The following is a 72,089-nucleotide window of genomic DNA, read 5'->3' on the forward strand; positions in this document are numbered from 1 at the left end:
TTCTTTGTTAAAGGGATAGAAATATGCCTTCATAGGAAATATTTTAAAATATTTAGACATTCAAATGCCTCTTGTACTTCTTAAACTATCCACCAATGGTTGTTATCCGGGAAGTTCATACATCATGAAGCGATTCCAGCTAAAGTAGAAGTAATCCTAACTCTAAATAGTCCATAGTTCTAATTATACTGACTCCCTTGGAGCCTGATTTCAGCCTCTAAGATTCTGGCACTGATAGAACTACAACTACTAAATAGTCATCTGTGTACAAAGATACAGACATTATATATGTCAATTTGTGTTTGGCATTTTATTTCTTAAAGTCGCTGATATTAGATTTCTTCTCTAAAACTATTGCCTGTTGTTTAATGCCTCATACATCTTTCCTACCATTAAAGATAGTGTGCAGGCTACACAAAAGGAGACAGAATTCAGTTTATACAATCAATCAGGTTACCCAATTCGATCTACACAAAAAGGGACATCATTGATTTTTTAATGTATAGATATATTTGAAAATAAAATTATGAGAAATGAAGTTTGATTTTTTTTTCAGTTATCTGAGACTTTGAGACTTAGCTATTTTCATTCTTGACCCTCAATCTTTTCTGGAAAGTGCTATGTATTTTCTTTTTAGCACTCTCCCTCCCTGATTAGACTTTTTAAACACTCACCAAAGAAACTTGTGATTAATGATTGTTAGAACTTATTGGACTTGAAGGACAAATGCTTGCTTCACCAGTTAAGGGAACGAGCTAATCAAAATGAAGAAGTGCAGGGCAAGGGAGAACAGGGAGAGAAATGCAGTGAATCTGTATGGATTCGCTTGAAGTGATGAGCTGAACTGTTAACTTTTCATTTACTGCATCACAAACTTGACTCAACCTTTGTCTGTATTAAGAATAATGGAGCAGTTCCTATAAAAAAGTGTGAAACTTTTCAAATTAAGCCTCCCTCCTCTTATTTTTATAGCTTCTGGTTGGTATTATTCCAGCTTCTTCGCAGTAAATGTTTCACAATATCTTTCATAGATTGGAAAAAGTTTTCCACCTCCACAGTTACAAATCCTCCTCTAACAAACCAAACGGGCTGTCTCTACAGGGACTATACTTCATACTTCAGCACGAAATTGAGACTGAACTTTTTATTTGCTGAAAAGGTGACACAATTTTCTTTTATATGGTGTTGTCTCATTCTTTGCCTTTACAGTGACCTTGGAGGAGTGGGTGCCTCAAATATTTCAACACTAGATTGTTTGTGAACTAGAGATGAATCAGTCTTGAAAAAGAGGCGGAAATCCTTTTTGGTGGGAGAGCACCAGGTAACAATTCAGAGTTTGCCATTTTGATATTTGCTGTGTGTTTCATCAAAAAATTGCACTATTGATAGAAAATCAGGCATCGAACAATGTAACATAGCTGGCTGTATGTTCTTTCTTTCCAACTAATCTCTGCAAAACAAAAGAGGAAATGGTTAGAAAAACAAAGATGAAAGGTACTATTGCCTGAAAATTTTTATATATGTATAATGGTACTTACTAATTGAAAAAACAAACTACATACTTCCTACATGATATAGAAAAAATTACTAATCAAAAATTATGCCTACACTGATTTTCAGAAAATTTTCTGTTAAGATATGACATATTATAATATGATATAAAAGGGGCTTTACTGTACTTGAACACTTAATGTATCCTGGGAGCTTATTTTCCTTTACTTTTGGTTATCAGGAGACTCATTTGCATATTTCTTTAAAATATCTCTGTTCTATATGTGCCAGTTTACCTAGTAAACCTTCACACAGACCAAGCAGAATGACAGCTAGAAGGCGAAACAACACAGAAAGTATGAAGTATTCTGGACATTCTTATTTCTATGATTTTTATAGTTAAACATATCCTTCTCTTCCTTAATAATCTTCCAGAAGGAGAAAGCACTTGTTCCATTTAGAGGTCTCCAGGGGGCGATGAAGAGAAACATCGTGTTCCCTTTGCAAGTTACTGAAGGGCTCCAAGGTAGTTATGGGAACAATGTTTTTAAAGCTGTTCTCAGACATCAGATGCCTGTTTGATTTGGCATATTCAATGGCTAGTAATTTTCCGTCAGCTGATTTACTGGAAGCCCCTCCCTTTCTTATTCCTTCCCCTATTTTCATACACATAAGCTCCCTATGGGCTCACAGTACTTTCAAACATTTTTAGAATGTTCATTTCATTCTGTTATTAAAAGGGCTTTTTATTCTAACATACAAGTGTTTCATAATTTTCCTTTTTAAAAAACAGCTATTTTATGTTCCAGGAAACTATTCTGTAGTATATCTAATGCTATAAATCCTAATACTTAAATGCAGTCTTTAAAAATTGATTTGACATATTTTTATTAGGTTTATTAATATGACTTAGCTTCCATCTCATTAATAAAGATTCAAGTTTCCTATCTCATTGTTGAAATTATGTGATGTGTTTTCAGTGCAGCCCATTTGTTTCTGTAGTCAATTCACCTACTGTACAATCTAGAAATTTAAAAGGAAAAAAGTTAGATTAGAAGCTCAAAAGAAAATGCATCTCTAAGACTGATTCTAAACTTTCTCTGAAAAGGCACAAGAAATAGAACAACAAAACCAATGTTGGAAAAGAGAAATAAAGTAGAAGGAATGACACTATCTGATTTTAAGACTTAACGTAATGCTACAGTAATCAAGACATTGGGGTATTGGCAAAAGGATAGACACATTGATCAATGGGACAAAAAGAAAATCAAGAAATACACCCACACAAATATGGCCAATTGATTTCTGACAAAGGTGCAAAGGCCATTAATAAAGAATGGTGAGTTTTGTGAATAAATAATGGTAGAACAATAGGACAACCATATGCAAAAAAAAAAAAAAGTGAAAGTCAACCTGAAGCTCTCTTCATATACAAAAAGCAACTCAAAATGGATCAGATCAAAATATAAAATGCAATACTATAAAATTTTTAGAGGAAAAATAGGAGAAAATCATTATGACCTGTCATTAGGCAAATATCTCTTAAAGATGACACAAAAACATGTTCCATAAAAGTAAAAAGATTAATACATTGAATTCATCAAAATTAAAAATTTTTGCTCTATTAAGGGAACTACTAAGAAAATTAAAGACAAGATACAGGCTAGAAGAATATATTTTGAAATCACATATCTGACCAAGAACTTGTATACAGAATATATATATATACACACACACACACACACACACACACATGCTTACTATTATTGGAAGAAAACATAATTCAATTAAAAATGGGTAACAGACTTGAACAGATACAACACCAAAGAGCATATATGGATGGAAAATAAACACATGGAAAGATGTTTAACATCAAAGCATCAATTTAACATCATTGGGGAAATACAAATTACAACTGAAATGAGATTCCACTATGAGATTTCTAAGTATGGCTAAAATAAAAAATACTAATAGTATTAAATGCTGATGAGAATGAGAAGAGATTGGAACTCTCATAATTTGCTGCTGGGAATGCAAAATATTGCAAGTACTCTAAAAAGTAGTTCATCAGTTTCTCATAAAGTTAAACATACACCATATGACCCAGCAATCCCACACTTAAACACTTACCCTAGAAAAATGAAAATTTATGTTTACAGAAAAACACACACACAAATGTTTTTAGCAACACTATTTATAATTATCAAAAGTTGGAGACAGCCAGAATAGTCTGCAAATAATGAATACTTAAAAAAAATAATGGTGGTACATCCAACACCAGAATACTACTTAGCAATATAAAAGAACAAACTATTGACATTACTAACAACTTGGATAAATTTGTGCTTAAAGAGCTAATCTCAAAATGTTACATACTGTATAATTTCATTAGTATGATATTCTTGAAAACATAAAATTCTGATATAGTTCAGTGGTTGCCAGAGATCAGGGATGAGGAAATGTATAACTACAAAGGAATCATTAAATTCAAAGGAATTTGGGGGAGTGACAGAAATCTTATTTATCTTGATAGTGATGGTGGTTACATTACTGTACACATGTGAAAATTCTATAATTCTACCAGAAAAAGTGTATTTTGCCGTATGTTAACTTTAAAAATAAAATTTAAAATATGAATCTGTGCAAAAATGAAAATAAATTTGTGTTAATTTTTTTATAAATTCAAAGTGTGGGGAAAGACCCAGAATGGTTAATTCAATAAAGTTCTTTAAATACGTAATTTAAGAATAACAACAAATTTCAAAGTTTTCTTAGATTTAAGACGAAGAGTAAATGATATCAAATTTCAGCAGAAAATATTTTGAACATTATTAGAAAGAAAAAGAACTTAAATTAATGGCAGATATAGTAGAAAGTCCTTCTCTACATACCTAAATTATATGATTAATTTTCATTAGCCTGGGGATATTCAATTGCTCAAGAACTATGAGAATATTCCTTATCTCACATTGTCAGAAACAAAAAACATGGAGAAATAAAAGACAGATAAGGCAATGGGAGCATTTATAAACAAAATTTTATCATTTTCTTTCTGTGAATTTTGGTCATACTTTTTTGCAAATGTACAGTTTAGGAAAACTTGACTTTCTTTACAAAGATAGTTACTTCACTTTGTTCAATGATGAACGAAAGAAACAGTAGAGCATAATCGTGCTTTGACAAGGATATCATTAATAGATACAAAGTTAATAAATCTGTGTTTGATGGTCATGTTATTATTAAAATCTACTTAAAACATACCTGGATGACTTTTCACACCCTACTGCTATAAAGCTGCCAGTGGAACATGAGCAGCATTCAAGCTGGGCAACCTAGGTCCCAAATTTCCTCATTCCTTTTTCTAAAATCAAAGCAAAATACTGATAATGGCAGCCAAAACAGTGCAAAATCATTCCTATTTACAGATATATTATATTTCAGTTTATATGAAATAGAAAAGATGTCCTTAGTAATAAAAAATTATGGTTAACTGAGAAATAACTGTGTAAAACATTGACAGCATAGAGATATTAATGAATAACATAAAATCATCCTTTTTATATATAATTATTCAGTTTCAAAGACTTAAAGTATTGAAAATGGAGTATTAATATATATATACTGAATTTAATTGCATCTACTTCTGACAATTTCTCAGTATTTTTCATGAGTAATTGATAGTCTTGTGCATTTTCTTTCCTAGCTTAAACTGACATTTGTATCTTTTCCTTTTTTTAGTGGGAGCAGAAACTGTTGCCTTGACCTTCTTTATATGACCTTCAGTGCTTAGGAGAGTTTAATTCTTTAACTCATTAAATGTTTTTTATATTATTTTTATTTCATGTGATTGGTAACAACTAATAATTTTAATGTATCAGAGCCAACATCATGAACATATTTGCTTATTATATAATAAGTTATAGTTATTGTATTCTTGTTGCATAATAAATTATAGTTATTAGATTCTGAAAAAAGGAGTTTTGCTTTTTGTTGATTTTTTGTTTGTTTTATTGTAATAAGTGTATTATGAGACTAAATTAATTGGCTTGTAATGCTGAAGAATAAGCTTTAAATTATTGTTTGATATAAATTACTTTTAATTCTGTGGGTAGCTCTATACGCCCATGCCTTCCCAAAGAGACCAGCAAGAGAAAACAAGGTTACATGGCTCACACTGCTTTAAATTAACTATGAAAAGATTGGTATATCCTTTCACCTTTCTGTGATAATATGTTTTGTCCACATTATAGAGGACAGAATGGCATCAGCCTTATTAGGGTTAATATTAAAGTTATTGCCTAGAGATATTTTCACTTAAATGTCACCCAGAGCAGAATTACCTCTTTAATTCATTAGATTCCAGACTCAGGGTCATAAAATAAGCACCAAAAAGCGCCTTTGGGGCCCTCCAATTGTCAACAGACTTCCCAGAACAATTCATCCCCACAGGTGATAGATTTCTTGTCTTTTTCTTGTTTTTCTTGGCTCTTGAGTCTATAAATAATTTCCTGTTAACAGCTTTGTCTCACACTTTGGAAATGATGTTTCCTATGTCTTCTGTGGCCTTGACTTCTGGCTTCCCTTTTTGACCACAAGAATGATATATACCCTTGTAGTTACTCTTTCTATAGCTCCTCTGAGTAAAATTTCAACTACTGTATCCTGGACCAGGGAGTCTGTACTTTCTTAGCAAAATTTTGCAATTAGTTTTATTTTTTTTCTCTGAATGTATTACAGTGATTTATAATGTACAAAGTGTTTCTATTTTTATTAATCATTTATATTATGATTGTTATTCATAATAACCAGCTAAGATTCTCCGAACAGATATGATAATTCTTATATAAAAGATAAGAAAGTTGAACTTAGAGAAGTAAAGCCCTTTGACTAATGTCTTCTGGTAATTTCCTAAAGAGTTTAGAGCTTTTACTTAGGCCTGCTGATTCCTCACCCAGTGCTTTTTTCACAGGTCCACACTATATCTAATTTATCTCCTAGGAGAATGAAACCATAAACAAAAATAGCTGTTTTTTTAAAGTTTCTCTTTTTTTAACTTATAAATTCTAAATTTTAAAATTTCTAGCAGTTGTCTTATGGACTTACTTTCTCTTTTTAAGTATAAATTTAATAGCTACACATGTGCCCCTATGCCCTGCTTGAACCCCAAGAGATATAGGACTAGGCCTACAAAAACCTGGTAGTAGCCTAATAGGAAGATTTCATATAGCCACTCTCTTATTTCTCTTCTATCCTTATTAATTTTGCATGAAATGTGCCAATAAATTAACTCTCAGTATCCACTGGTGGTAGGATATGCTGATGCATATGTTTTCTTAGTTTTATGGAGAAGTAAGGAATAGCAGAAGTATAGAAAGAGTCAAGAAAAGAGGAAAATAAAATGATAAGTAAAGCTAAGGCCAATGCCTGGTTTTCAGGGAAATTTATATATAAATTGCTTTAAAGATAAATATACTTGACTCATATTTTGATATTATTTCTTTTATTCTGTTTCATTTAGTAAGACATGTTTATTAATCATCTATAAGGATATAAGGCACAGTATATCATCCATGAATGCTTGAAAGCTTCTGACTCTTAGTAATGAAACACAAATTTAACCACATAATTGCCAAAGTAGCTTTGATATTTGAATATTTGACATGCTGTCTATACTGCATAAAGAACATACACATCATAAGTAGGGATATAGAATTAATGCTTGCTAATATAACAATTGCTAATATTATGGAATGAGGTCAATAATATCAGGGAGAGAAATACTTTAGCTCACGTTACATACGCACAGTGGCATAACAATGTGTATATCCTGCTCATTAAATAGCTGAAAGTTTTCTAATTTCTCTTTGCAATTCCAACAATTAAAATCCTTTTAAAAGCTTTCTTTGGTTTTATTTCTTTCTAAATATCTTTTTTGTTTTTAATTTTTGTGCTCCAATTAGTATTATTCTAATTCTCTATTTTTTAAAAATGAAGGAAATATTTACCTCATAAAATATATTATTCTTTGGCTGGTAAATGTATTAAATATTATTCCTTTTCTATTTTCTGTGTTTTTTGTCTGTTTTCTTAAATTTTAATCAAGTTTCTTGTTAATGGGCTCAAAATATTTTTTTATTGTGTTTTTTCCCTTCAAATTTGTGTTCAGTGCCATAAGAGTTTTGCCTGTATTCTGGAGTGAACTCTCCCTGGTCTTTTGTAGTTGAGATATATATAGAGAGACATATAAAATTATAATTGATGCATAGTTTATTGCCTTTTTCTTGTCTTTTCTTTTGTATAGATCTCATGGGATCATTGGATATGATAATTAGAATACTGTCAAAATAACAGACAACCCCTTATTCTTCAACAGGCCTAGTTTTGATTCTTTCTATTAAGCTTGAAGTTTTGATATACCAACATATAGAAACCAATCTCTATTTTTAAAAGAACCTCTATTCTTTATTCTCTACTCCAAAATAATGACAACCTATATCCACATAGTATCTATACACTTTCCAGCTCTCTGATAATTTCAAATTTCTCTTTACTTATTTCAAACATCTTAACAGGTCAGCATCTCTACTTTCTTGAAGAGAACCTGTCTGTCTCACTCCCAAGTTAACATTTTATTTTTTATAGAGAAAAACATTGATGTAAGTATTTTACAAAGCCTTTCATGTTGTTTTACCTTGCTACAAAATTATTATCTTTTAAGATGGATATTTAAATTTTCACCAAAAGTGTCACATCAGGATTATAACCATTTAGAGGCAGAAGTAGTGGCGAGTGGTGGCCCATGTTTCCAAAGACACCAGTCAGCAGTAAATGTCTTGAGACAGGGAACAAGTACCTAGAACAGGGCCGATCACATCACAGATATTCCATGAGTGCCTCTGGATAAACAAAAAGATGAAAAAATTAATAGCTATTTAAACTGGACTTAAAGCAGGCCATAGTCTATATCAGTGCAAGTTGGTCTTGATTACCTTTTGGCTCACTTGGATTTCAGAAGATATAAAAATCCCCAAAATGCATCATTTTCCATATTCAGCTAAGTAATAATAATTGTGTAAACACCTCCCTACTCCAACTTCTATACCGGAACAACCTCATCTTTGGCAAAAGGAATAGTGGGAATGGTAGAAATGGTACGGTTCAACGGTATTCTTTCAAGATCACTACACTCTCTGTCACCAGCACTTCCAGAGAATAAACTGTCATGTTTCCCATCTAAGAATCAGTCTCTGCAGTGATATTGATAGGGAGATACATTGACCTTCTCTCTACAATCTACTCATAATTAGATGGATAGAGACAGGTCGTTGACAAAAAAAGACAATGTATGGAATACCAGATGTTCTCAAAAAAACAAGCTTAGATTTGTATACTTACACAAAACCTAAACCCAACATTTCTTAGTCCCATCCCATTTTTAAAAAATTGTATGAGTAAATAAATTAATGAGTAACTCCTGATTGGATGGTCCTAAGCTGTCATCTTTTATTATGCCCATTATCAGGGATATGCAGCCACTTTTTCATGATATGTCATTTTAAAGAAGAGAGTTGATTGCGTCCTAAGCTATATTGTCTGGCATCTGTGCAGTTCTTTTTTGGTAACAATCCTGAGGCTAGGTGCTTTTCTTCCAAGTATGTGAAACCCATATGATGAGTTTCTTACCCAAATTATGGAAAAAGTCACAGCCTTTTCTTTCTCTAATCTTATAGATGGTTTTAAATTGAACTGTTTTTCTTTATTTTTAGTTCAAAATCTTTTTACACTGTATATGTTTTCAATCTATTTTTCCCAATATACTATATAAGTATTTTAGTCAGTTTTATCCCTTATCATTTTACTGCCCAACTAATATTAACTAATATTAATAATAAATTTATATTTATTGAGTATTGATTGCTTTTTGGAGAGTTTCATTTATTTCAATTTTGATAAATATTTTTATTGTATGGCATGTTCATCTTATTAAAAAATTGGCACTCCAGCAGTACAGTTCAAAGACTAATGACTTTATCCTCAGTTATTTGCAAATGTATATTGAGTGATCCTTCATGCCAGATGTTATTCTAAGTCCTAGGTCCACAGTTATGACCATGACAGAGGAGGTGCTTACACTTTAACACAGAAATACAAATATATTTTTTTTATTTCTGCATATTATGGGGATAAAAATGTTTAGGTTATGTATGTTGCCCTTGGCTCCCTTCCCCCGCAAGTCAGAGCTTCAAGAGTGTCCATGCCCCAGACGGTGCACATAGCACTCATTATGTAGGTATACACCCATCCCATCCTCTCCCATCCCATCTGCCCGACGCCCAATAAATGTTATTCCTATATGTGCACTTAGGTGTTGATCAGTGAAATCAATTTGATGGTGAGTACATGCGGTGCTTATTTTTCCATTCTTGGGATACTTCACTTAGTAGAATGGGTTCCAGCTCTATCCAGGAAAATACAAGAGGTGCTATATGACCATTGTTTCTTATAGCTGAGTAGAACTCCATGGTATACATATACCACATTTTATTAATGGACTCATGTATTGATGGGCACTTGGGTTGTTTCCACATCTTTGCAATTGTGAATTGTGCCGCTATAAACATTCCAATGCAAATGTCTTTTTTATAGAATGTCTTTTGTTCTTTTGAGTAGATGCCCAGTAATGGGATTGCTGGATCAAGTGGTAGATCTACTTGTATCTCTTTGAGGTATCTCCATATTGCTTTTCACAGAGGTTGCACTAGTTTGCAGTCCCACTAGTAGTGTATGAGTGTTCCTATCTCTCCACATCCATGCCAACATTTACTGTTTTGGGACTTTTTGATAAAGGCCATTCTCACTGGAGTTAAGTGATATCTCATCATGGTTTTGATTTGCATTTCCCTGATGATTAGAAATGTTGAGCATTTTTTCATATGTTTGCTGGCCATTATTCTTTCTTCTTTTGAAAAGTTTCTGTTCATGTCCTTTACCCACTTTTTGATAGGGTTGTTGGTTTAAAATAATAAAAAAATAAGTAAATAAAAAAACATGGGATTAGAAACAAGTACAAAGCAGATAATTAAATAAAGGTGCTGTGATAAAGAATGACAGACACTTCATACTGAATGCTCAGGGAAGATTTCTGAGGAGACAACATTGAAGCTGAGATCTGAATTTTTTAAAAATCATTTGTGCTAATGTCATAAGTTTTTCCTTTATATATGTTATCTTTTTTTGCATTGTTTGTCTTCTAGGATTTTATGATTAATATTGTCATTGTTGTTATTATTTACTTTTCAAATTTACATAGGATAAATTTTACTCTTTTTAATGTACCATCGTGTCAAATTGGATAAATGCCTACAGTCATGCAACCATGACCACAATCAAGATGCAAAACAGTTTATCACCCCACAAATAACCTCTGTAGCTGCCCTTTATAGTCAGCACCTCCCACCACCTCAGCCCATAACAAACACTAATGTGTTTTCTGTTCCTATAGTTTACTTTTCAGAAATGCCAAATAGATAGGATCACACTATATGTAATTTTTTCTGTCTCCCTTCTGTCACTTATGATATGTATTTGAGATACATCCATATTGGGCATGTATCATTAGTTTGTTCTTTATTATTATTAAGTAGTATTTCATTGTATGGATGAAATTTATTTAACCATTCACCAATAAAGAACACATGTTTTCCCAGTTTTTGACAATAATAAATAAGACCAGTATAAACATTTGCATACAGGCTTTTGTGTGATCCTAAGTCTTCATTTCTTTTGGTTGAATATCTGTGTGTAGGATTATTGAGAAATATGGTAAATTCGTGTTTAACTTTATCTTTATAAGAAAATTCCAAACTAAAATGGTTATATCATTTTTATACTCACCAGCAATGTATGAGAGTTCCAGTTGCTCTGAATCCTTGCTACCCTTTGGTATTGTAGAGTGTTTGTTTTAGCCATCTTAAATCATAACACATCCTAATAAGTATGTAATGGTATCTCATGGTTTCAATTTGCATTTTCCCAATGACTACTGATTTTGAGCACCTTATTATACTTATTTATCATCCATACATCTTCTTTGGTAAAATGCCTGTCAAATCTTTTGCCCATTTTCTATGTGGTTGTTTGATTTATTAAAATTATTCCTATTAAGTATTTCTTATTAAATATTTCAAGTTCTTTATATATTATAGATACAAGTTTTTTTGATCAGGAATAAATTTTGCTCATACTCTCTTCTAGCCTGTGTTTTTTCTTTTTGTTTCCTTAACAGTGTGTTCACAGAGTTTCTTTGATGAAATAAAATTTATCATATTTTTATTTTGTTATCATATTCATGTCATCCTTTAAAAAATCTTTAACAAGAACATCCATTGAGAAAAGAGGCTTCACACACTCTCAAATAATCTACTTACTTCTACAAAGTGTTATGAAAAAGTCCAAGTGCCTACCTGAGAGGGAAATTTTCATCTTTTTAGATGATAGCCAGAAAAATATTCTACCTATATTTTTACATCTCATGTCAAGCAAAGACAGCCAAACACTTGTCAGAAATGAGGTTTTGTGTAAAGAATGAAGAATTGTAAAATTGGCATATTCGTTGAAAAGCAAAGTACATCAACATTCTCATTCAAACCTAATAAGTTTGTCTAAGTAAACATTATTTAAAACCTTTCAACAGATGCAGGAGGAAAAAGCCTTGTTGGACCTTCTTTTATCTGACAAAAAATAGCAACTTCTGGAAAATAAGACTGCTATAAATTCCACCTCAGGGCATATCTAATCCCAGAAGGGAGAATGTGAATAAAACCTACCCCAAATCTCTTCTTCAAAGGAGTTGTATGGCCCTGAAGGAGACAGAAAAAACACTTATAACTATATAGACAAACATTACTGCAAACCTTATCTACTGTTTGTTCTCCTGAAAACTAATGTATCTTTCCAAAAATTTATTTGTTTTCCAAAAGTGCCTTTCTCTCTCTTCCTTTCACCTATTAAGATGGTATATAAGCCTTCAAGTCTAGTTACTCCTTTTGAGTTACTCATAGCTGAGTTCTCCCATGTGAATGTGCTATACATATAAACAAACTGTGCTGTTTTCTGCTGGGTATAATACAGGCTAAATTTCTTGAATGGGGACAGGGGTAATGGAAGGTAATGCCCATGATACACCAGCAAATTATGTTCACATGGTAGAACAGGGCAAAAAATTGTATGTGCATACGTATATCCAGAAAGAACAACAACAAAAGCTATCTGCTGATCAAAATATTAAAAAACAATAAAAATAATACATATAAAAAATAATATAGTATAACTACTTACATAATATGTACATTGTATTAGGTATTTTAAGTAATATAGAGATGGATTAAAGTAAATAAGAGGATGTCCGTAGGTTATATGCAAATACTATGTTATCTTAAATCAGGAACTTGAGCATCTGCAGATTTTGGTATGGGGGGTCCTGGAACCAATCCCCACCATACACACTACACTACTATACAGTCACTAAAGGATGACTGCATAGTTTTTCTTTTCCACCATACACATAGATGTAAATGACCTCAAGAGCATAAATAGTGGTAAAATGTAGGAGAATAATTAGAATGTAATGAATTTTGAGTATTTATTGCCTGTTTATATTATAATTTATTTAAGTGTATGTTTATGTTATAGACTTTATTTTTTAAATGCTGGCTGCATTTGAAAACCATCTTGCAAAATTCCTAAAAATTTAACAGTTGGCTTTCAAAAGACCACAGAAAGCAGCTCCAGCACACCACTAGTCTTGTGCCTTGGGAAGGTTCCCAGAGGGAGAAATGGAGCCTCAGAGTGCAGCAAAGCTGAGCTCACACTAACTCCATGTCTTGGTTAGCCATAAAGAGGAAAACAAATAACTATAAAAGAATGGTAGATCTCCTTACTCTACCAATAGTAAAATTCTGTATGATATATTAAACTATTTATGTGCCAGGCACAATTCTAGGTTCTGTAGTTACAGCAGCAAACAAGACCAATGAAACCCTTACTCTCATGGACTTAAATTCCAGTAAGCTATTTTTGTTGCCTTATAACCCACTCCTTTTCTTTTAATTTGTTGACTAAGAACCTATAGCTTCTTCTTGGTTCGCTTGGATAAAACCATGTTTATTCTTGGGATATATTCTATCTACTCTGATTTCTCTTTAAAAATGTGCTCATTCTCCTTTTTGGGGGGAATTTTAAATTTTTTTTTATCTTCTCACTAATTCCTTTCTTGTTTCTTATCACTAATTTGTTTTTCTAATTCTGTTTTCATTGCTTAAAAGAAACTTTGGGAGAAAGGTTAGCAAACGTATTTCTAGTCCATCATCTTAAACCAGAAAATATTATCTCATAATTTCAAACGAAATTGTTAATCTAAATGGGATGAATTAGAAAAGTCCCGTCCCTTTATGAAAGTATTATGGCAGCCTACAAAGATTTCTTTAGTCTTGCAGAACAGCATATGTATTTGCTTAAATAAAGATAAAAATAAAAGAAATTTAACATTGGAGTAAAAGGCTAATTGGGACCTAATAGAGTATATTATTTCATAGCTTCTCTTAAATTGTCTAAAATATTCATGCATTTTTGTCACATACTTGGTTCCAAGGTGTTATAAATTTTTACTCATGTACTAAAAATGCCAATAAACATAAAAAGTATAGGAAATTTTGTCTTTGATATCTAGCCAGTTAAAAATTTTACCTGTCTTTTTAAAACGGGTGAATGTGTATTTCATGGGTGATAGGAACCCTACATGCTAAAACTTAAGTTTAATTTAGAAGCCATTTAGTTAATACTATTCAGAGTTTTAAGCATATATTGATTTCATCAGTTTTTCATCTCAGATTGTTGTGATGCATTAAATATGTAACTACAGTGAAAAGGTATGAGCTTAATTCCTTTTATATGTAAAGTTGAAATGCTTTATTCTACCTAGATTAGGGTAGAAATTCAATGGGATCCATCAAAGTATAAATTTTGTTTGGTTAAAAAGCTTACATATTGACAATTAAACATTAAAAATGTTCATTCTTTTGCATCTCATTCTCAAAGATGCAAAGTGACTTTTGTGATCCATTAATCAAGGAAAACTGGATGAATTACATCTTTGAATAATATTATTTTACATCTTCTTTCTTATTTTTAATCTCTCTACTGCCCACGAGCACCTTTAAATTACTGCTTATGATAATAGCAAAGATCAGCCTTACTTCTTTTACGTTTCATCCAAAATGATGAAGAAGTTGTCAAATCAAAATGGCAAAAAGTAAATTAATACCCTGTTAGAGAAGGAACTATTATTTGTATTTAGGTTACACATAGTACAAACTGCTTTCAAGGCTTTTTCTAGTTCTTTCACAAAGTTGCTTAAACAAATAAAATCAAGAAATAAACAAAAATATGCTATATAATTACCTATAGATGGCATATGTTAATTTTAAGTAATCTGACTTTATATTGTCAACACAGATATACTCTAGTTTATTTCTCTACTTGCTATATTTTCTTTTTTATACAATTAGTTCTTATGTTCTTGTTCTTTCTGAGTAACGCTGCTATATAGAGACACCTGCTGGGAAATAAATGAACAGAAGAAAATACAAACCTGTGCTTTGGAAACAAGAAAAGCTTCTCTTACATAATTTAAGCATGCTTTCCTCAAACAACATATTTCATTTCAGAGTACACTTGTCTCTGAAAAATATCAAAATTCACCTATACCTGGAGCTTTGCTATTGATCTAAGAATCTCTACCCCAGCATGAAGTTTCCAGAATCTACATACAGAGATACTTGCTATATAAAATAGGTATATGACACAAGAAAGTTGCAATAAACCTATTTCATTCAAGTAGTTTATTAGGCGCTCACATGTATTTTTAAAGTAATTTTTCAGACCATTTTTTTCAGAGTGACTAGAACTTCTCTTATTAACATTTTTACATCTTAATTTTTATTCAAAACATTTGCTAAAGTAAGGCAAACTTTTATTCTTGAATGGTTTAATATAATTATTTTGCATTAATGAAAATGGTCTTTTGAAAGTCCCTTTACAAAAAGCTTTGTTGTCAATTTCAATCTAAGTGAGTTTCCCAATTGTAACCCAGCAGATTAAAAGCATTGCAAATTAAATGTAAAAAGTACTGTGTTTAGTAGAAAACCATCAATTAGGTATTTTGATTGTGTTCCAAACTCCAGGCCAAGCTTACCTTTTTCAGAATTATGTTGATGTCCCGTGTTTTATAAGGTTATAAGATTTAAAGATGATATAGGCATATCTAATTCCTTGAGTGATTTTATTAATAACAATTTCATTTATATGCTTTGCTAGATATCAAATAGTAGGGCAAGATTGTAGCCAGGTTTGGAGTGCAGCTACTACAGCAGTTCTCAAGTGATATTCACCATAATTCATCTGAACATAGACCAGTCATGTGTGGAGAATGGATGACAGCAGGATTTCCAAGCACCTGCTCTCTGCTCCCAGGCAGATAGGGAAAATACATTATATGGTGACAAACTGATATCTGGCCTCCAACCATGTGGGAAAGATGCTGACAATTGCTAAGAGACCAACCAAAGGTATCATGATTTGAGATGGGGTGAGCATTGCATAATTTAAGGGAAGAGAACACAACTTGAGAAATCACAGTTATGTAAAAAGAAAATACCCATTATACTTGATATTAAATGACCTTAAAAATTCATATTGTCCTATTCAGATCAAGTATACAAACCCACTCTAAGATCTCAAACAGCATCTTAAAAGAAAGACTAGATTACAGGGTAAGAACATAGATTCTAGAATCAGACAAATTCAAGTTCACTCCAGTGAACTTAGTGTCTCAAGCACTAAGAAGCTGCTGCAAGGTGTTTAACCACCCTAAATAGAATTTTCGTCATTAGAACAAAGGAGATATTAATGGTAGTATTGGGATGATTGATATTAAATACAATAATACATATAAAGTGCTTACTAAAATATTTAGTACATGGTAAGCATTCAACATTAACTTTTACATTTTAATGTTGATCATCAGCTATAGGGGAAGTTTCAATAAATCATTATACACATCATTTTGACTACTTTTGTGGAATTACAATGACATCATTATTTAGGTTCCTTGGAGGAAGTTGTAACCAGAATCATAAATAATGGCTTGTAGAACATTATCAAATTAGTTGGAAAAATTAGACTGAAGGGTATGTTCTAAAAGATACAACTTTTAGGTATATTGACATTACATAGCATTACACATTGTATGTGTTATATTCAATCATTTTCAATAAAATTAAAAATTATATTGTGCCAAAATTTATAAACATACTATCAAAAGGAAAATCCTGTGTTAATTATGAATTATTTGAATTCGACTTCCACCCTGCCATTGATATTTAAATGACTTCTTGTGGGCCTATCCCCATAGTCTATAAACCCCAGAAATTTAGAGTAGTATTGCATTCAATAGTCATGGAAGTCCAAGGGAAAATGTTGAAGGAAATTTAAGTTGGAATTTTAAAATGACTGGAGATGCATCACAGTGTGAATCATAACATTCATTATTTATTATGGGATTTGAGATTGGAAAATTAAGTTATTAATGTAGCATACTTGAATAAAAATAAGTGGACAATTGCAAGCTAGAGGCCCTAAGTAACATTGATGGTATTCATTTTCTATTTTTGTGTAAGGAAATGAACTCTGATTTGCAGGGTTTTGTTTTTGTTTTGTAACTGTAATACATACTACTGGGCAAAAAGAGAAGAGGAGCTCAGAAAAATAGGACAGTTTACTCTGTGTCATATTTGCCTTTTTGATTTGTTTGATATTTTTCTTAGAAATAACTGAAAAAATAAAAAAATATGATCCAGTGACACTAATTTAAATTTTTTCCTATATAATGCCAATGAGTATGTTTGATATACTCTTTTCCTTAAGTAATGGTATTATAAAGGGACAATCTCAAGGAAAATAGATGATAGATAGTATATGTATAAATATATAGATAAAATAGAAACTAGTAGATGCATCGTTACCATTAAACATTCTTTTGATGATGTGGGAAAATAAAAGATGGGAAAAGAGATAACTGATAAAAATTAAGGAGAATAAAAGAGAATGAAAGATTAAGAAAAGTTTAATAGCAAGATATCAGTTTGGAAAAACTTTATAAAAACATTACTTTTGGCCAATTATTTTTCTTTAGATGTAGAGGGCAAATTATAAAATAATAATTTAGTGTTATGCCTATATTACTTTAACTAAGCACTTTTCCTGCATGCACTTTCCAAACTGGACCCAGATATAAGCAAGACTAAACTCATTATTGTCCCCAGAAGACAGCATGAATGTAAATCAGCTAGAATATAAGGCTCAGGGTAACTTTTGGGCTAGTAATAAAATTCATGGTGCTTAAATTGCTCACTTCTAATGCATATTTTATAAGTCTCAGAGGAAACCTCTGAAACCCATAGATTTTGCCCCTTTCCTCATTACAGTATTTGACGCACTTTCAAACTCTGTAAGATGCATTTAATACTTTGTATAGCACCAGAAAGTTCCTATCTGAAAGGAAGGTGCCATACAACCATTTCTATTTATAATAGTCAATTTTGGATTGCTGAATGAGAAAACTAAGGAAAAATGTTCAAAGTCATCTAGGTCTAACATCAGAAAGAGCTCAGTCTTCTAACTTACACGGTGGTGCTGGCTTTTACCACGTGGTCCCTTGATCTAATGAATTAAGAATGCTTCTGTACCCATCAGCACCTTATGTCCTTTCGACAGATTTTTCTATGGTAGTTAGGTTACAAGTTCATCCTGATTGGTTCATACTTTCATTCCTTGCTCTCTGTTTGGCAATATGTTTTGATGTTACTGAGTGATGGTTTATGGCCATGAAAGAGCTCTAAGCTTACTGATTATACTGGAGTTGAAGATATGACCTTTATTCCATTGTTATCACTCTTAAAATAGCTTATCAAATCAGCCAAAGGAAACAGAGAAACATTCTGTGGGATACAGAAGTGTCAGGTAAAGTAATAAATCTTTTAGATTCTACTCTAGAATCTTGCTTTCATTTGGAAGAAGATTAACTAACTCAACTTATAATTATTATGGTTATACCCCACTTACTTTTAGAGATTTCCAGATTCTTTGAGTGAAACCTGAATTTAAATCAGGCGGACTTTAAATACTTTCTAATAAAAAAGTACACACCGTCTTAGTCTGTTTTGTGCTGCGGAAGGTACAGAATACCTAAAACTGGATAATGTATAAAGAACAGAAAGGTATTGGCTCACCTTCATGGAGTCTGGGAAGCCCAAGAGTATGGCACTGGCATCTTGTGAGGGCCTTCTTGCTGCATCATCCCATAATGGAGGTGAGAAGGGCAAGAGAGGGCAATTGCAAGAGAGCAAGAGGGGGCCAAACTCACTTTTATAACAAACCTGCTCTTGTGATAGTGACATTAATCGACTCATGGGGGAAGAACACTCATGACCTAATCCCACCTCTAAACACTGTTGCACTGGAGATAGTTTCTAATACATGAACTTTGGAATACAGTCAAATCATAGCAACACCTATCAAAAGTGTAAACATTAAGTAGACAAGAAAACAACAATTTGGGGTTTTGTTGGGGAAGTGATTGAGAATTTATTTATATTACCTTCATTCTAAAAGAAAGATATCTTTGCTGGGTATAGAATAATACATTGATAATTATTTTCTCTCTTGGAAAGTTAAAAAAAAAATCATTTCACTATCTTTTAGCTTACACTGCTGAGAATTTAGCTGCTGCTTCTTCAAAGCTAATCTGTATTTTCATCCTGAACCCTCCAGGGGTTTTGTAACTGTAAGTTCACAACAATATGTCTAGGTTTGATTTCTTTGAATATTTCTTATACTCAGGATCGTCTAGACTTTTATATTTATGCTTCAGTGATTTTCATCAATTCTAGGATATTTTCAGACAATATGTAATCAAATATTATTTTATGCCACATTTTCATTGCCCTTTTTTCTGCATTATTAATCAAACGTTTTCCTTCTATCTTCCATGTTTCTTATCCTTTCTCATATTTCTTCTTATCTTTGCTTCTCTGCACTTATTTTGAAATAATTTCTTCAGATTTGTTGTTAAATTCTTTTTATTTTTATATTTATTTTATTACAGAATGTTATGGGGGTACAAATGTTTTGGTTACATAAATTGCTTCGTATCATTTGAGTTAAAGTTATACGTGTGCCCAGCACCCAGATAGTGTGCATTGTACCTGTGAGGTGTGAATTTACCTATTCCCTCCTTCCTACTCCAACCTGCTTGATTTCCGATGAATGTTATTTCTATATGTGCTCATAAGTGTTGATCGATTAGTTCCAATTTAAAGGTGAGTACATGTGGTGTTTGTTTTCCCGTTCTTGTGATATTTGACTTAGAAGAATAGTCTCCAGTTCTATCCATGTTAATACAAGAGGTATTAGTTCACCATTTTTTTATGGCTGGGTGGTATTCCATGGTATACATATACCACATTTTATTAATCCTCTCGTGTATTGATGCGTGCTTGGGTTGTTTCTACATCTTTGCAATTGTAAATTATGCTGCTATAAACATTTGAGTACAGATGTCTTTTTTATAAAATGTCTTTTTTCCTTTGGATAAATACCCAGTAGTGGGATTGCTGGATCAAATGGTAGTTAACTTTTAGTTCTTTGAGGTATCTCCATACTACTTTCCATAGAGGTTGTACTAGTGTACAGTCCCACCTACAGTGTATGAGTGTTCCTATTTCTCTGCATCCATACCAGTGTTTGATTTTTGGGTCTTTTTGATAAAGGCCATTCTCACTGGAGTTAAGTGATATCTCATTGTGGTTTTAATTTGAATTTCTCTGATGATTAGAGATGTTGAACATTTTTTCATGTTCTTTTGAAAAGTTTAACATAGTACTGGAGGTCCTAGCCAGAGCAATCAGACAAAGAAAGGAAATCAAGGCTATCCAAATGGGGGGCAGAAGAGGTCAAACTATCACTCTTTGCTGATGAAATGATCTTATATCTAGAAATCCCCAAAGATTCTGCCAAGAGACTACTGGAATTGATAAATAAATTCAACAAAATGTCAGGTTACAAAATCAATGTATACAAATCAGTAGCATTCATATACACCAACAGGAGTCAAGCTGAGAACCAAATTAAAGACTCAATATCTTTCACAATAGCAATATAGAAAATAAAATGAATTTACCAGACTTCAAGCTATGCTATAAGGTTATAGTAACCAAAAAAGCATAGTATTGGCACAAGAACAGAGACATAGACCAATGGATCAGAGAACCAAGATATAAATCTATCCTGATATTGCCACCTGATCTTTGACAAAGCAGACAGAAACATACACTGGGGGAAAAAAATCCTTATTCAGTAAATGGTGCTGGGAAAATTGGATAGCCACATGTAAAAGACTGAAACAGGATCTGCATCTCTCACCTCTCACAAAAATCAACTCATGATGGATAACACACTTAAACCTAAGCAATGAAACTGTAACAAGTCTAGAAGAAAACATTGGAAAAACTCTTATAGACATTGGCCTAGGCAAAGAACTTATGAAGAAGGCCCTAAAAGCAATCACAGCAACAACAAAAATAAATAAATGGGGCCTGATCAAATTAAAAAGCTTCTTCACAGTCAAAGAAACTATCATTAGAGCAAATTAACAACCTACAGAATGGGAGAAAATATTTGCATGCTACACATCCTACAAAGGGCTGATAACTAGAATCTATAATGAACTCAAGCAAATCAGCAAGAAAAAATCAAACACTCCCATTAAAAAATGGGCAAAAGACATGAACAGAATATTTCAAACTTTTCAAATAATTCTCCCTTTGGCTATATCCAATCTGCTATCAAAGATGTACATTGGATCTTTAATTTCAAGTATTGTGTTTTCAGGTCATATTTTACTGTTTATAGAAATATTTTCAAGCTTAATGTTTTATTTTTTAATATAATAACTATTGTTAGTTTATCATCTGTATCTGATTATTTTAGAACTTGAAGATGTATGAGTCTAATTCTGCTTTCTATTATTTTTGGTTATTTCTAACTCATTGTTCCTTCTTGTCATATGTTTTTTTTTTCTATGATATTGTCATTTTTCTCAGGAATTCACTAACTCAAATTCCTTAAGGTCAAGGATGAACTGTATTCCTCTAGAGATGATTAATATTGTTTCTGCCGAAGACCTGGGTGTACCATGTGTCTGGGACCATTTAAACTGAATTCCTGGTTTAAGAATTTTGACTACATTAAGGAAATGCTAACTTTGACTGCATCTGCAAAATACAAGGTATATGATTACAATCTCTAACATATACTTTACCACTTCACTGTTAGGGGAGGAAGGTTTATTTTGTTTCATCCTTGCCCTGAAAGCATAGTCTACTAGAGCTCCAGTTTTATGGATAGCATGTTGCCTATTAGACTTTGCTTATTTCTAAGCTTTGATCCTTGTAATCTTTGATCTAAAATGCAGTCAAAAATCTAAGATAACTTTTACTAGATTCAGTAAATTTCCAGTGGTCTACTTAGCTCTCTTAGTTCTTGCTTTCTTTTAGATTATTGCCTGGTAATTTCTGATACTGTCTCAGTGCTTTTAAAAAATATATCTTAAAACATCTTATCAAACATTTTTGGTTGTTTTGATGGAAGAGTTGGTCCAAATCACCTAGCCTGTTAAATATGGGCATAAAGCCCTACACTTTTTTTTCTGCTCTACTACTGTTTAGGGGCAAAATATTTTAATCAAATAAGTTCCCTTTCCAAGAAACTAAAATTACAAGTTTTGTGAAGGATACAGAAGTAGAATAGTAAAAACAACAATGTGAATGTAGTGATAACTTTTATATAGAAAGATGAGAAACTAAGCCTACATAAAAATGTGTGTGTGTTTTAATTTTGGAATATGAAAAATACTGACTTAAACTGTGTAGAAATCATTTATGTTAGGCTGCAAAAAAGATTTTAGCTTGAGAAATAGGAGCAGTGTTAGGGAAAATCTACTTTACCAAGTCCTTTAGATAGATTACCAACAATAGTTGGTAATAGCTACCAACAATAGTAGCTATTATTTGAGTGGACTTTGGAGGCCAGGTAATTTAAATAGATTATTTTACATAATTTTCACAACCGTCCTATAATTATGCACCTTTCAAAGATAATGAGGTAAGTCCAGAAATATTAAAAAATTATTCAAGCCCATAACATAACTAATGAGTGAAAGAACTAGTTTCAAATCTGGGAAATCTCACGCTAGAGCCCATTGTACTCCTATTCAAGGTCATATGAAACTTTAAATGTGCTCATGTTCTGTATAACAAAAAACAGATAACCTTCCCAGCCTTATGAAAACACAGATGTAGAAATATAGTTGGAAATTTATTAATAACTTGTATTTGGAAAAAAAACATAAACTCTCACACACTGCTTTATTATCTTCACAGTATCAGATTTACATATGCTTATTTTTCTTATGTGAGATGCTTAATCTGGAGTTTTCACTTATAGGCCTGTCATTCTTAACTCAACTGTAATCAGACAAGAGTCTCACTCTTTTAGTTCTTGAATGTAGGTTTGAAACAAGAAAAAATTATCAAAGTCAAGACCAATGTATGTGATATTATTTTATCCACATGAATGCTAAATGAATTATCTCTGATTAACATTACAGTGAAGTATATTAACTAACGCATTAATAATTGACTGTTTGTTAAAAGGGCATTCCAAATATATCTGTAATCCTCTTAAATAAAGTAAATTCTAACTATTTTCTATTAATGGTCTAAGATTGTCTTTTAGTGTTCAGCTTCATCCAATGAGGTTATAGACTAAGCAATGTTATCTCAGTATTCCTGGTGATAGCGGTTAACCTGGACACCTAATGAAAATCTCATGCAACCAGACTTTCACCCCCAGCCTGAATTTCAAAGACAACCTGAATATTTTAAAATGAAATTAGTTTGATTATTTTAATGCAAAATATATTAAAATACTGAATATAGCCTATGAAATGATTGATGTATGACATTATCATTACACGAAGCTTGATTGATATAGTTGGGATTTCCCCAGACAGGGAGTCTATATCATAAATAAGATTATTTCAAAAATATTAAAGAAATATGAAGAAAATGAGAGGCAGGCTGAGATGGGGAGGGAAGCGACAGCCTGTTTATTATGCAGCAATCTAAAACCACTAGAAGATAGGTTAGTTAAATATAATTTCCTACATTGAACTGAGAAGAATTGAGAAAAAATAATTTCTCAAATAAATCAACACCATCAAAATATGAGAAACTAATAACAAAATTGAAAAGAAACGTCTTCCTCTCTGACTAGTCTGTGTAGACCAAAATTTAAATCACATATTCTTAAAATATACACTAAAAACTGTTCAACCATTTGTGATTCAAACAAAAACTTGCCAGCCTTTGGTCTTGAGCTCAGTTGGGGTCATGATCTATGTTTTATTTAGAAACGGCTTAATATTTGTATTATAAACAAGGAAAACATAAGCCCTTTTTTTTTCTTTTTTGCTTAAAACCATATATTTGTTTGCTATGTGTCCTAGAAAGGAGAAATAGTAGTGTATATTAATCTTCCACATCAACTACACAAGAAACAGTAATAGGCCTGGGAATTTTATCCCTACTGTAACCACAAGCTTAAATGAATCAAACAAGCTGTTCTGAGATACCGTGACTGGTTGATTTAAGATTCAAATGACTGAAAGAGTTCACCAAACTTATTTTCCTTGTTTTCAGAATACTTGACACATAGTTCTTCAAACCTATCCAAGCCATTATTAAATGACATGAAAGGTGTTTACTGCTTCAAAAGGCAGCCTACCAGAATATTGCTTTTTTCCCCCTCTGAGCTACACAGTCCTTTAAATGGCACTTTCTATAAATGCTATATCTTTTCTAATAAGAAGCAATACTGTGATCTCAGAGAAACCTCACATATTGTGACAAATCTTTGGGACTGTGGGCTGCCTATCTAATGCTGAACTAAGACTGTGTGCTTTTCCAAATCTTTGTTTCCCTTCAAGTAGCTCATCTTTTTCACAAAATAAGTAAAAACATATGTTATGTACATTTATGAAAAAAAAGTCTAAAAAGGAGACATAGCCCCATTAGAAAGCTAAAGTGAGGGTTCCTTTGAGTAAGTTTGGCCTGTGACTTCTTATTGAACATCCACAAATGGAGATAAAACTGCCTCTGCCACCACATTCCACAGCTTCTCACGAGAATAACTTCTTTCCTGTTTTCTTCTCTAAAGACTCATTGAGTTTAAATAAAAATATGAGGAGAATATGAGAAGGTAATTTGGGATGGATTACAGTGTATTAATGCTGTAAGCATTTATGAGGACTCAGTAAAAGGCATTGTGCTATGTACTATGAAGGAAAGCAAAGAAGTATAATACTCCTACCACACCTTTTCTTGGGAAATCTCTAGTTTCTTAACCTCTACTTATTTCTTCAGTCCATTAGTCACCTCTTGGTCTCCTTCCTAATTTGGGCATGAATACTTTGGCCTTTCACTTTAACTACAAACGCACACTAGCCACGTCCATTTTTTCTCCATTACTTTCCTACTGTTTCCCAGTCTCCACAGCTGCTATTCTACAGCTTTACCTTAATTTTAAAGTACACAATCACATAGTAACTTTCTCCAAGAAACTGAGTGTGTGTCCAACTTTATCAATAAAATAGAGGCTAGTCAATGCAGTCTTCCTTTTTACTTCCATTTCATTCAAAATTTCTAACATAGGGACCCATTTTGATTACCTAGGTTTCATTTGTTGCTGCATTGACTAATGTGTTAGATTCATTCTCTTCAGTCCATCCACATCAAATATCCCCCACTTAATCTATTTCTCATCTCTTCATCAGAGCTTCTCTCTTTTCTGGGAAAAAAAGGCATATAAACATCACAAGACAAACATTTGTCCTTTTATTCCATGTTTACAACCACTGATAGTGTCCCCTTTTCTAACAAAGAGTAGCATTTACTTCTTCCAACTCTTCACCACAAAGTCAGTATCTCACTCCAGTTGGATATCCAGAGTTCGCTTAAGGTTCCTCAGACATTGCTTCCTAAATAAATGCATATTTATCTTTTGAGATCAGCCTAAATATTGTCTCCTTGGATAAATCTAGAAATCATCTCATCCCATCCCCAGAAGAATTAATCACTTCTTCATGTACAGTTCTACAATGTGTTGTTCATTATGCTGTGTTTATATTTTAATATTACTTGTATGCATATTTCCCCTTCACCAAATTATGAAATCTTTGTGGGAATGGGCATTGTCTCTATCATCCTGTCTCCTGCAATCATCTCTGGCATGATGTCTGACACACAAGAGGTGCTCAATGTATGTTTGTTGCAATGGACTGGTTCCAGACATTAAAAAGTTCATTATCTATATGTTTATGGTAAATTCCATCGAATGATATTAGTAATATAGGAATTGAGAAAAAGATCACTCTAGAGTCACCTAAGGAAATCAAAATGTGCTTGAAGAGAATTACAAACCTATAGCCTAGTGAATATCTTGTATTATACAGAAACAACATATTGAACAAAAGGTCGAAACTGAAAAGGCATAATGCTTACTAAAGGAACATTTAACATTTAATCTAGCTGTACTTTAGTAACAGAGAAGAAGGTAATATTTGAAAAATAGGATGAAGTATGAAAAACTTCCGTCAATCAGAAATGAGTGGATGCAAATGCCAAAAAAAAAAAAAAAAGAAAAAAAAATCCAACATTAACCAGCCCAGGGCTAAACTAGTCTTCACTTTACTCTCTGTGACTCTTCATGTGTGCCTTCCACCTCCTAGTCCAAGTGGCAGCTTGAAATCCAACTATTCTGCATTTCAGAACAGAAGGAGCAAGAAATGAAGATGGTTCACCTTTTCCATCACAAGACGTGTCTTGAAAATTTCAAATAACTGATCAGAATTTAGTACCAAGGCCATACTGAGCTGCAAGTGAGACAAAAACCTTCATGTTTCATAGAGGTAGCTGTGTTTCTTACTCCTCTATTCCCAAAATAGGATTTCCTCTCTTTACCCAAGGTTTTAAAAGATAAGCTGGGGCATTTGCATTTTTAATGAAGAAAACAATAAAGATAATTTTATAAATTGACACTTTTAGAAATTTTATCAACACCTGTTGGTTTGTACTCTTAACGTTTCAGAGAGAAATTAAGCATTCAGTTTCTATTTGCCTAGTAATTGTTCATCACAGCTATTTTTCTCTGCTAAAATAAAAGTGCTCATTATAATATTTAGCTAAAAGGAACAAAGGAAATCTGCCAAATTTAGTTCTTATCTCTGTGATTATACAAGAGTTTTTTTTTTCCCTAGTTCTATGTGAATGGTCATTTCGGCAAATGACACTGTAATGCAGACATTTAAACACAATAAAAGGCTGATTCCCTATTTCTGTTTGCTGATTGATGTGGTTTTGTTGAATGTAAATAAGCAAAATCATTTCTTTCAAAATAGCTGTGAGCCATCATCCCTCATTAATCTCTGCAAGACTTTCCTTGCCTACACCATAAACCCCACAGCAGAAGGTACAAATACAAAGCTCACATACCTCCTAAATTAGCTGGGAATTAATTTCATTTCTCTCATGTTCACATATTCAGTTAGGAAATATTTTGGTCACTATAAAAGAATTTTAAATGCTACCTTTTAGTCCTAAGTGTGAGAATAAGAAACAGTGTTTTAAATACTCTTAATACTTTATATAATTGAAGATATCAAATACAGAAAAACTAATAGGAATTAATTATTACATGACATAAAGTTGTATTTTGATACATATATTTTCTATATATACAATTCTAATTATAAATAAATGCAAGTATATCATGACCAAAGATAAAATAAGAAGCCACATTAACAACTCAGAGTTTTTTTAAAATAAGAGCTAGTTAGCTTCAGACATGTCTCCTAACATTGTGAACTACCTATGAAGAATCAACAATAAATGAATGAATTAATTAGTTAATAAAATATAAATAAATGCATCCACTATCAAAATTAAGATGACAAAAAGTTTTCAGAATTTGAAAAGATATTTTACAAACTCTAAGGAGCTGCGGGGAAAAACCAAGTGTCTCACTCATGCTTATAAAATTAAATAATATCAACAACATAAAAGAAGATGGGGATATTTATTTTCTTTTGCACATTACATATCTCATTAATACATTCTTGGTAGTGTTATATAGACAACTTATCAGCTATTCCTTTCTCTATTATAAGGAGGACATTTTATGAAATGACAAGATCATTGGCTTCATGTTTTCATCTATTTAAAGAATAAAACACCAAGAAAGGAGAAAGAGCAAAGTGAGATGGTTGTAGACACACTAATTCTCATATGGTTTAACCCTAAAAGTAAAGCATGTTAGGTGGAAGTAAGGGATAAGAAGATTCCTAGAAGTGCATATTGGGGTTCATGATTCTCACCTAGCTGGCCCCTAGATTACTGGTTTACCATAAGAGTATACAGCAGGATAAATAAGGAAAAAAATTCTCCACATCTAAAAATACATTGAGATTGATAATGACAATACTCATTACATACTTAGGATAAAACATTTGACAATTAAATCAAACTCAGGCATATTTTAGAGAAAATTTTAAGTTACAAATCAAGAGAAAATGTGAAGGAGGAAATCCATTACAAATGAAGGATTAAACTCATTTATCTCCAATTTTTTCCAAATCCCAATAAAATAAGACCAAAGTATTTCTTTTTATTCATCAGTATGCAAAGTCAAAGAACAAGAGAGATGATAAAGAATAACAGAATTTCATAAGCCAGAATGCAGAAAAACACAAGAGGTAACTTACTGTCCTGAGATACGAGATCCTAAGATGCCAGTGGGAAAAACTGGTATTGAAGGCAATAGATATTTTTGGAAGTGAGGATGACAACGGGTCTGAAATACAAGATTATTTAAAAATCTGTATAAAAAGAAGTTGAACCCCCAGCTCTCTTCAATAAATGTGTGTAGTTTTAAGGCTACCTTTTTCTATCAGGAAGAAGGCGGAAGATTTATTTTCTGAAGAGACTAAACTAGATACCTCTACACTGGCAGTTAGATATTTGGCAAAGTTAAAGGTAACTGGACCGTACAAAGGATTTAATTCTTTACTCAGAGATCCTATATATCCAGTATTATCCACGTTTGGTGTCTAGAAGGCACAGAATGAGGCTTATATTCTCTCATCTTGGATACTAAAATGTTATCTGGAAAATGTGACCTAATGAAGATATACAAATTAAAATTAAAATAATGAGGATTTCCTAATGAATCGACCTTGCCAGTTGGGAAACTCCACCTGTGTACACAGAGATTTTAATTTGATATCCAGAAAAAAAGGTTCTGAAATAAAAGAGACCATGCAAACATACAGGTAGAAAACAAAATTAAAGAAAACAGATTATGCAGCAAAATTACCCAGACCCCAAATAATATAAAAACTCTTTATTTTCAGAGAGATAAAAAGGGAAACTGCATCAATTTTATAAAAGGATTCTATTTTAAAAAGAGCATAACAAATAGAAAACATACATGGGATATTAGAAAAATATAGCAGAAATGAAAAACTTAGAAGGATTGGTCCATAAAGTTGAAGAAATTTTATAAACAGGTGAGCAAAAAGACATAAAGAGGAGAAATAATAGATAAAAGAAAAGAAAATTAGCTGATTAGTCCAGGAGGTCCAAGATAAAAAGAAGTAAATTTCCAAAAGAGAGAATAATAAGGAGGAAATCACTGAAGAAGCAATTTTTAAAATGCCTCAAAATAGAAGAACATGGCTTTATAGACAGATTCACTGAATGGATGTCCAAAACCAGGGGTGAAAATAGACTCATGATAATTACATCTTCATGATATCTCAGAATTTTAGAGCAAAGCACTGATCCAAAAAGCTTTAAAAAGAAAAAAATAAGCTTCATGTAAAATATTAAAAGAATGATACTATTAGACTTCTCAATAGCAACCCTGGCTTCCAGCTTAGCAAAGCAATTGATTTCCAACATAGAAATCTTGATCTAAACAAATGATCAATGAATCTAAACAATTGATTGATGAATTGGCTGTATAAAGACAGCTCCATTAATGCAAGATCTTTAAAATTTACTTCCAATTCACTGTTTTAGGAAGGCCTTGAGAACTTAAAAAAATAAAGGGACAAACCCCAAAAAGAGAAAGCTATAGGATGTAGGGGGAAAAATGTTTATCAAAAGAGACCTCCAGGATTATGGCCATGCAGCAGATCTAAAAACAAATTGACCAACCAGATAGGAGCATATCAAAGGTTTCAGTAGTGTTTTTAAATAGATGAAGTTGATAGAATTTCTGTTATTTTTAATGGCTTAAGTAAATATCTACACAATCTGAGGAGAGATTAGGGATAAATAAGTGACAAATACATTTTTTAAAGTAAATGAGTAAGAATATAACAACAAAAAAAATCAGACAATTTATATCCAGGACGACAAGAAGGCTTGCAAGAAAAGAAGAAGAAAAGTAATTATTGTACTTTGCAAGGTCTAAACTGTAACTGGAGTTCATAATAATCCCTTAATATTGGAATAATTAGAATTAGAATATTACAATATTGAAAAGGTAGGGAGATGGAAATTATATGTGTTTTTGGTTGTAGAGTGAAGGATGAAAGAGAATTATATCAACATCTTTCATAGTAGATAATCTCTAAGTCTAATGTATCAAGAATATCAGTGAATTATTTAGAGATGTAGATGGTTTACATCAAAAGAAAGAGTTAAGAAATTTAAAATTGAAATTAATTGCCTATTAAAATAGGACATGTGCAGGTGTGGTTATTCTAACATAATAAAATACAGAGAATATATTGTAAAAATGGAGAAAAATTAGACTCAGATTTTTTTTTTGAAATATTCACCAACAAAGGACAACCTAAGAATACTCAAAGAAATGTTTAGTACAAAAATATGTGATCCAAACATTTTATGCCCAGTCAAGTAATTCTTTTTTTATGAGCCAAGGCAGCTTTTAGAGACATGCTCATGTAGGCAGTGGCTCATAAAATAAATCGTGTATCTTTCCTCTGCAAAAGCTAAGAGAGTATATCCCTGTCAGCTAACTGAGTGGTTAATCAAAAGGAGTAACTCAACAATTCTGCTGCTGGCTAAGATGAAGTAGCAGGGACTAGATTGACCCTCCTGTATCAAACTTCCAAAAAATTAGACAAAATAGATGAAGTGAGGATTTTTAAGATGCTAAATATCAAGTAACAAAGGATAGTAATCCCTGAGAGACAGAACATGAATGTGATGTGTCCTTTGATTGACCAAGCTTACTTCCTTGAGAGAATGTTCACATATGACACACCATTCTAGTGGATTTTCTGAGTTGAGGAGACATAAGTAACAATCCCAGGCTGAACAAAGCAGGTAGAATTCATAGAAAAGAATACTAGAGAGGAGAGATCTGCATAGAGAATCTAGAGCTCTGCACTGGGTGGGTACCCCTTACACACTCAGCAGAGCACTTATCAGTAGATGTGTAGAAGGAAATCATGTGATGCTAGAGAAAGAACCGCCCAAAACAGTTAGAAATAACACAGCCCATCTCACACACACACACACACACACACACACACACACACACACAGGGCCAGGGTTAATGTCTGCTTCCACTAGCCAAATTAAAAAACCTTATAAATCATAGGTTGTTGGGTAGACAACCAGTGAATCTTGCTTTCATATAAAAATATTTAGGCATATACTGAACACTGTCCTGGTCCTGCGTAACAAATTTTAAGACGAAGACTAAAAAGGACACATTATTTACAAGTAACCTAACTGTAATACAGAACAAAGCTTGAGTATTGGTAAGAAAACAAAAATATCTGGCATTCTAACAGTAAAAATTGACAATATCAGGCATCCAATCAACAATAACCAGACAAGTCCAATGATAGGACAATACATCATGAGGAGATAAACCAACAATCAAAAGAGACCCAAGTTAGTATCACGTGGAGGTTGCAAAGATTACTGCCTGTGCCCTCCATAGGGGCAGTCTGCATTGCATCCAGACCTGTCTGAGCCACAGCTGGTTGGCCAAGGAGCACTGTACTAGATTTCAGGGAGTGGAGCCCTGAAGTTTTTATGCCCTCGAGGCCTTGGCATTCTGGGCTTGTGATGGGTGGAGCAGTCCCAAAGATCTCCCAGATGCCTTTTGGATTATTCTTCTATTGCCTTGATAAATAGCATCTGGTTTCCTGCTATCCCACTAATCTTCTTAACAAATATCCCCTTAGCCACACCCTTAGTATTCACTCCCAAACCAGCTTTTCATTATTTACAATATGAGCAGCCAGAGAATTTCCAAATCTTTAAGTTCTACTACATTTTCATTATAAATTCCATCTTTAATTTGTTTCTTCTCCTACTTTACTATAAGTAGTCAAGAGAAGCTATGCTGCACACTTAACACTTGGCTTAGATATTTCTTCCACAAACTATTGTATTTCATCATTCAGAAATTCCAGAAAGCATTAGGATGTGAACACAATTTATCCAAGTTCTTTGTCACTTTATAATGAGAATAGCTTTCTCTCTAGTTTCCAATAACATATTCTTCATTTCCATCTGAGTCATCATCAGAATGTCCTTTACCATTCACATTCACAAACATTCTGATCACAACCATTTAGATAACCTCTAAGAAGACTGAGGCTTTCTCTATAGCTCTGTTCTTGTTCTGAGTCCTCACTAGAATCATTTTTAATGCTTCATTCATGGCAATGTAGACTTTTTCTCAGATTTTTTTCTAGACTTTAGCCATTACCTAGTTCCAAAGCTATTTTTAGGTATTTGTGACAACAGCAACCCACTTTTCAGTACCAATTTCTGTCTTAGTCCATTCAGGCTGCTATGACAAAGTACCTTAGACTGGGTAATTCATAACAATAGATATTTGTTGCTCACAGTTCTGGAAACTGAGAAGTCCAAGATCAAGGCACTTGCTGACTTGGTGTCTGGCGAGGGACTGTTTCTCATAGATGGCAACTTCTACCTGTGTCCACACAGAGTAGAATAGGAAAACATCCTCACTGAAACCTTTTTTTTAAGGGCAGTATTCCTATTCATGAAGCCTGGAGGAACCTCATGACCTAATCACCTCCCAAAGGTCCCACCTGTTAGTACTACTACACTGGATATTAGTTTTCAACATATGAATTTGGGGGGTATAGAAACATTCAGACCACAGCAAGTATTTAATAACTGAAGATGTTTTTTTTTTTGTTAAATAGCTTTGTCATTTTTCTGTTTTCCTTTTTGTTTTGTATCCTAGAGTAACATATTTTAAGGCCCTAAGAAAACGAGAGAGATATAAGTTTTACTTTAAAAATGTTGGCTGGGCGCAGTGGCTCATGCCTGTAATTCTAGCACTCTGGGAGGCCGAGGCGAGTGGATCACTCGAGGTCAGGAGTTTGAGACCAGCCTGAGCAAGAGTGAGACCCCGTCTCTACTAAAAATAGAAAGAAATTACCTGGCCAACTAAAATATATATAGGAAAAATTATCCGGGTATGGTGGCACATGCCTGTAGTCCTAGCTATTCGGGAGGCTGAGGCAGTAGCATTGCTTAAGCCCAGGAGTTTGAGGTTGCTGTGAGCTAGGCTGATGCCACGGCACTCACTCTAGCCAGGGCAACAAAGTGACACTCTGTCTCAAAATAAATAAATAAATAAATAAAATAAAAACAAAATAAAAATGTTGCAACTAAAAGTTGCAACTCAGAATCCTGAATGCAATGATATACAATGGGTTCTTGCTCAGATCTCTGTGGCCTAATTATTCTTTCCCTAATTACTCAAAGAAATTAAATTCTAAATAACCTTTAGGATATAACATAATAAAGATTTCCGTATATTTGACAATATGATATATTAGTTTGTATTTTTAAAAGTAGTAACACCCTATCAATTAAAGTGTATTTACATTCCATTGCACTTAATACTCTGATCAAAGAAGCATATTAAGAGATTTACTTGGTCCTTCAGAATTTTACTACCTACTTGTAAAAGTCAAACCAAAGATATGAAAGAACTAAATCCTGTGATTCAGAGTCCTAAGTGGAATAAAAGATTCAAAGGAAGAGTAGAGATTAAGACAGCTATAATGGGAAGAGATGCTTCTTGGAGAAGGAAGACTTGAAAATGCCTTTGGAGGATGACAGGACGTGACCAGGTAAGATAGATAGAGCCGCAGGTGTTCGAGGCACTGAGAGGGGCTACCTGACTAAGAAACAGGACCGGAGAGCGAGTGTCCACGAACCCAAGTAGAGAGACTTTTGGATAGCAGAGTATTGAGATTGAATTTTGTAAAAATAAAATAAAACCAAAACCATTTATTGAATATGTAAAATAGTGTATGAAAAAGCACAAGTACAGATAACACAAGAGGTAAAATATACAGAGTGAAGCATATTTAAATGTGTAAGTTCGTGTTTGCTAACATGAAATGAAAGTGATAAATATTTATAGAGGCTTCCTCTTATTTTATAAAATCTCTCCACAGGAGAAGAAAAACATGAATTTAATTATGGAAAACAATCATTGAAAATAGTACGAGAAAATGGCTGCTTTGTCTGGAGGGATTGGAAAAAGTTATACTGAATCCTTTCTAAGCCAAAGGAAAATTAATGTAGAATATTTCTTCATGAGAACTCAAATATCCAGTGGGAAATTACCAGGAGAAAGCTTCTCATTTCTAGTCCAAGTCCATGGCAGGAAGAAGCAAGAAGTCTAGTTAGAGACCCTCACATGATTACCTTTGAGCTATGAATTAAACAGAAAAACCAAATAAAATAAATACACTACTGTAAAGAGAAAGAACCTATTTGTTTAAAAGGAAATCTTAAAGTTTATATTTATTTCTCTATGATATTAGAAACATAGAGTGGAAAAATGTACATCTCAGCCTTATGGCTATTTTCAGACAAAGGAAAATGAGAAAAGTGTATTCTTAAAAACAAAATTTAGATCACAACTTTCACAGGTGTTTTTGAAAACTTGAATGAAAACAGAGCAGTCTTTAGGCATGAAGTTTGTTTTGTTTTGTTTTAATTAAAAGCTGTATATGTATTTTTATTTTTATTTATTTTGGAAGAGCAGCTTAAAATTAAGAAAAATGTCGTTGTAGTTATACTCTTGATATTTTGATGTTAAACTGAAAAGACAAATTAGGAGTTAGGGAAGGATGGGTGGAGAGAGAAAGAGAGAGAAAGATGAGAGTTTAACAGATATGGATAAAGAGACAGACCAGGGAAATTATAAAATTTGTTATAAGTCTACATTCAGAAATTTTTAAGTTCTTATGAAACAAAAAAAATGTTAGAGAGCCACAGTTTTATTTCTAAAAGTATGCCAAATATACCACTTCTCAAACATAGATGACAATGAATCAGCAAGAACAAAATTGTGCAATATTATATTAATACCTGGTGTTCTACATGAGGCGTGAAAATAGTCATATGAGGTTCCAAGTATTTCTGTTTTAGCCAGCCACACCTTGATAAGATAGTAAACTGAACCATATTAACTATTTAACCACATTTAAAATGAAACTTTCTTGAGAAAGGCTTATGAAGTAGAGAAAGTATTGTAGTGTTCTTGATTGGTTAAGAAGAAACATTTAGCTATGCACAAAATGTTCCACCAAAATTTATGCAGTGTGAGCTCCATCAATCTTTGAAGAGATGTGCTGCAAATTGCTTTATAGAATGAGGGGGAGGGGGAAAGAGAGAGAGAAAGAGAGATAGAGGGAGACTATATTTGACTCTGAGGGAAAGTGGATAATCAGATCATATAAGTTTAATATGTCTGTTTTTAGGTAGATCCTTTGTGTGTGATAATTTGTTGAGTTTTACAGTTGTGTATCACTAAAATGTCCTGCAATACAATACCAGGGATGAAAAAGATGTCAGTAAAAAATTACAGGCAGGTCTGCTCTTAAATTAACAAAAGAAAATAGCTCTGTAGCCCTTTCCTAAAAGTTTCTAGAAAGAATATTCTCTGCATTGTTTGCCATTTCAAATTAAATCAAAACATGTTTAGGCATCTATTTACTATGAAAAGTTAACAAGGTAATTGAGAAGACAGCAGAGATTTGAAGAAGTGTATATTTTATCTATGCATCACCTGGAAGTCAAGTAAGTTCTAAATGCTTTCGGTATGATTAAGTAGTAAGTACAGTGAGAATTAAGGAAAAGTAGTTTGGCTTCACCTATTTCCTATGCAAAACTAACGTTATCAAGTTAATAGCATAATATAGTTTAGGCTGCATAGTAAGAATTTTAGAAATATTTTTAAATAAATGGAAGAACGAATAAGTGATGAAATAAACAGTATTAACAACAAGGTGAAAATGAGTCTCCTATCTTTATACAACTTACCTTGTTTCTCTATGAAATCATTACTTCATTTGTTAGGGTAGGTATAAGACAATGTTAAGTTGCTTTTTTTTAATAAAATTCAAAGATTTATGAAAGTAATTCTAGATATTCAAAGGCTGACATGAATTCAAGGACTATAAAAGCAGATATTTGTCATAATTATTAGTCCTATGACAAGACAATATATCATTTTGCAACATAGACTATGGAATTCCTAAGATCTGGGTTCTAATACTAGACCAGTAATTGTCAGCCATGAGTCAATAGACAAATAACACTCTCTGATAATCAATTTGTCCAGCTATGGGTACTAAAAATGGGTACTAAAACTAATTTATAGACTCTTGTTGTAAGTATAAAATACAGTGTTCTTAGTTATTATTCTTATTAATATGTATTATTAATTCATAACCTGTATTTCATGATTGAGGCACTGTGATCCATGATGTACATGTATCATCTCATCAACTCTTTCTTCCATTCATTTGTGAGATACCAAATTGAGTACCTGACAGGTGGTGGACCTTTAAGTAATGACAGCAGTTACTGTGCAATGTTTGAGAAATGGATGTCAGCTTACAAAGAGATTTTGATTATACAATGAACAACTTAGAAATAATTTGGGAAAAAAGTAGAAAAGTAAGTATAAAGCAGATATGAAGGAACTGAACTGAAGGTAATAAGCTAACACTGCTCTCATTGTTTAACTGTGTAATGACAATTAACACGCTTAAAATATGATTATAAATATGCATATTCGATCTAATTGTCAGCCATGTAATCATCTGTAGCATATGGAACAGGTCATGAATAGAACCAGAAAGATGATTAAAGGGTTGAGAAGTAGTCCATATGAAAATATTTAGTAGAGCATTTTTTGTTTTGTTTTCTTTTGTGTTTGGTAACAGAGAAAATGGGATGGAGTATGAGTTGATTGATATAAAAATTATATGTCTAATTTTTCACTGTTGGCACAGACTAAAGAAATCTTATTCAGGAAGGCAAAAGGGAGATACTTCCTGAAGTTGACAATGCATGTTTCAAGAAAGACTAAAATCTCTTTGAGGGTAGGGAGACGATCTATTTTCATCCTAGTACATGGTGTATACACTACGTGTTTACAATATATATATATGGAAGAGAAAAGGGAGAGAGTGAGAGCGAGAGCGAGAGCGAGAGAGAGAGAGAGAGAGAGAGGGAGGGAGATTTCTTCCTGATGCTGGACTAGAGAGTAGGGATAAAGTTGTCCAACCCTGAGTGCCTAGTGGTTAAAAATGTAGCTATTCATGAAAATTGCCTGAAATGCTTCTTAAAAATACAGGTTGTTACAAGAAAACCCAGAGAATTAGGAATATGAGTCATTTTTCTAAAAGAAGAAAGTTTCTCAGATGTTTCTAATGGTCAGTCAGGATTTGTAGCCATTAAAGTAGATAATGACATAAATGGGTCTGAGTTACAAATTCATTTGGATGATGAGACTGGCCCTTACCTCAGATCTTTCATCATAGGATAGGGGCACAAAGGTTGGAGCTTTGCCAGAGGTAAAGGCTAGGACACTTCTATAGTATATTTCTGTTAAACTGAAGTTCAAGTAACTTCGAAATCCTTATGAAGAAACCATATCCAACAAAATGTATAAGTTGACTGGCCTCATCCCTTTGTTCTTAGTGAAAGAAGAAAGCTATGAGAAGTAGTGATGTTTTCCTCCTCTATTTCCCAGAGACTCACACTGACCTCTTTATTTGGAACTTGACTGAGTTCACAACTTCTCTCTCTCCTCTCTCTCTCTCTCGCTCTCACTCTCACTCTCTTCCTTTTTTCTTCTATATATATATATATTGTAAACACTTAGTGTATACACCATGTACTAGGATGAAAATAGATCATCTCCCTACCCTCAAAGAGATTTTAGTCTTTCTTGAAACATGCATTGTCAACACAACTATACTTTCTGAGGAACGAATCAAACCCATTTTGAAATCTTCAGCCTGTTCTTCCTCTTGGGGAGCAACCTCTTGTTTCCCTATAGCAATGTAATGTTCTTCCTGCATCATCAAATATAAATATATATAAGGATCATTCTAATTGCTAACTCTAGATATGCATTAGCAATTTCAATCTGGTATTTTAAAATATATGTATGTAAATGTTAAATAAGACCAGACAGTTGGATTACACCCCCATATGCTCCTAGAAATGGAGAGTGTTGCATCGTGAGAACAGGAAAAAGCAGGGTTGGCAATCCAGCAAGCAGAGTTGCCTGGATTTCTTTTTCTTTAGCCAACATGTGATTAGTGAGACTTCTGCAGAGACTAACCAGGGTGTAGAGTGCACTTGAACTGGCAGGTAGGACATCATTTTACCATCTTTCTCTCTCCAACATACAAAAGGTTTAGATTAGTGAAGGCTCAGTCTTCTTAGATAAACTGCTTTCTGCACTTAGTCCTGTGACATTCATGATTCTGAATTTAGTCTGTACTCTAGAGTTATTCAGAAAAGAAGGTGGAATTTAGGGTAGACTATTGCCAAGCACTTTATGATTCAGCACAACACTAATCAATCTTACTTTTGTCATTTTTAATCTGGAAGGTTTCAGTAAACTGAAATTGGATTTAAACCAGTACACTCTGCTACATATACATCATTTTCTTCTAAAATATTTACCAACATGAACACTACCATTATCACCACTATTTTAATTTCCCAAGGCAGAGTTATCTCAAAAAGGCCAGGAACTAGCCTGAGCAAGAGCAAGACTCCGTCTCTACAAAAAATAGAAAAAATTAGGCAGGCATGGTGGCACATGCCTGTAGTCCCAGCAACTCAGGAGGCTGAGGCAGGAGAATGGCTTGAGCCCAGGAGTTTGAGGTTGCTGTGAGCTAGGCTGACACTATGCCTCTCTAGCCCAGGCAACAGAACAAGACTCTGTTTCAAAAGCCAAAAAAAAAAAAAAAACCCAGGAAAAGAGAACTGCTTCCCTAAACTGATTCTAAGTAGCTTTTACCTAAAAATCTTTGACATGTTCAGTATATTTCTCCCAGAGGATATGGTAAAAATTAAATTGACTACATATGGTAATTTATGAAATACCCAATTCTTATATGCATGTTATATTTGATTCATTTATAACTTGCACACCCTTTTCTCAGATCAGTAATAGCTAAATAAAATCTGTGAAACTTTAGTTTTAATCTAGACTCTGCCACCCAATACACATATGAGGGTCTTGGGCAAGTTGGTTAATCACTCTGAATTTCAGTTTGTTTGTATATAAAATGTCAATAATGTCATTCTATGTCATAAGGTTGTTTTGAAAAACAAATAAAATAAGGTTTATCAAATTAGCTCAAGTAATACCCGGCACACAGTACACAACAAATTTGCCTTATTTTGTTTTATCTTTCGATAGGTAATGAAGGTACTTGACAAATAGTACTTTTACTTGCGCGTCCTAAGCTAGCATAAAATTATTTTCCATTTCTGAGATTTATTTAACCAAATCACTTCTTTAAATCTCAGGTTCTAAAGAGACACAAAGTCTGGATCCTGAGATAAAATTGTTGTAGGTGTCGTCTCATCAATCAACAAAGCCATATTAGTTTAACAACTATCACCTTTCAGAATCCTGAAACAACATCCATGAAGAAGCTTAAAGAATGCCTACAAGAATATGGAGAGAACTTATAAAATAGCTTATTGGTGTGGTAAGTGACCACAGAAGAATAGCGTAGATGACAGAAATGGAGATAGGCAATCTAGTTATTTTCAAAAATGAAAAATAAGTAGATTCTGCCTGAACTATTTTCTGGAAAAATACTACAGGAAAATTAGTAAAAGTAATGCTTAGGGGAAAAAACACATGAATGCTAATAACCTAGAGTCACAGAGAACAAAAAATAACAGTATATCTTCACTTATATCTCTTCATTGTAGATTAAAACCTCTTTCAGGATAACTATGTGAGCAAAATGGAGAAAAACTATCTGGATGTTAGTGCAATTAGCTCTGTTCTTAACGATTAAAAATTATGCCCAGATGGGTTATTAAATTGATCCACACCAATCTGAGAAATATCTAGACATGTATTAAGAGAGTCTGGCCTTGCTTCACTCCTAATAAACATTTTGGTCCTCAATTTGAGTATAGGATAGGAAGTAATAACAGCAATAACAATAGCATGTATCAAATCCCAGGTGTGTACAAGATACTTTGCAAAGCATCTTTCTGATATTGTCCCTTATATTCCTGACAACCACGCTATAAAATAGGTACTATCATCATCTTTGCTTCTTATAGATAAGGAACTCAGGCTCAGAGAGGTTGTGTACCCAGTTGCAAATCTTATCAGTTACTTATGCTGTGGTGCCAGGCTTGGAACCCAGGTTCATCTTACCACAACGCCACTTTAGTACCAGTGTATGCTGTCTCTCAGTATACATATAGTAATTAAATTTGCAGATGTCAAAGCAGGCAGGAGAATAAATACCTTGGATATCAGGGTAGGATCAAAAAATGTCTTGATAGGCTAGTTATGGTAGCTGGAACTGGAACTCACCAAGGATCAGTAATTGTCCCATCCTACAACTATGCTCCAAGCTTCAACTGTACAACTCAAGGAAAGGAGAGAGGCAAGGGCTCAGTCTGTGTACGTGTTTGTGTGTGTAAAAGAGTGTGTGTACCTGTGTGTGCCCACGTAGGCTGAAATAAGGGCACCCTGTTTAACATCATTATCCTAAGACAGACTGATTGCTTGTGAAGAACGTGAGTGCCCTGTTATTGAAAGCGTTCAAACCTAGGCTGGATGACGGTTAGTAAGGGACTGTGGCTAGGATTTAAGCACCCGAAGGATATTTACACTGAATATTTAAGTAAATTTCCAACCCTGATATTCTACTGTCATGTTATGCTCAATTGTTTAAATAAAAAAAGAATTCAGTGTGGTTAGTAGAAGGGGAGATAGAGCAAAATGTATATTTCTAGTCTCTTTAGCTTGAGTAAATAGTTGGAAAATCCATCAGAAGGGCAAAATTATATCTCAACTGACAAGCCTCACCCTGTGCACACCCCAGGCAATGTTCTCATGTCACACAGAAACAAACTGGCCCACCCAGAAGAGAGCCTCACTAATCTTGATGCCTAGAAGCTTGAAGCCTCACTGGAGAAGTGAGCAGTCAAAGGGAGCTTGTCACTGCTGATTAGTCGAAAACAAAGAAAAAAAGAAGAGGAAAGAAAGGAGGATATTTCTTTGCCAATATGGGTATGATCCACCAGCTGAGCTCTACAGCTGGAGGGTAAAGGTAAGTTACTATCCTCGACAATAGTCACTTCTAGCTTGAGTTTGAAAACAGTCTGGAGCACAAAAGGAGGCAAAGGGGAGCAGCTTTCTTGCCCCTGAAGAGATTTCTGGCTAAAGGCATAGTGTCAACCGCCTTCTGGGGTCCCTCCCTTCAACAAATGCGGACTGTGATTGTAGGTAGCCAACCTGGGCTTCTCTCCAGTCAGGGGCATATGGTGAGGTCACAGGGGCTGAAAGGGCCCAGACAGAAGACTATTGATTTCAGAGCCAGATAGCGATCCCTTCAAATGCAGGTGCACAGAGCTTAGGAGATCAGAACAGCTCTTTGCACTCCCTGCTGCATTTCCAGTGTTTTCCCATTCCCTTGTTTACTGACTTGTCAGCACACCTAGAATTGAGGGTGTGATAAGAAAGGAGCAGAAAAGCAAGACTGAAATATTTTCAAATGGCACTATGAATTTTGCAGAATGCAAGAATTGTTCTATACAGAACAGCAGTTTATGATTATTGAGGCACCAAGGAATAGCACTGCCAAGAATTTACAGAGCAGTAGGGCTTCTCTGACAGGAACTGCGCAGCAATGTTCTCCCAGCAGCCTGACGTCATTCTGCACTGGTTGGGGTGAGACTGGGTAGAGAGTGGCTGAAGCTGACGGGAAGGAGATTATGCAGGCATACGAAAGCAGGAGTACATAATTTACACACAGCTCCCCACAGAGTTAGGAATTCTAGTTCAGATGAATGTTGCAGCTTTCTTGTGGCACAGAATTCAGGATATAAAAGACATTTTATACTAGGAAATATTAATACGTTGCAACTTTGATCCAATTCAGCCCCCACCAAAGTCAATTAAGAAATGAATGAAATAGTCTACATAAAGAGAATTGGCTAATTGAGGTTAGGATTTCCAGAACAGAAAGTTGAGACTCTAATTAAAGAATCCTCCTAACCCACATGTGGAGCAAAGGAGCTGAAACAGACAGGACATGAATTCCTTCTGTCGTGCACAACAATAGCACCATCTGACAACTCAAACATCTGTCCAAATGACCAAACATATGCACAGCCCAGTTGAAAATGACAAGACATAAACATTTAATTTAGAGGTATCTGAAATATTATGTGAGCCTAAGGGAAATTCAGAGAAATTGGGATAGAGGGAAACTGGTGCCAAGGCTTTGGGACTCACCTTGAATGCCACACACACACAAAAAAAATCTTGGATTTTTGCATTCCTGAAGTATAAAATAAATGTGAATTTTAGAAAACCAAAACACATAAAAATGGTCTCCTGAAATACTAATCAGGAGTCTTGGCCTCAAGATTATTGCACTCCATGATCTAGGGTTCTAAAAAGAAGTTCTGGTTGTTTTTTTTATTTGTTTACTTTGCAACCCAATGCATTTGTTCAAATCCTAGTAGAAGCCACCTTTTCCCTTTTGTTTCAATGGCTAACCAGCCAGGTAAACTAATTGCTCTAGGCTATGAAATTAAAAATTAGAGTAAGGAACAAAAGCCAAAATAATATAGTTAATGAAAATCCACCAATGTTTTAAGTCATTAGATGGCACAGAAAAACCTCTGGTTTATTAGGAAATGTCACCTGCCAACAGCTAACATTTGGACCAAGTCTTATATCACTGTCCTGGCCAAACTATGACAAAGCGGAGAAATTGCTTAAGCAAAAACAAGGACAATAAAACAAAGGTTTTCTAAATTACTGTTGCCCGTGTCATTAAATTTCATATTGTGCATGGAATATAAATACATCACTTTGTTCTGCATGACAAGCAGAAGTGAGCATTCATACATTACTCAGCCACTTAATTAAGTGCCTGGGATATTTGCAGTTAGCAGCAACTAATAAGGGAATCACATTTAAATTCAAATCACTCCTCAGGGTAGCTGTCTGCAACATAAGCAAAGCTTACTGGGTAGATGTTCCACTAAATGCTCAGCTAAAAGCTTAGCTTCACTGTATTTGTGAATAAAGAATAATTCCACTTGTGATTAAAAGTGAGAGTAAAACAAAAAATTCTGGTAGGGATTTTTGAGTGACATTTTATTTCCCCTGTTTTAAATACCCATTTTGTCTATTACTTTGTCTACTAGAACAAGGGTGTGATTTAGGACTTTGCTAGTGTAGTGCAGGAGGTTCCATAAAAAACAAATGACTAGGCTGACCCTTTCCATGGCAGCCTTTCAACAGACCTGACAGTAACAGTCCCTGCACCACAGACAGTAAACAACAAAATTATAAAGTCTCCATTCAGAAAAAAAGCAAACAGGAAACAAAGTGATTGAGGGTCACAGGAGGCAAAGAATGGGGAGGAGAGAGGAGGGATTCACATACTCACAGCAAGAAGCCAAGAAGCCAGTATGTCCAATTCTAGGGAATTGCTAGTCCCCTAGCCACTGCCCAAGAGTGGATTTATTTTTAGTTATTCTTCTTTATAAATTTTAACTTTTCTGGGCTAAAACAGTCCCATATGGTTTCAAATCTGCCCTTGATTCCAAACAGCCCCCACACCGAGCCTCTTCAAAATTTCAAAGCCATCTGGTCGCCGGTGGCACAAATGACCTCTTGATATCCCTCCTCATACAAAGTGTGGATTTTTAGCTTTGGGAAACTGGACTTTCAGACCCCTAAGCAGTTATTAAAGGCAGAGGTAAAGGTATACGAAAAGACCTCATTACTTTAAGAGAAACATGCTCTAAGCCAAAGCACTTACAAAAAAGCGAGTGGAATAGATTAGATTCAGATTGTATGCCCTTGTTCCTCTGCTGACAAAAATTATATAATTTTGCTTGCCCCCATGCATCATTTTGCTACAGAAAACATAAATTCCTAAATTCCAGATTGCAATTCCAAGTAGAAATAATTAAACTTGAATACTTTAACATTGCATTTAGACTGAACATAGTATTTTTGGTTAGATGGAAATTTGGCATCTTCTCCAAGTCATAAAACCTTTGAAGCATAAATTCTGATCATCACAATAGGTACTGTCACACAGCATCACCTCAGATATTGTCAAGGTACCATCTGGCATTAGTTATATAGCGGTAGTTAGAAAAGGTGTAGGTCTAGCACCTAATTCTTAAAAGTATAGAGATCAGTATTCATACCAGCACCAAGAATCATCACAAGACAGGTCTTATGTAGGGTATACCGGCATAAAATCTTTTTTTGAGGATTTACATAGAGAACCATTACCCTGGTTATATCTGAAGAGAAGACAAGAATATGTACTTTTAAATTATTGTATTTGTATATAATTTGAATTTTTTGCCATATGTATATATTCATGGGGGGGGGGGGTAGTAGGTAGACTAAAAAAATGAAGTTTGCCCAAGACTTTTCAAATTTTTCCCCAATCACTTCTCTTAAATATTTCAATGTGAGAATACTTTTAAATACTCATATGCCTCCACTGAAATCCATCCTTCCATTATGAATAACAGCCTTGTAAGTCCATAACCATACTCTTCCTTCAATATTCTAAATGAACTACCTAGACAGACATGTCCTACTCAGATCCACCACACTCCAAATGAAATTGTTTAGGATGATTTCTTATCTAGGAAACTTATTTGAGTCTTGGGGAAAACTATTTTAGACAAATATTTAGGGTGGATTTTAAGAGGTGGAAGAGTCTATCATGGGAGGCTAGTTAATATAAGAAATAATTCCAAAAATCTGGGAAGATCCATGCAATAAAAGTTTATTTTTTCTAATGTCACAGGTCAGTATGGGACAATTTAGAGACTCTGTTATGTAAAATGAGGGTCCAGGTTCCTGGCCAAGACTCCTCCACATTCAGCCAGCAGATGAGTAAAGAGAGAGCATGAAGCATAGTGTGAGAGTTTTTATGAGCCAAGCATGGAACTGGCATTTGTCACTTTCAACCACATTTTACTGGCATCACTCCTTCACATGTGATGACCTACCTGCAAGGGAAATAAAATTTAAGTATTTTCTCAGGAAGAAAATTTTGGTGAACACCATGGTAGACTGTATCCTTTTTCTAATTTCTTCATTCCCTGTATGTATCCATACCTTTTGCCATATGACTTTGTAGTACACAGGAAAATGAACAATGCATATTTCCTCACCTCATTGATATTGGCTTTGGCCATATGATTTGCTTTCAGCAATGGCAGTTAGCAGAAGTGACAAAAGCAAAAGTTTTAAATGTCCTCAGTAAGTTTGGCTTGCCCTTGTGATTTCTTGCATTAACCTTGCAAAGAATATGCCCCGAGGAAGATGAGAGACAAGAAGTAGACCAAAACTTACATAGATGAGAGTCTGATGCCCAAACCAGCCAACCCACATTATGAAACAGTCACCCAGTTTAGCCCAGCCTACATCAGCTAAATCGCAATTGGTCTGCTAACCTGTTAGATGACAATAAGTTCGTTGTAGTAAGTGGCTGAGTTGAGGGAGGGGAGCACAGTTTGTTATCTGTCATTACTGCAGAAGTACCTATCTCATACTGACAGGTAACAGTAGTCCCCGCTTCAGGTGTCTGTGAGTAATTATAATTTCAAACTACCTCACTGAACGTCATTTTCAAAAGAATATTTCACCTACATTGTAACACTAAATATTGCTATTCTAGAATAAATAATATTGAGAGAATTGTGAAATCTATTCAAATTTGGTACAACAAAATGGCTTGAGACTAACAAATATAACCTTTATAGCACATTGTTGTTTCACCATAGTTTTCAAGTACTCTCTTGAATAATTATTTACTGTCATTAAATTTCATATAATGCTCATTTTATCTTTTTTCAGCTCAGGAATCCATGTTGGCAAATGCTCATTTTAAAATTGAATATATTTGTGAGAGTTTAATAATTCTCCAAAAGCCACTTGCAAAGTAGTGAGAAATACAATATCTGTTCAGCTATTTTAACTCTAGATGATCATCCAAAAACTTATTTCTTTGTGTCTATGAATTGTCTAGGTTTCTTCTCTTTTACCTGCTTTAGAACATTATTTCACAGCTGGTTAGAACTTTCAACAAAGGATGATAATAAGCAAGGATTTTTTTTACAATAATCATGAACTAGATGATATTAAACATTTAAAATGTACTGCTGCATTAATCATCAAAGTATCTTTATTCATTAGTTATCCTTGTCCCCATTTATAAATGAATAATCTGAACTTTTATATTTTTTTTATAATTTTTCAATGCTATGTTCTGCTAATATGTGGTGGAGCTCAAGGGCTCAGGTTAAAACTAAGGAGTCTTTCTTTCCTCAAAGTCCACATTTCCTCCACCACACTAGGCTGTCTCCACAATTAATGTAAATTCAGTATCTTTAATTAATAAATACAACAGAAGCTAAAAACATAAGCTAAAGTTAAGTTTAGAGATGAACAGGAAAATATATATTACCTATACGCAGAGATATTTGTGATTTAGCTTTATTTTCTAAATTTTACAATAAAATTTCAAAGTAATGTTTAACCCACATAAAATAAAATAATTCATAAACATAGTTAGTCTAATGGAAGAAAGAGGAGGTTCATTTGTAGAATAAGAATCAATGGATTTCTAACCTTGAATTCACCAAAACTTATTATAAACAAATATAAGAGGATATCCAAAGAATTTCCACAATCCTTTTCTAAAATATTACATGGAAAAAATTAACTTTATATAGGATACGATTGTGAAGGAAATAGCTTCCAATTTTATAAGCTATTTAGTTTAATCCATGGAAAGTATAGGTTTTAGCAAATGTAACAGCATAAATTGCAAGACTTTTTGTACCTGAAGTTTGATCAAAAAGTACCATCATCTCTCTTAACCTCGTCTTATTTACCTTAACAATAAGAAAAAGACAAAACAAACCAATTAAAGATGGGTCTTGTTTTAATTCTTGTATAAGTCAAATAAATGTTTAAGTCAACACAGAATGTTGAGTTCCCACAGGGACTGAAGAATAATAGCATAGTAAGTGACTCGCAATGGCAACAACACTCGGCACTTCATGAGCTCACTGGAATTCGTGACACCTGCTCCACCTATTGAGTCAGCCTTGTGGTGGGTGGGTGCTGGAAAAGGAAAAGCGGGTGACAAATGCAATTTCCATGGACCAAAATAGGTTCTGGCACATTTAGCTCATAAGACTTCTATTTAACTTTTCTGAGAAAATTTTGGAATAAAAAATGTTTACCATGCAAAGTTTTTTTTATATAAAAAATACTTGTATAAAGGTTGAGATATAATCCTAGTTTCTATTGCAGCATAACTTCAAGATATAAAGGTATTTTGATTTTCAATTACAGTCAGTACATAAGATTAACTTTCCCTCCAGGATGAGCTTTCTACTTTTTAGTAAAGAACTATCAACCAGGTGACAAATCAGCTTTAAACAGGTCTTAAATCAGCCCTGAATTTGAAGTAAGTTCTTTCCTGCCAAAAGTGCAAAGACATCTGTTATCTTTTCTCTAATTCCTCATGTTGAAATTGCAACAGCAGAGCAAATTCTTAGCATCATATCTCACTCAATCATTAATATATGGATAAAAATTATTAAAATTAATACCAGATATTCTGATTCCCAAAATGTTCATTCCTTGAGGTCTTTGCCTCTTTATGATAAAGTTGAATGCAGACATTTATATTGTAGTATCTATTTTAAGGCTCACCTTGGCTTTTATTTCTCTCAAGTCCCATCATACATTAGCTACTGTCAAATCCCATTTTGTGTTAAGTTGAAATATATAATAAATATACAACTTAATCTTTCCTTAATAAATGCTACATTTATTATATATAAAAATAATTGATTTAACATAATTCATTCAGAAATAATCGGGTTTAACTTATCTCTTCAAATTTTTCTCTGGAAATACTCTATTGGCTAAAATTCTCAATATATATTAATTCATATCATTGTGCATAAAATTATTTTAAATTTTATGAGACTAGTAAAAATCATCATTTTATTATTTGTTATTTTGTGTTATTATATAGTTGATAAATAGCCATTGTTAGAAATTTTCAAAATAAAAATGCATGAAGGAACTATAATAATCTGCCCTCCAACATCTAAAGATATCTGTCAATGGAATAAGTTAATAAATATGTATAAGTCTAATTTATATTTACATATATATAAAATATTTCTGTAAAATTGGGATTATTCCTTATATTCTGTTTTATAAACTTTTCCAATTGTGTTCTCTTTTATTTCCTAGTAATAATCTATTAAATTTCCAAACATATCACCTAATATTTAGTATGCCCAACCTCATAGACCTCTCCCACTAACCCACCATCCTTTTTCCATGTTTTTTCTTCAATGTGAAATATTACTGTCTGATGACAGTCTGATGATAGACTGATATATAATTTTTATATAATTTATAGAATGATCAGAAATTTCTTTTAAAACTGACATTAATTTAAAGACAGCTATTTGTCTTCAATGCCCTTGGTTTGCACAACTTGTTCCTTCTTCAAGTTGTGATTTTTGTGCCTTTATTTCCAGAGGATGTGAGTAATCTGAGAATACTCTTCTGTTGTCCTCACATATAAAGATAGAGTTCTTAGATCTGAGGAAACTCTCTGGATTAATATCTTTTATATGAGAAATCTGATATCAGCATGATTATCTTTTTCTTTTTATGGTAACCTATTTTTTATTCCAATCTGAAAGCTTTACATGCAAAATAAAAATCCAGCACGGGCATAAATATAAGTTTTCTCAAGTAGATTTTGATTTATGTTCAATAAAACTTTTTAATCCAAATATTCCAGTCTGTCTAAGTTTAGGATAGCATACTATAATTATTTATTTAATCATCACCTCTCCTTCACCAGTTCTGTTTTTCCACTCTGGAACCTTTTAAAAACATTTATTTATATCATATATGTTGAGTCTATCCTCCATGTCACATCTTTTCCTTTTTAGTTAGAAGAATCTTTCTTCAACTTTTCATCTTCTTCACTGATTCAATTTTTCAGTAGTATCACGACTGTCAGTCAATACTGTCGTTGTAATAGAAATAATTTTATTCTGTTTTATGTACTGTTCACTTTTTCTTATCTCATATTTTTACCTGCTCTTTTAACTTCTTAGGAACATGATCTTTTTAAAATTTTCTAAATGCTTATTCTGTTTTCTTAAGTTTATGATGTAGGAAAAATCTGCATGATTTTTCGGAGTTGTTCCATCCTAGTGGGAAACTTGGAATGGAGAAAGTTAAGCATGTGTGTTCATGAGCCCACAGACCTCAAAGGCCCCAAAGAGCAGGTTGTATCATTAAACTGACCACAGTCTCAACCAAAGTGCTATTATCCATTTCTTATTGAGATGATCTTTTCCATCACTTGCCTACCTCATTTGAAATTATATAAACTTTTGGTTTCAGAGAGATAGCTATAGCTGTAGAGATAGATGATAAATGATAGATGATAGATAGATAGCCTGTTATATTAGAAGCACTTAATAAATATGAATGATTATCATGATAATGTACAGCAGAAATCATGATTTCAGAACACTATTGTACAACCCTCAACCCTGTGTAGAAGTTTACAAATACTAAATGATACCGACATTGCTAGTGCTATGTTTACTTTACTTGATGGGACAATCAACAATTTTCTTTTCAAATATCCAGTAAAAGAAATAATTGCATTCATTTGATAGCTGCTATAAAATACAAAATAATGAGCACATACAATCTAGAACAGTGAATCTAACCTTTCAGGAGATAAGAATCATTTGACCTATTTACGGAAGAGAATAACCAGTGTATATTTATAAAATTAATTTATAAAAGTGATTTCAAAACACATGTTCCTAGATCATAAGCCCTCTTTAACTGAAACAATCATAATAAAAAGTTGTTGGCAGCAAAACTTGTAATAAATATTTCTGAATGGAGATTTAATTAATTGTAAAAGCAATGCATGGATAACCACTGACAAAATAGATAAATGCTACCAAGAACAAAAGCCTTCCATGCAATTTGCATTGCATTAACAGATCGCATTTTTACCATCAACAACACTTTACTAAGAACTCATTGTAAGCCCAGCATTAGCACTACTCTCATTGCTACAGATGTTATAAACTGTATTTTCTCAGGTGGGCGAGAGGAAGGCGTGAACCACAAAGAAGAGAGAGGAAGAACTGAGTCTTCTGGCTCTCTTTCCATTTCACTTATAGTAACTGTGGATATTAGGATTCCAACTACAATATTTTATTTTTATTTTTTTTAATTTCAGCAAATTATGGGGGTACAAATTTTGTTTAGGTTATGTATATTGCCCTTGACCCATGTGAGTCAGAGCTTCAAACATGTCCATTCCCCAGATGGTGCACACTGCATCCATTAGATGTGTATATACCCATTCCCTCCTCCCCCCCATCTGCCCAACACCCAATGAATATTATTTCTATATGTGCACCTAAGTGTTGATCATTTAAAACCAATTTGATGGTGAATACATGTGGTGCATATTTTTTTCCATTCTTGGGATACTTCATTTAGTAGAATGGGTTCCAGCTCTATCCAGGAAAAGACAAGAGGTGCTATATCACCATTGTTTTTTGTGGCTGAGTAGCACTCCACGGTATACATATACATATTAATCCACTCCTGTATTCATGGGCACGTGGGTTGTTTCCACAGGGGCAAGATGGCGGACGAGAAAAACCGCCAGCCAGAGTGTCTCTGCAAGAAAGACAGACTTTAGAAGAAAGTAAAAAAAAAAAATAAATAAACAGGCAGACAAACACAGATCCCAGGAAGGTCAGAAGGAAAGGTGCCTGAAATTACAGGAGACTCCACAGGAAGAAGTTGCGGAGGAGCACTGGAAGGAGAAACGCCCACGACAGGCTTGGAGACGAGCGACAAGGGTAGGTGGAGTGGTTAACTTTCCCCTCCCTTGCTTCTCGGACTGCTGGTGGGCTCCTGAGTGGTTGGAGAGACCTGCTGACACCAGCCCAGAGACGGCTGTCGCGGGTGAGCTGGCTGTGAGCCTCTTGCGCATGGGCTCCCAGCTCCCTCGGGGCACCTCTCGCGGCAGACCCGAGCCGCTCGGCAGGCGCCATATTGCTTCATTCTCCCCCTCCCCTTCCCTGCCCGGGCTGCCAGCTGCCGAGAGAGACAGTTTAGCCACCACCGGAGGCATCAGCAGGGAACGGGACCTTTCCTTTTGGGGCCCTACAGCGCACTGAGGAGTACTCAAACTGTGAGCTCCCTACCCGCCAGCCTTCCCAGCTGCTGCTTGCCTGGTGACTCTAGGAGAGCAGGGCAAATCCCGAGGCGGAGAGACATCGATCCAGCTTGGGCACCCTGTGGGTGACTTGCCAGCACTCCTCTCTCTGGCAGGGTCAGGGGTTGATCTCCAGGGCTCAGGAGACAGGCCTATAGGCCAGATCCCATACACGCAGGTCTCCATCACATTGCCCAGGGGCACAGAAGGGTTATCTGTGAACGACCCAACTGAGTGTGTGTGTCCTCAGGGACAGATCAGCCTGCCTGAGGGGCAACCCTCCTCTCACAGGAAGGCCTTGTGCCCAGCCCAGGCTGCGATCCACAGCCAGGGTAGATCCACTGGCTTGAGGTCCTGCCTGCTGGCAGAGGCCTGAGAAAAACTGCAGAATAGGGGAGGGTGGAAAGGAGTGAGGCCTGCTCCAGACTGCAGGTCTGAGACAGCCCCACCCCCACATGCAGACTTTTCAGCTGGGTGGGGCCGTTCCAGCCCCTCCCTGGCAGCTTTGCCCAGAGGCAAATAACAGACCTTTGACCCCTGCTAACAGCATTTGTGGAGTTTGAGGGCAGGCTCATCCAACTACAATTTTATTTGTTTGAAAATACTGATTTTTCCATCCTCAAACTTAAATAAACATCACACATTTTCCCAGAATTACAGGGATTTATGAGAGTTCTAGTATAGAACAGATTTTCCTGCCAAGATATGTCTATTGTCAGTCTCTTGTATTAAATTATAATATAATATAACATTATATAGTATTGCCTAAATAAGATAATCTAAATTTAGAAATCCTAACTTTATTCACAGTATTATGTTTCAAACTTGTCATCTTAACATTTTTTTCTCTTGTGCTTTACAAGTGTCTGGTATCACTTCTACATTTGTGAAACTCCACATTGGGTATAGAAACCTTATGAGATTCAAACACGTGCATCTCTGATGAGACTACCAACAAATTCTGGTCTGTTTCTGCAATAAATTATTGGATATGCCTCACTATAATAATGTTTAATATAGTAACTCCAGTGCTATATTATACAGTTTATGTTAATCCTCCTTCATTTACTTTTGGCCATCAAATAGCACATAGGTAAAAAGTTAATAAATATATTTTTTAAAATTAAGCTTGAATAAAATAGTTCAATGCTAAAAGCTGAATAAGACACCACTGTGCTGTAATAAAGTGTTTGACTCTAACCTTTATTCCATGAAAGATAGCTGAAACAGGCAAGAAATAACCACAGCATAATGTGTATCTGAATAAATAAGAAACTTTAAAGCTATACAACAGATAGAAGATATTTTCTGCCATTAAAAATCAGGTAGAGACACTGAAGGAGGGTTTTTTTTTGTTTTTTGTTTTGTTTTTTGTTTTGTTTTGAGGGTCTCTCACTCTGTTGCCTGGGCTAGAGTCAGTGGCATGATCACACCTCTCTGCAACCTCAAACTCCTGGGCTCAAGCAAGCCTCCTGGCTCAGCCTCCCAAAGTGCTAGGATTACAGACATTAGCACCACCGTACCTGGTCTTAAAGAAAGGTTTTTTGAGTCTGCAAAACTCATCATGGAAAGCCTCTTATGAAATACTAGGTGGATCTTTATGTGAACAAGAAATAAACTTGCATTGTTTTAAAAATCAGGAAAGTCTCTTAAAACTCACCAGCTTCAAATGACAACCACAGGCATTGAGCACTTTTAGAAGGGACTTTTAAATAAGTATTAGTCAATTTGCAGACAACAAGAGACAATCCTCCATACTTCCAGCATTTCTTGAATTGTGTGGATTTATGAAATAGCAAACAGCATTGATAAACCTAAAACTATTCATGGCATTGATGAAACCTCTGCTAATGAGGCAAAAGCCCAAAAGGACTGAACTTAAAGGTGTTAGGCTCTCTCTGATGAACAATTTAGCATTTACATTGAGCAGAGACTATAACAAGCTTAGACTAGCATGGGATGCTAAGACAATTCACATTAGAGGCTAACAAAAGAAACCAGGTCCCAAAATACTAATGTCTCAGCTGCACATAGCCAGGAACCTCAGCAATATTCCAGTAATGAAAGCCTACTAGTCAACACTAGAATCGACATATAGACTGTTTCATATTACGTATTCAGTTATTTCTAGCCAATTTTTGTTTTATTTATAAATATTATGCTTAATAGAACCTTTTCAAGTACTTTTGGCTTAAATTTGATTCTTCTTCCTAGATACTGAGACTGAGGTCTTTGGAGGAATTCCTGTTCTAAATGAAATTAGTCATAGCTAGAGGTTCTGCCTCATCAACCCAACACAAGTTTTTGTCATATGCCTTTGTGACTCTATCCTGGGCCTTAACTGCACAAAGGCTACTGTCACTCAGTGATGTAGAATTTAAGAAAGTATGTAGAATGTCCACTGGGAATTGGTCCAAGACCTAGATCTAGAATACTAGATACCAAAATAAATTGAGTATTATTAGATTACTAGATGACCTAATTTTTTTCTATCTTCATTTCTCAATAGAATTTAAAGAAATCATTGTAAGCAACCACAACAAAGTAGAAAAGAGACCATGGAACCATACATATCTACTCATTTCTCTCTGTTACATTCCCTTTTTTCTGAGTTCCATTGGTTTATTTAATTACCATTCTATGATTCATCATTCTCATATATCTGTCCATATCAAATACAAAATTTGCTCCAATTTGCATACATCCTATAACTCTTACAATAAAATAGTCCCTTTTTATGCCTTCCCCAACAAAACCATTCCATAAATTATATTTGACTTCTTTCCCTCTTCCTCACCTTGACCTTTATACCCCCATGCCTGAGAATGCCCCTTTTATATATCTGAAAGCTACAGAGACACTGCAGACATGTGAATGCAGTTTTACCAAAACTATTTACAATAGTCCATGATCTTTATTTTGTTCAATAGGCAATAATTATGAATAATCTGAAAAGCATGAGGTAGAATAAATTAATGCTGTACTATAAAAGATGTGTGCATATTATAGTACCTGACCCTCACAAATTTACTGTATAACATTTAACTAACCTACAAGCCTCTGTAGATATTTAATGTACCACTAACAAAATGAAATCAATAATAGTAGCAAGAGTTTCTGCAGAACAACTAATGAAAATGTCTACAAAGGAATATTTGTACTTTGTAAGCATGAAATGATCAATCTAAAAAAATAGATTGGCTAGCTAGGTAAGAGTGTCATTGTTTGAGTTATCTTTTTGTCAGAGTATAATTCTCTAAAACAAAAAGAATTTTTCTTGAAAATATACTCCTGTTTTTATGTAAGAATTTTATTTCAATGTTATATATTTTAGTTAACCATGGTAATGAAATAACTACACTAAAATAAAGTGGATGTTCTCAAGTCATGTAAAATGTAAGGGACACATTATTATATTCAGTAACAATAATGGAATCTACATTATAGAATCTTTTAAAAATTAGCCATGAACAAATTAGCAGGTATATCCTGGCAATAGTATTCCTATAATGACACAACTGCTGTAGTTTCTAGGGGACGACTGGGTAGAAAACTTTAATACTATATCAAAGTTCATTTAACAGGAGGACTTTTAACAGGAGTCTTCCTTTGTGAGGGAAAAAAAAAAAAGCCAAATAAAAGTAAGAACACCTGAAACTACACAGAAGCCCTCCACTGTGTTACCATGACACCAGTTATAGAAATCCGAGAGTGTTTAAATCCCGCCTCTGGCAATGTTATATATAACATGTGTAAATTGTATTCTCAAGCCTTGAATTGAAAAATTTGCTTCTCTTCAGCTCTTCTCATGGGGCAAGAAAACAAAAATCTGCAGAAAAAAAAGAAGTATGACTCGGACAATAAACATTATAGATATTTGGTATTTCCATCCCTGCATTTTGTGCTCTGAGGCTCCTTTGTAACCTTGTGTTGCCAAAGAGAATAGAATTTTCCCAAAGCAATACTGGTAGTTGAGGCAATATTCCACAAATAAAGAAGTTCATTAGAATTAGGAAGGAGCTATTTCCAGTTGGCAATTCACTCAGCTCTATAGCTGCATTTGCACCCAGTTCAGTCATAAACCATTACACTTCTGATCTCTAGAGATACAACACAGGGAACTCTTTATTTCTGGGAAGAGACTTTCCAGAAAACCAAAGGCCTACAAGGGCTTTTCCATTAGAGGTTGGGTAAGAAAGCACAGGTAAATGCAGAATGGGGCAAGGAGCAGCAAAAGAGAATATGTGCTTTTAGTATAGTCCTAAACTCTTAAGAGATATTAAAAAATATAAAATTAATATTTGTCATCTCTCTTTGTCCTTAAAAATTCACAGGAACACATTCAAAATGAATAACGTGGACACACCCACAATCATGTACATGCAAATCTACACTTGAGTTCAGTCCCAGGCACTAGCATTTGGGGAATGTTAAAAATATTTGTAACTACCAGTTTCAATTGATAGTGTAACATATAATATGGCAAAGTGCTTTAAAACAGGGGGTATGGATAATCACAAATAATCTTTCTTAAATTTTGGATCTGTGTTTTAAAAGTAATTTTGGCATTATCCTTTCCCTCACACTCTATAGCTTACTGCAATTTTTTTAGGAAAGTCCCTGGAAAACAACAAGGGAACAAAACATAACCATCCTGAAACACAGTCTCACTACTCGAATAATGAACCTTTTAGATGAGGGAGAGCAGAAGATAAAATTTCTTGTAATTTCCCCCATCAGCTGTGGTAACAGAAGTATGACAAAGTCTGGAGCTGCAAAGCCCCCTCCCCCTCCCCTGACATTTGTCTTGGGTCTAAGGAACCTAGAACAATGGAAGGGGATGACATTTACTGAGCATATATTACAAGCAAGGCACAACATATATGGCTTACACAGCATATATGTAATCTTTGGACTAGTCTTGTGAGGTAGGTCGTGTTTACCCCATTTTACCAATGATGAAACTGACATTCAGAAAGGTTAGGTAACATGTTCAAGATCACAGTTGGAAAAAAAAAAAGGGCTCTGTCTGACTCAGTGGCAGCTCTTGCCACTGAAGTAAACTAGTACTTGAGCAAGAGGCATCTGCTTGAGCTTTTTATGGCTTCTAGGATTTATGGAAAGGGAAGCCCAGGTTCTTCTTCAGAACTTTGTCCAAGTAAAACCCGGAAGAAGAATATTTTGTTCTTATCAAATGCAAGACTATCAATTAAAAAGAACAGAATGAGGACTTTTAATGAAAGAGAGAAGCCAGAGGAAGGGAAAGGGAAAGAACAGAGCGTCTCTAACCCTCAGGATGTCTGCTCTGGTAAATATGAAGAAAAGAGGAGTTTGGAATCCCCATCCTCTCGGGAGGACTCCACCAATCAAGGCAAAAATGTGGTAAAAAGCTCTAGGGCTTCAACAAGAAGACATGAGTTTTCCCACTGTTCATTTTCAGCAGCTGATTGGTTACAATATCTAGGATACTAAAATAGCAAAGTGTTTTAGAAATCAAAGCTATTAGGTCAAACTATGTGAAAATACCATTATTGTAGATTTAAAATGGTTGAATGATGACAATTTCCCATGGTTCAACCTAATACATTAAGTAGTTAACACCAGTGCAAACATAAGAGGAGACTCAAACAGTGAGCAGTCAAACATAGCAATAACTCTGTATCCTGTTAAAACACAAGCCTAGAGCCACAAAATTTCTCTGATAAGCCAGTTTGCAGGTAGGTCACTCCCAAAAGACAGGAGCTCAGAGCTCTGAAATTCGGGAAACAGCCTTTACCATAACAGCAATTTGACACACTGCAAAATAAAACACATGTGAACAAAAGTTCTACTACTCCCATGCCAAGGGCAGTTTTTCAGGCTAAGATAGCTGATCTGTGCTTAACTACTGTCACAGCTGTGGCAAAGCTTTAGTTAGGACCTCAGTATAATTTACATTCAGCCAATAATTGTGTGAAAGTACAGATTTAATTTTTAAAGAACAGGCCTTCGAGGTTTAGCATAACTAAGCCTGAATTAACATGTTTGCAACAAGGGCTGAGGCAAGCTGCTCACTGCACTGGCCAATTTCAGCGTACAACCAACCCCCTTAGGTTTTCTACCACATGCTTGAGAGGCCTGTTCTCCATGGCAAAGACAGAATATATCCCGTAGGCTCCCTATGCAGCAAGAGGCTGAAACAGCATTTAAATTTGATCCTTGGAGCCAAGGGGAAATACAGAGCTTTCCAATTTCAGGAGAAGAGTTGGAATAAAATTCAGCTGATATCACTGTCATGCCCAGACGACCGAAGAGGCAGACAAGCCCAAGAGGAGATCATCACAACAAACAAGAACTCTGAATCTCTAAAATGAAAATCCACTGCCAAGTCCTCTCATCTAATAGTATACAGTGTTGTGCACTCCTGGGAAAACTCAGGTTTTCCACAGATGGGCACTTGTGGAATATGTTTTCCCTTCAAAGTACATTGTAAATGGACACTTTTCTTTCTGCTTTGCTTTTTTCCCCTCAAATTAAAGAGCACACATAGTGTGCTAGACACTGTCATAAACATTAGGTCCAGATTGCAGGTAATGGAGGACTAAGGGGAGAAGACATCTAAGAAATGTTTTAGGAAGAATCACATTACTCTGGAAATGGTGGATGAACAACATGTCCAAAGTAGGAAAGTTTCAGTAAGAGTAATAGACCTCAAGTATACAGAAGTTAGGCAATTAAGACACTCCTGAGTAAATGTATAATGGTTTAATTTATTAGAATCTAAGTAAATTTAGAAGAATATAAATGTATAAGAATTTAAGATTTTGCTTTCTCCTTGAAGGGGTACACACCTCAGTGCTTGCCTATACCTTTCTGCTTCTCCATCCTTCCCCACCTAAAGTTCTAGATTATTCTTCCTGGCCTCACTTAAGGACAGAACTCTTGAAATATTGCCCTTAAGAGGTAGATATCCCCACCTTACCTTAAATGTAAACTACCATTTTTCACAACTCATTTTGGTAGAATTGCCGTATGATTTTTATGTATAGCATTATGAACTAGGAAACCAGAGCAGAGTGGAAAATGGGTGACCAAATTAATTAGTGAAGAGACTCCAAGATTGTATCTCAGATGCCCCTAAAATACATAGCATTCATTTTCTCAGTTATGACTGAAATAATATACATTTGAGTCTAACTTCTTCAGTATAATTTTTATCAAAAGAAGGGAAGTTGTATGAATAAAACAAAGGAGAAAGTATTCTGTTGCCCTCTAGGCTCAGCCCTGTCCTTTGAAAATTCTTTTACCAGATTTTCCCACTCAAAGAGGGTAAAAAATAATACCTTTGTTATATTATTCAATTATGCGTGACTGAAAAGAAATAAACTGTTTTCTTTCCCAAAATGAAGTTAACGAAAATCAACTTTCCCAATTTTGCCCATATTGACTTTTTTATTGAATGCCCTTGTTAGGTTGTATCTTAGACATTGTGGTGCACGTATGAAGTTTTTCCCAGTCAAATACCTTCTTGTCCATCTTTTGATAAAGCACGCAGATTTCCATTTAGGAAACTGTCTTTTAATTCCCAATATTTTTCCCTTCTTATATTTATGTCTTGTGCAGTTCCTCCAATAGTGGGCAAAGTGTATTTCCCTAACTTGTGATACTGTGATTGGCTGTGTTATTTGCTTTGATCAATGGGGTGTTAACAAACATGGTACAGAGGCTTCAGATGTACTTACACCATTGCTCCCAGGGCTCTTCAGCCATTGCCATGAACAGAAGATGCCCCAGGCAGCACACAGGCCCCAGAACAATGAGATACACGTGAAGGTGAGACAAAACACCTGGGGTGAGCTCAGCCAAGATCAGCCAAAATCCAGCTAACCCACAGAAACATTAACAAACAATAATCACTAATTGGTATATTACAGTAATATTTTTTAGTTCTTTGTTATTCAATATCATTGCCACTATAGCTGACTGATACGGAAACCAGTCCTTACCTTTTTGAATCCTTGTGAAACGTTCAGTAAAGATTCTCTGTTCCCACTAGAAAGAGATGGGCACATGACCAAAGCTAGGTCAATCTGACTGTCTCTCCCAAGAATTTTAATCAATCCAAATGACAAAGACTGAAAACAGTTGGAGCTATTTTGTCCTGGGAGTTCTGCAGAGACTGTGCAATACTTCTTAAAAGCGAAATGCCTAAAACTGCTATGGTTCTTGACTATTCCAAGACTACTTCAGATTTGATTCTTTACTTTACTGAGCTAGCACATATTAGTTAAATTCATTCATTTTTTTCTTAAATTATTGATTAATTTTCTGTTGCTAGTAACTCAAAATCCTTAACTGATAAAAGAACTCAATTTTTTAATGTTTAAATAAATTCATTAAATAGCAAAAAAAGAGTCTATCATTGTTTGTATTTTCCAAAACTAAAGTTCACCATGAGGTGGAAGTTGCCTACTACCATGGGAACTTCTCCAGAAGAGTTAAAAAAAGAAATGCTTCAACATCAGGTAATTTACATATGTTCTTTATTTGACATAAGAAAATGAATAGGACCTGACAATGAATCTTTTTTGTCCTAGAACATTAAGAAAAATATTTGCACCCAAGAAACATTTCATAGATATTATTCTCTTTATTTCATTACTGTAGCTATATATTAGAAAAGTAAAAACACTTTTGAAATGGCATGTAACATGCCAAATATAAATTGAGTCAAAATTATTATCAGCTTACTTCAAATAATTTATGAAAATGCTAATGTTTACTTTAAATAATGATATGACTCCCATTTCCAGCAATATGTTGATCAAAATAATATGAAAACTCAGCTGCTACCAAATAGCTAGAAATATAGGATAAAATTTTATGGCATACTTTAAATCACATAGCCAATATTTAAATTACAGTTGTGAGAAATCCTTAGAAAGCAAAATTGGAAAGAGAACTAAATGTAAAGGAGGAACTACATAAGCTGATAATTTGGCTGAGGTGGAATGGAGTACTGTTAATTGCTTTCCTTAACAAAGGATCTTATATTTTAATGTCTGGATGAGAATAATCCTCTGTGTCTAAAAGAGACAAGGGATTATTAGTAATAGTCTCTTGTGAAGCTGAGACCCTCACACTCAGTAAAAGAGTGGACACTTGTAGATAAAGAGAGACTACACATAAACTTATACTTCCCTTGGAATTTGGGTGAATAAAGAACCATATCTGAGAATCAAAATAGTCCTCAGCCTAACATGGATTTGAAGTTCAAAATCAAACTTTTGAACTCCATGGTCCTTAAATTACAATATTAATATAAACAATAGTACCAGTTCGATAAAAATGCTTTTAGCACATGGCATAAGCCAGTGTAGACACCCACATATAGACAATATTAACCATAAACAGCAAAAAGTGATACAATTATAGCAAAGCTTAAAAATGCTAAGAAAAAACTAAGAACAAAGGTAGCTAATGAATATGAACATTTAATCAAAAGTTATATTTTTAGAAAAAGACAACTTGCAAACATAGCTCAATAAAAGACCTCTAACAATTAAAGAAATTCAAATGGTCTACATTGGTGTTTCTCAACCTTGGCACCACTGATGTTTTAGACCAAACAATTATTTGTTGTTAGAAGCTATCCTGTATATTGTGGGATGTTTAGCAGCACATCGGCTGCTATCCTTTAAAATGCCTGCAGCACAGTCATGTATGTAACAATTTTGTCTCCAGAAAATTTCATCTCTAACCCTCATGGCTAACTTTGAGGGGTTTGAGATTTCAGTAGAGGAAATAACTGCAGATGTGGTGGAAATAGCAAGAGAAAAAGAATTAGAAGTATAACCTGAAAGTGGCCCTGAATTGTTGCAATCTCAGGATCAAATTTGAACAGATGAGGAGTCGCTTCTTATGAATGAGCAAAGAGAGTGTTTTCTTGATATGGAATCTGTTCCTGGTGAAGATGCTGTGAACACTGTTGAAATGAAAACAAAGAATTTAGAATATTCCATAAACTTAGTTGATAAAGCAGTGGCGGGGTTTGAGAGGGCTTTGAGAGGACTGACTCCAATTTTGACAGAATGTCTACTGTGGGAAAAATGCTATCAAACAGGACAGCATACTACAGAGAAATCTTTCATGAAAGGACGAGCTTATCAATGTAGCAAACTTTATTATCTTATTTTAAGAAATGGCCATAGCCACCCCAACCTTCAATGACCACTATCCTGATCAGTCAGCAGCCATCAACATTGAGGCAAGATCCTTCACCATAAAAAGATTATGATTTGCTGAAGACTCAGATGATCCTTCGCACTTTTTAGCATGTACATTGTTTTGTTCAGACATAATGCTATTGCACATACAATAGACTATAGTATAGTGTAAACATAACCTTTATATGCACTGAGAAACCAAAAAATTCTTGTAACTCACTTTATTTCAAAAGTTGGTTTATTGCAGTAGTCTGGAACCAAACCCACAATATCTCCAAAGTATGTTTGTACAAGTTCTCTAAAACTAAAGAAATAATCTCTTTCTTTAGAAGCCTGTCCCTGCGACTCAAGAGAGAATTCATTTTGTTGAGTGGGCATTACATTAATGTGAAAATCTCATAACGGCAGAATGACACTTAGGTGTGATTTCTTAAGAAAGATGAAAAAGTTCTTAAAATTAGAAAACTTATCCTTTTAATGTACTAAAAGTATATCACAACTGAAATGAAAGTATCCTCGGAATTCAAGAACAGATATTAGAAAAAAATATGATTTTAATTTACCGTATTGTTGCTACTACAGACACATGCAACAACATAGACGAATTTCACAGACGTAATGTTGAACAAAAGAAGTCAGAAACAAATATGATATTACATTTATATAAATTTTAAAAACAGTCAAAAATGGCCTATAGAATTAGAAGTTAGAATAGCAATGATCCTTGGCAGATGCAGGTAATGGGCAGTGAAAGAAAAAGGGCATGGAGAACGCCACTGGAGCCCTGATAACATTATGCTTCTTGATTTGGGGTTTTAACTTTGTGAAAATTCAATGAGTTGCACATCACATTGTAATTTGTGTAATTTTCTGTATGCACATTATAATTCAATCAAATTATTTTTTAAATTTAGTATATATCCTTAATATTAAAAATTGGGAATAAATTTGAATTATTCAATCTAATAGGAGACATATGTAACTATCTTACAAGTAACATCAAGATTAATGTGAAACACTTATAGAGTCTCCAGATTGATTAAACATGAACTTTTTTATATTACTGTATGTAGTTGTAGTCCTTTATCATTGTTGTACAGTATCCTATTATGGTACTATGCCATCATCCTATTATGGGACTATAATGCCATATCTATTCTACCATTAATGAATACTTAGGTAGTTTTTAGGTTTTTATTATTATTAGTGATAACATACTATTAGAGTTTATCTTTTGGAATGAGTATATGTGCACATTTTGGGGGGGTATGTGCATAGGAGGGATAACTGAGCCATAATGTAGAAATATATGAAACTTTTTTTATTTCCAAAAATTTAGGGGGTACAAGTATTTTTTGTTACATGGATGAATTGCATCATGCTTAAGCCAGGGATTTCAATGTACCCAACACCATAATAGTGTACATTGTTTTCCACAGGTATATTTTTATCCCTCAACCCCTCCTATCCTCCCCCTGCTATCTTAGTTTCCAATGTCATCATAGCTCTTTATGTCCATATATATCCATTTAGCTCTCACTTATAAGTGAGAACATGTGGTATCTGTTTTTTCATTCCTGAGATACTTCACTTAGAGTAAAGGTCTCCAGTTCCATCCAAGTTGCTGCAAAAGATATTAATTTATTCTTTTTTATGGCTTAGTAGTACTCCATGATGTATATATACCACATTTTCTTTATCCACCCCTCAGTTGATGGGCACTTAGGTTGATTCCATATTTTTGTAATTGTGCATTGTGCTGCAATAAACATTCAGGTGCAGGTGTCTTTTTAATAAAATGATTTCTTTTTCCTTTGAATAGATACCCAGTAGTGAGATTGCTGGATTGAATAGTAGGTCTATTTTTATTTCTTTGAGGAATATCTGTACTACTTTCCATAGCAGTTGTACAATTTTACATTGTCATCAACAGTGTATAAGCATTTGCTTTTCACCACATCCACACCAACATCTATTGTTTTTGACTTTTTAATAATGGCAATTCTAACATGGGTAAGGTGGTATCTCATTGTGGTTTTAATTTGCATTTCCCTGGTAATTACTGATGTTGAGCATTTTTTCATATGTTTGTTGGGTATTTGTCTATCTTCTTTTGAGAAAGTTGTGTTCATTTTTTTCCCACTTTTTGATGGGGTGATTTGGTTTTTGTGTGTATTTTTGTTTGTTTGTTTGTTTTTGCTGATTTGTTTGAGTTCTTTGTAGATTCTGGATATTAGCCCTATATTGGATGTATAGTTTGCATTATTGTCTCCCATTCTTTAGGTTGTCTGTTTACTCTGGTGATTATTTCCCTTGCTGTACAGAAACTTTTTAGTTTAATGAAGTCCCATTTATTTATTTTTGTTGCTCCTGTATTTATTTGGGGACTTACTCATAAATTCTTTGCCTAGGCCAATATCTAGAAGAGATTTCCTATGCTTTTTTCCAGATTTTTAATGGTTTCAGGGCTTATATTTAAGTCCTTAATCCATCTGGAGTTAATTTTTGTATATGGTAAGTAAGAGATAAGGATCTAGTTTCATTCTTCTGCATGTGGCTATCTACTTTTCCCAGCACCATTTATTGAATAGGGTGTCCTTTCCCCAGGGTGTGGGGAAAAATCAGTTGGATACAGCGATATGGTTTTATTTCTGGGTTCTCTATTCTGTTCCATTGGTCTATGTCTACTTTTTTCAACAGCACATCAAAAAGATAGTCCACCATGATCAAGTGGGATTCATCCCTGGTATATAAGGATGGTTCAACATACATAAATCAATAAATGTGATTCACCACATAAACAAAAACAAAAATAAAGACCATATGATCATCTTAATAGATGCATAAAAAGTGTTCAATAAAATCCAGCACCTCTTCAGGATAAAAATTCTCAACAGACTAGGCATAGAAAGAACATTCCTCACAATAATAAAAGCCATATATAACAAACCGATGGCCAACATCATACTGAATGGAGGCAAATGGAAAGCATTTTCCCTAAGAATCAGAACAAGACAAGAATGCACACTGTCATCACTTCTATTCAACATAGTACTGGAAGCCTTAGCCAAAGCAATCAGGCAAGAGAAAGAAACGACAGGCATCCAAATTAGGAGATCACATTGTCCCTGTTTGCCAACAATATGATCTTATATCTAGAAAACCCTAAAAACTCTACCAAAAGACTACTAGAATTGATAAATAAATTCAGTAAAGTTTCAGGTTACAAAATTAATGTACACAGATCAATAGCATTTCTGTGTACTAATAACAGTCAAGCTGAGACTCAAATCGAGAACTCAATACCATTTACAGTAGCTACAGAGAAAATAAAATACCTAGGAACATACTTAACCAAGGAGGTGAAAGATCTCTACAAGGAGAACTACAAAACACTGATGAAAGAAATCATAGATAATACAACAAATGGAAAAATATACCATGCTCATGGATTGGAAAAATCAACACTGTTAAAATGTCCATACTGCCCAAAGTGATTTACAGATTCAGTGCAATTCCCATCAAAATTCCAATGTTTATTCTCACAGATCTAGAAAAAAGAATCCTAAATTTCATATGAAACCAAAAATACCCCAAATAGCCAAAGTAATCCTAAGCAAAAAGGACAGATCTAGAGGCATCACATTACCTGACTTCAAATTATACTTGAAGGCTATCATAACCAAAACAGCATGATGCTCATATTGAACTTTGGTAGATACTATCAAACAGTTCTCTAAAGTGGCTAAACCAATTTACTCTTTCACTAACTAGCAGGGGTTGAGAGTTTCAGCAGACCTACTTTCTCTCCAATACTTTGTTTTATCCATTTCCCCCCATTATGATGGTTGGGAGTTTTACTTTATAGTTCTTTGATAAATAGTAAAGTTTAAAATATAATGTTCATGTGGATATCTTTCATAAAGTTTCTTTTTAAGTCTTTTCCTCAATTTCACATGGGTTGTCTTTGTCTTAGAGTAGTTCTTTTTAGATCTATTCTGAACAGATTTGTCAAATATCCTATTGATAATAATTGTTTTTGACTATTTGAGTTGCTTAAAAGTTCTTCTAATGGTATTTTTTTACCCCCATGTCATTTTATAAAATATCCTTTTCACTAGGAAAAAAAGAATCTAAAGAAAAACAAAATCATTTCTATGTTTCATGTTTCACACACCAGGAAAAGAGAAAAAGTTGAAATTGCCTTCCCCCATCCACACTGGCCCACCCAAATCTTTCCCTGCCTCTCTCCTCTCAAATTCCCTGCCCCATACCCACTTCCATTTCTCTGGGAGGTGTATTTGGAACTGCTGCATATTTACTCAATAGCTTAGATCATCTCTTTTACTTATGCAGGAACTCATCAGCATGAAAAGGAGTGAGGGATGATGTTTCACTTCTCATAAACACTTCATTATTTGCCTTTGGTATTTGAAGACAACAAAACAAAACAAAGCATATACTTAGAGTGTCTTCTCAGTAATTACTGCTGGTGTTGTCAATTCCAGACTGCCTTCCTGCCTGTATCTGAAATATATTCTGAGGCTGGGAACTCCAAGATCAAGGCACCAGCAGATTGCATGTCTGGTGAGGACTTGCTGTCTGCTTCATACATTGTGCCTTGTTGCTGTGTCCTCACAGGGTGGAAAAGGGCAATATTTTTTAATCAATAGAATTTCTTCATTATAACTTTATAAGTTATCCTTTTTTACTGTTAACACTTTTTGTATCTTGTTTACAGTAAGACCACAAAAATGTTCTGTTTTCCTCTAAAACCTTTATTGTTTTACTAATAGCATTTACATCAAAAATCTATTGAGGATTAATTTTTATGTCTATGTAAAATACAGATACATATTTTTTCTATATAGGTACCCAGTTGACACAGCATTACTTATTAAAAACACTACCATATTATCAATGAACCTGAAAATTAATTTTGGCATAAAATAAGTGATTATATATTGTATGTACAGGCCTGTTTCTAGGAACTATTTTGTTGTATATTTTCCTATAATTTTGTCCATGACATACTCCCTTAATTATTATAGCTTTTAAAATATGTATTTACACCTGATAGCATAATTTCTTAAATTTTATTATTCTTTTTCAAGTTTTCCATGGTTACCTTTGATATTTCACATTTGCATGTAAATTTTAGAATCAGCTTGTCAATTTCTTAAAAAATAGAGGTGGTATTGAATCTAAATTAATTTAGGAAGGAATTAAAAACTTAAATAACAAGATTTTCAAAATATAAACATGGTGTATCCCTTTATTTACTTACGTTTTAAATATTCCTCAATTAATGTTTTATACTTTTCAACATATAATTCTGACATATTTTTGTTATATTCATTTCCAGGTAGCTGATGTTTTTATGTTCCGGTAAATGCTACAATCTTGCATTTTATTTTCTATTTGTTGCTGGAATATAGAAATACAATGGAATAGTTTCACATTGACATACCTAGCAAATTTGATAAATTCATTTATCATTTATTATAGTTCAATTACACATTATTTAGGAATTTCTCTATACAGAACCATGTCATCTTCAAATGGGTCTATATATCTATGTTTATGAGAATGAATGCCCTAACATTTTCATTTCATAATCTGTTTGTCACACATTTGAATTAAGTTATTACAGCCTCAATCTTGTTCTAATCTCTGAAACTGTTTGAGCTAGATGGATGTTATTTCTTTCCTTCAATAGTTGAAAGAAAGTAATTAATCCTGGGATGTGGGAAGACTTTTACTAGCAAATATAATTCTTTCATAGATATCAGGCTATATAAATGTTTTTAAAATTTCTTCTTCTGGAAGTTTAACAAGTACTTTCAAATTTACCTGTGTATATTTATTCATAATATTTTGTTGTCATTTTGATGACAGTAAAAACTGGGATTATGACTTCTTTAATTCTTGATATTGGCAATTTATATTTTTTCTCTTTTTTCTTAATCTAAGTCTTTTTAAGATTAGAGAAATTTTATTAGTCTTTTCAAAGAATTAGCTTTGGGTTGATTTTAAGTTTAGATATTTTTTTTTTTTTTTTTTACTGTTATGCTCTTGTATTTATTAGTTCTTTCCTTTCACTTCCCTTACATTTGAAGTGCTATTGCTTACCTACTTGTAAGGCTATAAATTTACCTTTGAGTTCTGTTTTATCTATGTCTCACAAGTTTTAATATGCTATATCATCATTTATATCTTGTTCAAAATAATTTACATTTATGACTTTAAGATCTCCCTTGACTCATGAATTATTTACAAGTATATTGTATGATTTCCAGGGGGTTTTCCTAGTTATCTTTTTGTTATTTTTTCTAGTAATACCATTGTGGTCATGCAGTATAATCTGTGTTATCTCAATCTTTTAAAATTTGTTGAGGCTTTGTTTGTGGTAGCAAGTGGACAATTTTGGTAAATGTTTCATGTGCACTGAAGAAATTTTGTGAATTCTGTCACTATTAGTTGCAATTTTATATATATATCTATATATAAAATATATAGATATATATATAAAATATACAGATATATACACACACACTCATATGCACACACACTCCCCAGTTAGGATTAATGTGTTAATTGTGTTTCTCAAGTCTGCTATATGCTTAATTTTTTTGCCTTGTTATTGGCCATTGAGAGAGGTATGTTATCATCTCCAAATACAAGATGTCCCAAAAGTCACCATACATAGGGAAAATGGGAAAATGTAGCTAAATGTACCTTTATTTACAAAAAATTCATTATAAAACTTTATAAAAGTTTTCTTTTGTATGGAGACTTTTGGGAAACCCTGTATAATAATGTATTTGTTTATTTCTCCTGTTAGTTTGATCAACTTTTGCTTTGTGTATTTTGAAATGATGTTTTTGGTAACATATGTATTTAAGACTGATATCTTCTTGCTGGATTAGCCCCCATATTGTTTTGAATTTTCTCTCCTTAGCTCTAGTAAGTCTTGCTTTTAAATTTGTCTGTCTAATATTAGTATACCTGAACCAGCTTATTTTTGTTTAGGGTATGCATGATGTATTTCTTTTCCATTCCTTTATTTTAACTTCTCTGTGTTCTTATATTAAAAATATTTTGTTTATTTCAAAACAACTGGACATTGAAAAATATTTCTTTTGTAAGGAGAATATAGTTTTTGTCTTTTTAAAATTACAACCTGAATAGTCTTTACTTAGAGTATTATATCCATTTACATAAAATATAATTAGAGGTTGGTTTATATCTACCCTTTTACTATTTGTTTCTAATTAGTTTATCTGCTTTGTTTCTTTTTATTTCTTACCTTCTTTTTGGATAAAATCTATTTTTTTATTCTTTTGTTTCTTTAAAATAATGTGATTATTTGTTCTTTTACTATTATAGTAGTTATGCTAGATATTACAGCATGCATCATTGACTTATTATGAGCTAATAAAATTTTTATTCTTACTGCTTTCCTAATACAACCTGAGAACACAGAACTTTTAAATTACATTTATCTCTTTTACCTTTCATATTATTAGAGACATACTTTCTAGTTCTACATGTAATTTAATCTGCAAGGTATTATAATCATTGTTTTAGGTAGTCTGTTTTACATTTGCCTATATATTTATCTTTTCTGGTGTTTTTTATTCCCTACAACACTTCACATTTTCACAGGGGATCATTTTTCCTTTCCTTTTAGTATCGCCATTAGTGGTGGTCTGCTGATGATAAATTGCCTCCATATTTTTTGTATCAAAATTTATTTTATTCTATTTTTGAAGAACATATTTTGGGTATAGGAATTTTAGCTGACAGCTTTTTTTAGAAATATCATTTCATTTTTTTCTAAAAAGTCAGTTATTTGTCTAGTGTTCCCTTGAAAACTCTGTGTCTTTTTCTGTCCCCTGATGCTTCCTTTCTTTTCTGCATTTGATTTTTGACAGTTTTACTATAGTGACTCTTGGTGTGTTCTTTTTGTTGTGTGGGGTTTTTCTTGTTTTTTGTTTTTCCTGTATTTGTCCTGCCCAGGATTTGTTAAGTTTTTTGAATGGATGGGTTTATATCATTGGCCAAATCTTAAAAATTCTCAACTACTTGTTCTCTGAATAGCACGTCTGATACATTTTCTCTCATCTCTTTTTCTGGGATTCCAATTATAGTCATATTAAAATTTTTAATATACTCATGTGCCTTTTATGCTGCTCTATGTTTTTATTTTACTTTTTATTATTTTTCTCTCTGCATTCAGTATTTTCTATTGACTTATCTTTGATTAACTCATCCTGTTCTGCTTTGTGCAATTGGCTATTAAATTCATCACTTGAGTTCTTTAGTTCTATATAATATTTTTCAATTATGGACTGTCCACCTGAGACATAGATACAGATATAGATATAGATATAGATATAAATATATATACTCTGTTGAAATTGTCTCTCTTTTATACTGATTTTTGTTCATGTATTTCTCAATTTTTAATATTGCAGTCACAATTGGTTTAAAGTCTTTGTCTGCCAATTCCTATATCTGGATCATATGTAAGTCTGCTTCTAGCATCTGAGTTTTCTTTTTATTATCAATATTACAACACAAATCTTTCTCCTAGTTTTCCAGTTCTTCAGAAGAGAAGCTCAGTTCCATAGAAGAGAGGATTACATATCTCTGGGACTTCACAGAGAAGTTGTAATTTGAAAGCTTTTATAGCTATTAATAACCAGATTTTCATTCATCTCATTATATCATAGCTATATAAAATACACAGTTTTGTAGCTTTAAAACTTGAGTTAAGATCTACAAAAACATCTATTAAATGCTTTTCAGAAATTTACAATAATCCTATCAATTTTTAATTTAGGAATTCTATTAAAGTGGTTAAGTCACTGACACTCTTACCAATGGACTCAATGCCAATCCTAGTGATGTTGAGTCAATAACACATTTTCCTACATGAATGAGAGCAAATTCTTGTTAATAAAGAACAAAGCTTCTTTTTTTTGTTTTTTTTTTTTTTGAGACAGAGTCTCGCTTTGTTGCCCGGGCTAGAGTGAGTGCCATGGCGTCAGCCTAGCTCAGAGCAACCTCAAACTCCTGGGGTTCAGCAATCCTACTGCCTCAGCCTCCCAGGTAGCTGGGACTACAGGCATGTGCCACCATGCCCAGCTAATTTTTTCTATATATATTTTAGTTGGCCAGATAATTTCTTTCTATTTTTTTTTTTAGTAGAGACGGGGTCTCGCTCTTGCTCAAGCTGGTCTCGAACTCCTGACCTTGAGCGATCCACCCGCCTCTGCCTCCCAGAGTGCTGGGATTACAGGCGTGAGCCACCGCACCCGGCCAGAATGAAGCTTCTTGTGTGTTATAAAACCTACACACAATTTATCACATTGAATGGTGTAGCTTTGATGTTGTTCAAGGAATGCATGTGTGACAAAGATGAACGAGAAATTCAACACAATTTAAGGAAGATGATTGTGTGTGACTCAGACCTGTCTCCCTCTTGAGACAAATGGCACATTTGTAATAGCACAGAATTTCCAGTGCCCAGATAAATTTTTGAGAATTTTGATCAGTATTGTCTAAATTATTTTAAAAAAATAGTAGTAGTCTCCAATTTACCCAAAACAAGTATCTGCATGACAGGCTGACATTCACTTTGAAGTAATGCTGACCTCTACACAATTTGTTTAAGCAGAAAGATGTCTAAATATCCGGTTCTATATAGACTGCAGTAAAAGGTCACAAACTTAGTGAACAAAACTGTAAGAAGAACTTGGTACATACCAATTTAGAATTACAAGGTACTTTGAAATGCATGGAAAAATGAAAATATGGAGTAAAAAATGGCAACTGAAATAGGAAGTAACATCTGCATGCTAATAAAATACCTATGTTTATTCAGACTTGAATAAAGAAAATATTGATAATATTATTTTGATAATATTATTTTCAAATATGTCATGCAATTGTGAGAGAAGCTGGGGAAGTAAACACTGGATATGGGAGATGGGCGGTTCAGAAAAAGTTACCAACCACTCAATCTGCTAAACAAGCCATTTCTAACCATAAGTGGGCCCACCAAGAGGAGGGTAATGGGGAGACCTACAGGAAGTTGTGTAGTTTGTATAGCTACCTCCCCACCGGGCCCACAGGTGTACATCTGGTGGTATATATGGACCGACTGTTGGTCAACAGAGATAGTAGTTGAGAAGAACAGGACACCTAGCAGAGGAAAGAAAAGACAAACTGCAATC

Source organism: Lemur catta, chromosome 1 (genome assembly GCF_020740605.2).
Source record: "Lemur catta isolate mLemCat1 chromosome 1, mLemCat1.pri, whole genome shotgun sequence".
Taxonomy (NCBI): Eukaryota; Metazoa; Chordata; class Mammalia; order Primates; family Lemuridae; genus Lemur; species Lemur catta.